Source organism: Nesoenas mayeri (genome assembly GCF_963082525.1).
Source record: "Nesoenas mayeri genome assembly, chromosome: 1".
NCBI classification, from domain to species: domain Eukaryota; kingdom Metazoa; phylum Chordata; class Aves; order Columbiformes; family Columbidae; genus Nesoenas; species Nesoenas mayeri.
Genome location: NC_137541.1, coordinates 82,398,241 through 82,470,329, shown reverse-complemented (window position 1 = coordinate 82,470,329; position 72,089 = coordinate 82,398,241). Strand labels below are relative to the sequence as shown.

Below are 72,089 nucleotides of genomic sequence, written 5' to 3'. Positions count from 1 at the left end.
GTCTCTCACAGTATTCTCCTGGACAAGATGTCCAGCATACACCTCAGTAAACACACAATGCAGTGGGTGAGCAAGTGGCTGATGGGCCAGGCTCAAAAGGTTCTAGTAAATTGGGTTATGTTGGGCTGGTGGCTGGGGTTCCACAGGGATCCATGTTATGGCCAGCATTCTTCAGTGTCTTCATAAATGACTTAGACTCATGAATTGAGGGAACACTAAGTAAGTTTGCTGATGACACAAAACTGGGGAGAGCTGTTGACACTCTCGAGGGCAGAGAGGACCTGCAGAGTGATCTGGACAAATTGGAAAATTGGGATCACCAACCACATGAAGTCCAACAAGGACAAGTGCTGGATTTTGCACCTGGGACACGGCAACCCTGGCTGTACAGAGTGGGGACTGAGAGGCTGGAAAGCAGCTCTGCAGAGAGGGATCTGGCGGTTCTGGTGGACAGCAAGTTAAACATGAGACAACAGTGTGCCCTGGCAGCCAAGATGGCCAGCTGTGTCCTGGGATGCATCAAGCACAGCATTGCCAGCTGAGTGAAGGAGGTGATGCACTGGTGAGACCGCATCTGGAATATTGTGTCCAGTTCTGGGCCCCTCAGTTCAAGAAGGACAGGGAACTGCTGGAGAGAGTCCAGCGCAGGGCAACAAAGTTGATTAAGGGAGTGGAGCATCTCCCTAATGAGGAAAGGCTGAGGGAGCTGGGGCTCTTTAGCTTGGAGAAGAGGAGACTGAGGGGTGACCTCATTAATGTTTATAAATATGTAAAGGGTGAGTGTCACGAGGATGGAGTCAGGCTCTTCTTGGTGACAACCCATGATAAGGCATGGGGCAACGGGTACAAACTGGAACACAGGAGGCTCCACTTAAATAGGAGAAGCAACTTCTTCTCAGTGAGGCTGACAGAGCACTGGAACGGGCTGCCCAGGGAGGCTGAGGGGTCTCCTTCTCTGGAGACATTCAAAATCCACCTGGACACATTCCTATGTAACCTCGTCTCAGTGTTCCTGCTCTGGCGGGTGGATTGGACTAGATGATCTTCTGAGGTCCCTTCCAATCCCTAACATTCTGTGATTCTGTAATTGTCCCGCTCTGCTCTGCACTGGTGTGGCCTCACCTGCAGCACTGTGTGCAGTTCTGGGTGTCACAGTATAGAAAGGATATAAAGCTACTGGAGTGTCCAGAAGACAGCTGTGAAGTTGATGAATGGTTTGGAGGGAAAACTGTATGAGGAGCGACTAAAGTCACTTGGTTTGTTCAGCCTGGAGGAGACTGAGGGGAAACCTCATCGCGGCTACAGCTTCCTCGCAAGGGGAGGAAGAGAGGCAGGCACTGATCTCTTCTCTTTAGTGACCAATGACAGAACACGAGGGAATGGCAGGAAGATGTGCCAGGGGAGGTGTAGTTTGGACATTAGGAGAAGGTTCTTCACCCAAAAGGTGGTGGAGCACTGGAACAGGGTCCCCAGGGAGGCAGTTATGGCCCCAAGCCTGACAGTGTTCAAGAAGAGACTGGACAACACCCTCAGACACATGGTATGAACTGTGGGTCTGTCATATGCAGGGACAGGAGTTGGACTTGTGGCCCCTTCCACCTCAGGACATTCTATGACTCTATGATTTTAAGGCTTATGGTATCCTGGGCTAGTTTAGGAGGAGTGCTGCCAGCAGGTCAAGGGAGGTGGTCCTTCCCCTCTGCTCAGCACTGGTGAGGTCACACCTGTAGTGCTGTATCCAGTGCTGGGATCCCTAGTACAAGGAAGATACAGACACACTGGAGAGTGTCCAACGAAGGGACTGAAGCACCTCTACTACGAGGAAAGGCTGAGAGAGCTGGGATGGTTTAGCTTGGAGAAGATACCATTTGGAGGGGAACATGTTAATGTATATAAATACCTGAAGGGAAGGTACAAAGAGGGTGGAACCAGGCTCTTTTCAGTGGTACCCAGTGGCAGGACCAGAGGTAATGGGTGCAATCTGAAACAGAGGAGGTTCCCTCTGAACATCAGGAAATGCTTTTTACTGTGACAATGACCAAACACTGGCACTGGTTGCCCAGAGAGGTTGTGAAGTTTGCCTCCATGGAGATATTCAAAAGCCATATGGACATAATCCTGGACAAATGGTTCTAGGTGGTCCTGCTTGAGCAAGAGGTTGGAACAGATGACCTCCAGAGGTCATGCAATCACAGAATGGTTGGGTTGGAAGGGACATTTAAATATTATCTAGACCAGCTCCCTTGGGCAGGGACATCTTTCACCAGGTCAGTTTGCTCAAAGCCCACCCAACCTGACCATGAACACTTCCAGGGAGGGGGCAACCACAACTTCTTTGGGCACTCTATTCCAGTATCTCACCACCCCCATCATAAAGAAAATTCTTTCTTATGTCTAATATAAATCTACCTTCTTTTAGTTTAAACCTTTCCTCTTGTCCTGCTACTACAGGCCTTTGTAAAAAAGTCTTTCTCCATCTTTCTTATAAGTTTTCTTTATATATTGAAAGGCCACAACAAGGTCTCCCCAGAGCCTTCTCTTCTCCAGGCTGAACAACCCCAACTCTCTCAGCCTTTCTTCATAGGAGAGGTATTCCAGCCATCTAATCTGAGATCCATTCCAACCTCAGCCATTCAGTGATTTTGTGTTTTTTCAACAGCTCACATTTTAGATGTGATATCTCATGTTCAAATGAGGTGCTCAATTTAATAGTGCTTGCCATTTTTTTGGTAGGAACACTGATTACAAAAATCCCCTTGTTATTGTTCCAAGTTTGAAAGTGACTCTGAGCTCTTTATTTAATGTTGAAAAATTGAGTTGAGTGGACATACTGAAAAAAGTATTTTGACATATTTCTGTGACATTTAATACATTATGTGCCTTAGAAATATGATGCATATTTGTGTATGCATTTTTCATAGGGATGCAACTGGATCCACCACATTCAACAATGAGTCTTCTTGGTCTATTAAGGTGTAATATTTGTGACGTAGTCTTACTTATAGGGCAGAAGAAATTGTTCCCTGTCCTTGAGCTGTAATATTATGCTTCAAAATGCAGATATTTTAAAATGCATAGGACTTTTGCCATCATAACACAGGCATACTTATGTTAATTATTTTTTTTACTTTCCCTTATAAAATACTGCTTTCCAGCTACAAAATTCTTACTAAAAATGTAGAGTACAATTTGTGCTATGACAAGCCTTCAACTTAATTTGAGATTATAAATAGCAGCAAATGTGACTTAAGCATGGTCATTTGATTGTCTATCTCCAGGAAATTTTTTTACCCTCAAAGGCCACCTGTGCATCTTGTGCATTTAAGTGTGTTCCAACTGAGTGATCCAATTCCACATGTCACTTCAGTCTGTTTGTTTATTTCAGGTGCCCACTGTAGGTAGCTATGTTGTTCTGGGGGAAAAAAAAAAAAAAAAAAAAAAAAAGGAAAGGAAAAAAAAAAAAACAAACCAATAATTATAAAGCATGAGAGAGGAATAAAACACAGGAAACACTGAACGGGAAGGAAATACTGCCTTTGCTGCTGATGGCTTAATCAGACTTCTGTGGTCTTTCTCTGCCAAAGAACATTTCACAACTCTGAATATTTTTGTTTCAAATCAGAACAAAAGGGCAACCCTTCTAAAGAAGGAGTGAGCATTGGTGAGGAGCAGGGAATGCTCCAGAATGGCGAGGAGCAGGGAGAGTAGGTAAGTTTTCTGTGATTGCAAACCGCTGACTCTGAATTTCTGAAACAGAAATAGAAATAGAAATATGCTCCTCTGGAAACATTTAGACAAGCTCTGCATTTTAGTTCTCAAATGTAAAACCACAAGTTTCTTTTTGCTAAATTCACAGGACGGGAAACATAATTTAGCAAAAGGAGAAATCTCCACATGACCTCTTACCAGAGAACTGGAGGATGAGTAACATTTCCTTTTACATTTCTTTTTTTAGCATTAAAACTAGTTCTTTCTTCCAAGAGGATTACGAATAAGATGGTGGTGGGGAAAAAAAAAAAACAAAAACAAAAACAAACAAAACAAAACACAAAGATTAGAGAGAAGGCAAAAGATTAGACTAAAAAGCTTGAATGCATAGGTTTAAATGCAGGTTCCCAAAATCCTGACTCTTTCTATAGAATTCCAAGTGCACAGGGAAAAAGAAAAAAAAAGCTCTTAACAATATCTCATGGTTTTGACTTTGATTTTAGGTCTAGGGCATGAACACTCATTATAAACAAAACCAAAAATCTCAGAAAAACATAAATATTTCACTCAAAGCACCCAATGTGCAGCTGCATTTACTGTGATAAATTCAGTAAATCATTGTGCTTCTCTACTTGCTTCCTTGTTCTCTCAACAGTCCTTAGCAGAGCTGGTTTAGCAGCATTTTCCATATATCCTGTGGCTGTGCAACCTGAAAAATGACAGTATATTTTGCAAGGCTGGCTATTTAAAGACAGCAGCTTCCATATCCACATAAAAACAGAGTTACATCTACTTTCTCTGCTAATTGTAAGTACTGGGATCTTGCAGCTAGAACATTTTTTCCCACCTGGATTTGTTAAAGTTTTTATGACACAGGTGGTTTACCGACTCTATGCCACCAAGGGTAAAGAGCATGACAATGAAGACTGGGGAGTCCCGGAGACAAAGATGAGTCCTCATGGAGGTATGATCAATGCTCATTTTATTACAATTCTGATTCTACTATATAGGGCTAGTCCAGGGTTCACACGGTATATGACACAACATAATTATTTACAAAGTAATGTTCACGTGTTACAGCAATAGCATGTCTTAGTTCTACAAAATAGCACATCTTTGTTCCACAAGACAGCATACCTTTGTTCTATAACCTCTTTTCTTGTTTTACTTCTTAGTAAGTTTCTTTCTATTGATTATCCAAGGACAAATTCTTGCTGTTCGACACGTACGCTGCGTTGTGCAAGTAGGACTGGAAAAGTAGTGAGTGCCCTGTTTCTTCAAGCATATTCTCTACATGACAATGCAGAGAATACTCATTAAATAGTAAAGCTCTGACACTCCATTCAAGGTTGTATCTCTGAGCTTTGCTGAGAAATGAGCTACTTGTGCAGTTATATGCCAATATGAAGCAAACAAAAACAATGTAAGAAAACTAAGTGAGCAGAACAATTTGTCTTTAAAACACATAGGCACTGTGAAGAAAAATGTTCATAAGTTTGGTACATCTATAGACATGAATTCTCGTGTCAGGAACAGTAGGGAAATTATTTACCAAGAAGCACTGGGAATGGCTTGTGAGCTGTAGGCTTGTTTTATAACAATGTGGCATGGGTACAATGCTTATACTCTGATTTTAATAGACATTGTATTGAGCTAATTATAGACTCAAGATTTTTATATCACTGTGAACAACATTACATAAAGAATACAGAACTGGCTGTGCTAATAAACCTTACAGCAACAACAGACAGCAACTAATTACTAAACTAATGGTGGCAATAAAAAAAAAATCCACCCTTTGTCTTTTTCAGTGTGCAGCAAACTCTAAAGATTTGCCTGTGAGCATTATAGGACTTGAAATGTCTCACTTAAAGATATGATTGCATTCTGCCTTCCAGACTTTGTCAGTTTTAAATGCTTTCTGCAGCCAAATGACACCAGAGATTACATCACTCTTAAAACAAATTAACATTGAAGTTGAGGTAATTTTGAAGGAGCAGACTTCACAGGTAGCTATGCGAAATGCAACGGTTTGCATGACTCGCAAAGCTAAGTGGAAAGTATATTTCTCTAACTCGTTGCTTACTGAAAATATTCCCTCGATTCTGCAGCACAGACTAGAATACTGTAAGCTAACGAGTTCAATGGACCCTGGACAATCTGAAAAAGATATCTGAAGAGGACATTTCAAATGGAGTTGAAAAGAATTGCATGAAGAATGCACAGAGGGATTTAGCCCTTAACACTAGATATGAGGAGAGCAGACTTCAGGCTGCTCAGAGAAGTACTTAGTATGATTCCATGGGAAGAAATTCTTGAAGGTGTTGGGATCCATCAGTGTTGGTCACTTTTTAAGTACCATCTACTAAGAGCACAGGACCAGGTCATTCCAAAATACTGAAAATCTAGCAGGTGAGGTAAAAAGCCAGCTTGGTTGAGCAGCGGTCTTCTTCTGAAATACAGAGAAAAAAGAAATCATATGGTCATCAGAAGCACAGTCAGGCAACATGGGAGGACTACGGAGATGCTGTTTGCCATGGTAGGGAGGAAATTTGGGCTGCCAAAGGTCAATTAGAACTGAAGCTGGCCAATACTGTGAAAGCTTTTCAAAATACATTAATGGCAAAAGGCAAAATAGAAATAACATTGGCCAATTAATTGATGAGCATGGTTACCTTATAAACAGGGATATAGACAAAGCTGAGACATTTAACATTTACTTTGTCTCAATCTTAAAACACCAAGGATGGACTTGGGGGCCCCCATAGCCCAGGGCTAGGGAACTATGGCTGCAAAAACAAGAAACTCACAATCAATCTGGCACTCATATGGGATCTGCTACTCCAGCTAGATCCCTACAAGTTGATGGGGCCTGATGGGATCCATCCATGGGTGCTCAAAGAGCTGCCTGATGTCATAGCGAGACCTCTCTCTGATTTTTCAATGCTTTCGGGAATATGGAGAGGTCCAGGAAGACTGGAAGCTGGCAAATGTCCCAATTTACGAGAAAGGCAACAAGGATGACTGTGGCAACTCCAGGCCTGTCAGCCCTCACTTCTGTACCTGGAGAAGATTGTTCTGGGTGTTATTGAAAACCATTTGAATGACAACACAACCATTGGTCCCAGCCAGCACAGGTTCATGAGGGGAAAGTCTTGCCTGACCAACTTAATTTCATTCTCTGACAAGGTTATCCAACTAGTTGACCAGGGGAAGCCTGTTGATGAGATCTATTTGGATATCAGGTAACAGTATAAATTGGAAAATGACCTGTTGGAGAGCAGTTACGGGGACCCGGGGTACTCGTGAACAGCAGGATGACAATGAGACAGCACTGTGCCCTTGTGGCCAAGAAGGGCAATTACACCCTGGGGTGTATTAGAAGAGGGGTGGTAGGCCGAGACAGGTTTTTCTCCCAGTCTACACAGCCCTGCGCGGTCGCTAAAGGCCGGAAAGGCGGTGGGCGGACAAGAAAAGGGCGGGGTGGAGATGTACGTGGGTGCCCTGTGGACCAGCGTCCCGAGACCTGGCCGCTCCTCTACCGCCCTCCCCACCGCCAGAGGACGCCACGGCGCCTCCTACAAACCTCCACCCGCCCGCTAAGGTCGGCTGTCCGCTAAGCTCGCCCCACTCCGCTCCACTCCACTCAGGGCGGCACCCACCGACTCGCTGCCCCCCACCACCACGCCACGCCGACACCGCCTGCCTCCCACCCCCAAATGCGCCTCCAACACACACACAACAGCCTCCACACCCCCTTCCCTCCTCCCCCCCTTCCTACCCCTCTGCCCACCACCTCCGGCCCAGCGAAAACCCCACCCGCCCCCTGTCCAAACACACACGCACACACACAAAGACACACGCACACGCACACACACAAAACCACAAACCCGCCCCCAACGAGGCCCCGATTCTTCCTCCCCCCTCCCCTGTCTGCTGCTCCCCCACTTTACCTCACTCCCTTGCTGCGCACGACTCTGCAGCTCCTTCAGTTTCAGTGACGTTCATGTTAAGTAACCCATTTGTAAATTCTACATAATACAGGATTAGTAATCCCCAAAAGTTTCATTCCATTTTCATCTCTCTATCTTCAGTCGTCAGTTGTCAGTACTTGCCACTCGTCATTGTCCTTTGGAGGTCTGATTGGCTCTTTAATCCATGTGTAATGAGTCCACCCTTTCTCAGCTGTTCGTACCACTGTCTCGGTGATCAGCAGAACTTGAAATGCGCCTTCCCAATCTGGCTGAAGCTTAGTTTCTTTCCAGGATTTGACCAGGACCTGGTGTCCAGGCTGAAACTTGTGAGCTGCAGACTCTAAAGGCAGAGTTTGTGTCAGAAGCCCTTGGTGCCTGAGAGAAGATAGAAAAGACAACCCGAGTACACAGTTTGTGAGAAACAAATCCTTAGCTTCAAACTGGGGGGGTCCATCCGTTATTTCGCTTTTGCTACCACTGCCCCCATGGCAGTGCTAAGAGGGAAGGCTTCTCCCCACCTGGTAAGATGATCAAACGCTAGTAAGTTTTTAATTCAGCCAACTGCAGGTAATTCTGTGAAATCAACTTGAATATTTTGGAAGGGTCATAAACTTGGCCTTCAACCTCCTGCAGGCTGCTTCCTAAGTGCCTTTTTATGTACTTTTTTACAAACCACACATCATTCACAAATTTGCTTGGCTATGGTATAAATTCCAGTACGCCCATATTTTTATAACACGACGTCACACATTACTTGTTTTCCTCATTAACTCTCTTGATGTAAAATTGCTAATACCTTCCTCATGGTTTGCTTATTTAACATTTCTCTGTCCTCTGGGAGTACGCATTTCCCATTCTGTTCCCTGGCTTCCAACTCTTGGAGGGCTTCTTTTTATCTTTCATTGAAAACTGGAATTTCTTGAGGGGCCAGGACCTCGGGCGTGAGACAAAACCTGAAGCAATAACTAAGTTAAGGCCGCTTCTCAGGCCGTTTCATCTGCTAACCAACTTCCCCTGACACAAAAAGAGTTGCCCCTCTGATGTCCATTAACACATACTACAGCCACTACTATTGGTGACATCAGATTACGTAACACTTGTCCAACTAGTTCTTCATGAACCAATTCTTTACCGTTGCTATTAATTAGACCCCATTCTTCCCAAATTTTCCCAAAGGTATGCACTTCTCCAAATGCGTATCTAGAACCATTACGGACGGTACCTTCTTTTCCTTCTAACCTTTGCAGTGCCTGATTGACGGCTTATAGCTGGCATGTTTGAGCTGACCAGTCATTAGGCAACCTTCCTACTTTCTCTTATTTCACCACTCACACCTTCAATGATGGCACACCCATTGTGTCTTTTCCCCTGAATTACCCTTGAAGAGCCATCTACCAAGAGGTGCAGCCCATTGCCACCTCTCCATAGGAAAGCAGCAGGGTTTAATTTCCTGCTTTCTCCCACCAGAAAAGCAGTTGTGGCTGCAGCTTGCACGCACTCTGGCCAACCTCGAGACACTGGGTCTAAGAGCTTAGATAAGTGTGCCACTGGTTGTCGCTTCCCCCCCAGCCCACTTGCTGCTGGAGCAGTGTGAGAGGCAGAACAGGCCTCCGCTCTGTGCAAGCATTGCTCAACAATAACCAAAACCATCTCTGTATTATCAACACTGTTTTAAGCATCAATCAAAAACATAGTCCCATACTAGGTACCGCAAAGAAAATTAAGCCCAGCCCAGCCTTAACCGACACAAACTTCCAGGTAATACAATATCTTTCAAATTTTCTCCCCCAGGCAGTAACTGTGTTTCCACACCTAGGGCCTGTAAAAGGTTTCTCTCTAATATATATAAGCTGGGGAATCTTCCACTAATATATTCCTTCCCCACACGCTTTTAATTCTTATTATCACCAATAGGAATTTATTCATAATTGTCTCTCCTTCCTCCCTGCTACCCCATTTATTACAACTCCGTCTTCAGTTCTGGATCTTTTTAGGGTAGAATTTAGAAGGGATAGGGGAGCTTCCGTTTCTGCTAAAAACTAGACCTCATTACCAATTACCACCATTACTTTACCAATTATATGCTCTTTTCCAATTTAAACACGGTTCCCCACAAAACACCACAACACCAAAAACAGTTTCAGCCCCTCTGATTTTCCAAAGTGTATTGAGTTTTCTTCCTTTAGTCATTTTACACGGTTGCCGCCCTAGGGGTAAGTATCCCAGATTTCCACAATAATGGCATTCCATTTTCTCTCATTCTCTCACTTTTTTCACTGAGTTTGATCTAAATCTTCTGCGGTTTGGTTTGGTTTTGTTCTTTTTCCTTCCAGTCTTTCACTTGCAACCAATCAGTCTGCTTCAACTTTTCCCTTCTGTTCCCGACCATCATACACAAACATGACCACACTCAGAATTTTTGCAAATTCTTCCTGCCAACCTGGCACATGCTCTCTGAAATACTTCCGTAGATCCACAAACACACCTGCTACCAGTCCACAAAGCTTTCCAAAAGTCTTCCCCAGTCGCTGCTCCCCCGGCTTCTGTCTACATTCCTGCACTTCAGTTCAGTTTACCCTTATCTCCTCCAAAGCTCAAAGGCTTTTATCAGATTTTTAAACACTGTTTGGCAATTATATCCATTCGTTTGATTATTATAATCTCAATTAGAATCACCTTGGGGCCAGGTAGTCTCCCCCTGTCTGTGGGGTTAGTTCCACATTCTTTTAAATGATGTTTCTGGACAGACCAACTCTCTCAATAACAGGTTAACATCGGCTCAGAATGGATTATAGCCCCCCCCCCCCCCCCCCCCCCAAAATTAGAAAATAATGATGCTCATCGATCCCCATCTTCCCTTAAGAGTTTGATCTCCTCACATAATAAAATCCCCAGAGTGCCAGGGGGTGCATCCGTGTAACACTGTAACACTGGAGGGCATTCACATGTACATCCCCCGCTTCGCACTTCTTCTCCTACACACACATACACACGCACATCTGCTGCTGGCTGCACTGCAGAAGAACTTTAGCAATCCCAGGGTAAAGCCCAGCAAAAGCAGTAAGGACAACAAAGACAGCTGGGGGGGGGGAATCAAGAGGTGACACAGAGAGCGGAGACCAGCTCTGCAAGCACCTTAGTTAAATTACTCCCAACTGCAGCTAAAATCCTTTCTCTAGGTTTTTATACTCGTTTTCGACCATCCTCTTTATGGTGGTCATATGCCAAATCATCCTACACGTACCGGTAATTCATTTGTCCAGGACACCTGTTTTCTAGGTGATTTTTAGTTACAATTTGCCAGTCTCCTCAATATAAGGTCATTGCACGCTTTTCTTGAAAAACTTGCTGTACCATAAATATTTTCCCAATTTTGCAATACCTCGGCCAAGGGCGTCCCCTTTTCTATGCCGAGTTTTATTTCCCATCACTAAAAAAATTCAGAGACACCCTTCCGTTGAGTCACGAGCTTCAGAAGGAGCCACTTGCTTTCTAGTCTCCTTCAGAGAGGAGTTTAGGTGCGGCTGGATCCAATCCTAGTCTCAGACTTGGTCAACGGTTTATGTCTAAAGGATATTTTCCCATTCTCAAGAGAGACTCGAACACTGCTTTTATGTGCACTTCACACTGATCAGGCCACACACTTTGCACTCAAAACCATACTGCAGCAAGGGAGGGACTCGCACCCACCCTGGTGTGGAGGAAGATTTAAATGCCCTACAGTTTTTTTTACATACCAGTTTAGATCTTTGCATAGCCAATTGTCATTGCATCCGTATTTTGGCCAGAACATCACTCTATGAAGGGCTATTTTGTCCAGACAAAACACAATACTTTATCGTTTTCTATTTATCCTTCCTTTTTGTACATCACACGTTTCCCCGATACCTTAACATCCTCCCTAAAGGACTGTATGGAGGAATGTTACCGTTTTTCCTTTCTATTTCCCATTCTGAGTCCCGCGGCTTCTCCTTGCGCCTCGTCCCTCCTCTCAGAATGCCCCCGACCACCAAGGTAGTACTGAACAGTCTGTTTTCTCACCTTGGTCCACGCACAAAGTTGCCCGCTCGCTCGTATCGTGCTTCCCGCTTTTTCCTTTATCCTTTCGCCTATGGTTTGCAGGGATCCGCCTTCGTCCCTACAGCCCTGCAGTTTCTGTCTGACCGTCCGTCCTGGAATCCCCACCGACCATCCAGAAGGCCATTGAAATCAACGGGGCACGCCTTCCCGTCCTTTGGCGATAGGGACCCCCGAGACGACGACGTCGAGTCTCAGACGAGCCCCCAGACTTGTAGGAAACCATCGTCTTGCCAACAGAATAGGCTCAGGCAGGATCTCTCAGCAAAGCATGTTTTATTAAGGCTTTTGCGAAACGGGCCCTTCTACCTAAAAGTGGGCACACGCAATAGGGCAAAAAGCTTATACGCCCCCCCAAATGCCAGCTACAAATTCCCTGCCCTGTTCCCCACGGGTTGGGTGCTGCAGGCTTTCTGGACTGCCCGCTGCCTGCCTCAGTTTCCAGGATTCACTCATCTCATGCTACGAAGGCCCTTCCCCTGCTGGATCTGTTGCAAAGGTGGGTTCCTGGCTCTTGGGTTAGCCTTCCCGAGTTTGCATTGCAGGCTGAGTTGGAAGAGAGTTGGTTTGTGGGAAGGATTCCTAGTGTGCTGTGTGTCAATCCTTCCCCCCTCGCCGGGGTGAGGTGGCAGCTGAGTCGCAAAAGCAACATTCCTCCTTGAAGGGCTCCTTCCTTGCAGGGCTCAGGCAGAGGCGAGAGAGCAAGGCAGGTGTGCGGGGGGGGCCGTGGGGGGGCTGTCGGTGGGAAAAGCGGGGATCGAACCAGGGACCCATTTGACCAATCCGCGGGTCCGGCACCCTGGCCGCTCCGCCAGCGCGATCCCACGGCCGTGGAACGCACGGCGCCCCCTATAGGCCGCAGAGCGGCCTGCGCGGCGGCTAAAGGCCGGGGGGGGTTGGGCGGGGTGGGGATGGAAGTGGGTGCCCTGCGGACCAGCGTCCCGCGACCTGGCCGCTCCTCTACCGCCATCCCCACCGCCGGGGGACGCCACAGCTCCCCCTACAAACCTCCGCCCGCCCGCTAAGCTCGGCCCATGCGGGGGGGCACCCACCGACTCGCTGCTTCCCACCACCACGCTACAACCCCACCTGACCCCCGCCCAAACACACACCCCCCGACCCGCCCCTCGCCTGACAGAGCCCAAGACCGCCCGCTGCTGACAGCTACCTGCTCGCGGCCTTAGCGGGCGCGCAGGCCGCTCTGCGGCCTATAGGGGGCGCCGTGCGTTCCACGGCCGTGGGATCGCGCTGGCGGAGCGGCCAGGGCGCCGGACCCGCGGATTGGTCACATGGGTCCCTGGTTCGATCCCCGCTTTTCCCACCGACAGACCTGCTCGCTCGCTCGCCTCTGCCTCAGCCCTGCAAGGAGCTATTGACGGAGGAATGTCGTTTTTACAACTGATTTGGCACCTGAGCTCAGCGGGGGAAAGGACTGAGAGGCATCAGACTATGACTCACAGAATCACAGAATGTTAGGGATTGGAAGGGACCTCGAAAGATCATCTAGTCCAATCCACCCGCCAGAGCAGGAACACCTACATGAGGTTACACAGGAATGTGTCCAGGTGGGTTTTGAATGTCTCCAGAGAAGGAGACTCCTCAGCCTCCCTGGGCAGCCCGTTCCAGTGCTCTGTCAGCCTCACTGAGAAGAAGTTGCTTCTCCTATTTAAGTGGAGCCTCCTGTGTTCCAGTTTGTACCCGTTGCCCCATGTCTTGTCATTGGTTGTCACCGAGAAGAGCCTGGCTCCATCCTCGTGACACTCACCCTTTACATCTCAGATGAGGGCGAGAGGGAAGTTTTATTCCCCCCGCGCCCCTCCCCCAAGCAATGTTACTGCTAGAGGGCTGTAATACTGCATGAAGGAGTCTGAGGGTGAAATTGAAAGGCATCACCAGTGGATCCATAGTTCTAATGAAACTGAAAAATTAAACAAAAAATTTGTTAATAGACTTATTCTGTCGTAATTAGTTGTAAGTGACTTCTTAGTAAATTCACCATGCTAGTTTTTGAGGTCATGAGAGAGAATGAAAGAAAGGCCGTTTTTTGAGACCAATGGAATGCCAAATTTGGAACAAAGTTTAAATACATGAATTCTTATCGTTGTTAGAAACTCCTATACCTCTCTTAGGTTAAGATTTGTTAAGTAAATTGTAAGCTCAAATAACGTTTTCTGAGAATTCTGTTCAGTTGCATAGCCTACAAGAAGCTGCTTGGATGGTGCATATCTGCTTGCTGCAAGCAAGAAATCTCCAAAGAAATTTCAAATGCTGTATTTCCACTAGTATTAACAGCCAATGTCTTGATAAAGCAAATACTACACTGATAGATCTGAAACAGGACTTCGATCTGGTAAGGGAAAACAATATCCAATAAATATGACAGCCAAAATGGAGTTGGAAACTTTGAGGAATAAATTTGTGACAACCTTACAGGCTGACTGCGTTCGATTGGACTTGCAGATTTGTCTATTTATAGCTACAACATAGGAACAACCTGTGGCTATTGTGGGACAGTATAATGAAATTGCTAGCAGACTGATATACTGCTTGTTACTCTGATCCAGAAAAGCAGGGAATTAATTTAAGTTTCAATAGGCCATGATCCTTTTGTCATATATGTACCATTTGTGAAATTTAATTCTGATTTTTTTATTTGTGATCTATGTCTGTGTAAACTGCACTAGCTGGTTTTCTTAACAGCACAGCTTTTGGCATGCCTAAATGTAAAATGTAAATTGCTGCATAACCTGCAAGTCTTTAACATCAGGCCATAGGCCATACTTGTATTTGGTCTGATCCTACATACTTGCAAAGTTTTTGTTGATGGTTCTGGGAAGTCTCATAAAGCTGTAGTGGTTTGGTGTGAAGATAACAATTGGCATCATTCTGTAAAAATTATTGAAGGTTCAACCCAATTAGCAGAACTTGGCACAGCTTTACATTACTTAGAGCTTTTTAAGGAGGAACTTCTAAATTTGATTTGTGATCCTGAGTATGTAGTCAACGTCCAATGCATGTATCTGCTTCTGAACTGTGTTTTTTGTTTTAGTTTTGTTCTTTTTTAAAACAAAAAGGGGGGAGAAGTAGGGAAAACACCACAAAACCAATTGTCAAAAGCATTGTATGTGATGAAATACTTTGCAAATGTGACCCAAAACCATGCTAAATCAGAAAGAACCTACATTAGTTATGGCCAAATCACTAGTTAATGGTCAATGGAAAAGGCCACATCAATTGATAACCTGGGGGAGAGGTTATGCTTGTGTCTTTACAGATCAAGGGCCGCAATGGTTGCTGGCACGAAACGTGAAACCTGTGTTATCTTCCTGACAATGATTGTTGCAGCTGCTGTGTTTTGGATGCCCGCACAGACAAAGACTAACATGTGGAGTACTTTAGCCAACATGACTGACCAGGACTCTATATGCCTAACTACGATGTCTCCGGAAAACCCATTCCACACATGCTTGGTTGGTGTCTTCCTTGATGACTACAGCAGCATCACACAACTGTTTCAAAGTAGTGGTCGGTGCAGAGGCATTGCAACAAACTGTAATAATACTAACATGGCACTTTGGATTAACTGTCTCCCGGAAATAGACATTGAACCACAGGAACTGGAATTGCTGGGATCTGTGCCCATGGACGCTTGTATCCAGCTGGTTTGTGAAAAGTGCGAGGACAATATGCTAAAGCATGAATGGATAAGACTGCAAAATGTTAATGCTACCCCTGATGAATACAGAAATGAAACTCGTTGGTGCAATGCCTCGCAGAAGAACCCAAGGGGTGTTGTTAACAATGTGGGACAGTGATCCCGGAAACTCCCGTATGGTGTATTCTTGATCTGTGGAGATAGAGCCTGGCCAGGAATTCCTTCTAATGCTGTTGGAGGACCATGTAGTTTGGGACGATTAACTCTCTTAATGCCCAATGTATCTATGATAATAGATCACAGAAGAGCAAGACGAGAAAAACATTTTTTGCGTGTATATGAGTCAAAATGTGATGATAATGTAGATTTTTGGGGATCAAGGTTAAGGGTTTTAGGATCTGGTGTTGGCACAGCTAAAAGCTTTAAATATTTTAGAAAATTAGGATGCTGGCTAGTTAAGCAAACTAACAGAACTTCAAAGGCTTTAAGTGGACTTTTTTTAGATGTAGATTCTGTAAGACATGCCACATGGCAGTGTAGGGCCGCGATAGATTTTTTTGTTATTAGCTCAAGGACATGGGTGTGAAGATTTTGATGGGATTTGTTAAATAAATTACTTAGTGGTTGAGGGTTTTTAGGATGGTTGTTATCAGTAGAGAAAACAGGACTGATCGTTTTGATGATTGTTGTGGTTGTGTTACTGATGTTGCCATGCATGATTTCTCTGCTGCAAAGGGCCCTGCAGTGGACAATGAGGGCAGCATTTTTAGCACAAATCAAAAAAGGGACAATTGTGGGAAACTGCAGCGGGTTTGTGGAATCGTTGACAGAAAATATGGGAGTAGAGATCAGCCTTGAGACATTAAGATTTACCCTTGAGAAGGATGGGAGTAAAGGAGTATCAGGAGAGAGGAGAGATGTACCCATGAGAGAGAAGGGGATAGAAGAATAACATGGATGATAGAAAAATGAACCAATGAGATGTTAGTGCTGTAACTTGTAACCAATAGTGAAAAGACACATGAACTGGTAGAATTGTATAAAAATGCACTTGTAGCAATAAATGGCACCTATTACTTTCATCTTGAAAGAATTTGGTCCATGTCGTTTGTCCGTCTCAACCATGACAAGCAACATTCCTCCTTGAAGGGCTCCTTCCTTGTAGGGCTCAGGCAGAGGCGAGAGAGCAAGGCAGGTGTGCGGGGGGAGCCGTAGGGGGTTTGTCGGTGGGAAAAGCGGGGATCGAACCAGGGACCCATTTGACCAATCCGCGGGTCCGGCACCCTGGCCGCTCCGCCAGCGCGATCCCACAGCTTTGGAACGCACGGCGCCCCCTATAGGCCGCAGAGCGGCCTGCGTGGGCGCTAAAGGCCGGGGGGGCAGTGGGTGGGCAGGCAGGAAAAGGGTAGGGTAGGGATGGAAGTGGGTGCCCTGCAAACCAGCGTCCCACGACCAGGCCGCTCCTCTACTGCCATCCCCACCGTCGGGGGACACCACAGCGCCCCCTACAAACGTCCACCCAGCCGCTAAGCCCAGCTGCCCGCTTAGCTCGGCCCACCCCGCTCCACTCAGCGAGGCACCCACACATTCGCTGTCTCCCACCACCATGCCACACCGACACCACCCGCCTCACACCCTGAAATGCACCTCCCACATACACACAACAGCCTCCACATCCCCTTTCCTCTTCCCCCCTTCCTGCCCCTCTGCACACTGCCTCCAGCCCTGCTACAACTCCACCTGCCCCCCGCCCAAACACACACACACACACCCCACCCACCCCTCGCCTGACAGAGCCCAAGACCTCCCGCTGCTGACAGCTACCTGCTCAGGGCCTGGGAGCAAGCGTCACCCAAATGACACAACCGGCCCGGGCCCACCCATGAGAGACTGGGGCGCAAACCAGATGCAAACTCTTCCTTCCTTCCACCCTTCCTGCCTTCCTGCCTAGGCCCTAAGTGTTACTTCCCTCACCCACTTGTTGGGTTTTATTCTGAAAAAAAAAAGAGTGCTTTAAAATCTGGGCTCGGGTGTGTTGAAGAGGGACAGCATTAGCGACTTTTCCCTGGGGACAGAGTGCAAGGTTAGTGGCATCGTGTTTGGTTCTCACTTCAAAGCTTTTCTTTCGATGCCTAGGTGAGAAGCAGAAGCCAAAGGTTCTGCCAAGGATGGGCACTGTCGAGCAAAAGACATCTGCAGAGGCAAGCCCGGAGGACGGCGCTCCTAAGCAGAGGAAGGGCCTTGTCGCAAGCTGCATTTGAACATGCCGGTTGGTGCTGCTGGACTGGATTCCTTCCAGGGCACAGTCCCCCAGGGATCCGTACAGAGACTTGGCCACACTGGTCACTTGGGGAGGGTGACAGACGGTAAGCGCACAAATCATCTGGAGTCACAGCCAGGGTCCTGCTAGTGGTGAGGACAAACAAACAGGGCTTGGTCTTTGAATTGTAAGGCAGGCTAGGATACAAACCACAGTAATGTATATCATGGTTGCAAAATAGACCTTTTAGCCAAGGAAGGCTAACTCCATGTATTAAAACAGCAGCCCTGTAGGGGTTACTCTTCCCACCATTCACATCCTACCTCCATCCGCTGTCAACCAGTCCGTGCTGGGATCCCATGTAGTACCTCTATGGCTGTTGAGACCCCATGGTTAGACTTAGGAAATGCAATGTTTCCAGACTGAGATAGCTGTGTGGCAGGACACTCTCTATTGTCCCTTCTCCTCTGACTTCTTCATACCCATAATTAAGATAATTGCCATACTGCTAAACCCTCATTTAAGTGAGAGATACAGCATACTTGTTGACTGTTGCTACTGCAAACTTATGATGCACAGCTTTATGTCTGAAATAGACATAATTAGATGGTTTCCTAAATAGAATCTTAGAATTGTTTTGGTTGGAAGAGACCTTCATGATCATCAAATCCAAACATAATCTAACTCCAGCTCTAAACCATGGCCCTAAGAACCTCATCTAAATGCCTTTTATACACCTCCATGGATGGTGACAACTTTTTCCATGAAGAATTTTTTCTTAATATCCAATCCAAACCTCTCCTGGTGCAGCTTGAGGCCATTTCCTCTTATCCTATTGCTTGCTATTGGGGAGTAGAGACTAACACCCTCCATGTTATGACCTCCTTTCAGGTAGTTGTAGACAGCAATAAGATCTTCCCTCAGCCTCCTTTTCTCCAGGCTAAACAGCCCCAGTTTCCTCAGCTTCTCCTCACCAGCACCAAGTAAGGGGGCACAGTAACTTCTCTGGTCCTGCTGGCCACACTATTCCTGATACAAGCCAGGATGCTGTTGGCCTTTTTGGCCACCTGGGCACACTGCTCGCTCATGTTGAGCTGGCTGTCAATCAACACCCCCAGATCCCTTTCTGCCAGGCAGCTTTCCAGCCACTCTTCCCCAAGCCTGTAGCATTGCCTGAGGTTGTTGTGACCCAAGTGCAGGACCTGGCACTTGACCTTGTTAAACCTCATACAGTTGGCTTTAGCCCAACAATCCAGCCAGTCTAGATCCCTCTGTATGGCCTTCCTACCGCCAGCAGATCAACACTCCCACCCAGTTTGGTGTTATCTGCAAACTTACAAAGGGTGCACTCAATCCCTCATCCAGATTGTTGATAAAGAGATTAAACAGAACTGGCCCCAATACCAAGCCCTGGGGAACACCGCTCGTGACCGGCCGCCAACTGGATTTGGCTCTGTTCACCACAACTCTTTGGGCCCGGCCATCCAGCCAGTTCTTTATCCATCGCAGAGTACACTCATCCAGGCCCTGAGCTGCCAGTTTCTCCAGGGGAATGCTGTGGGATATGGTGGCAAAGGCTTTACTGGAGTCTAAGTAGACAACATCCACAGCCTTTTCCCCATCTACTAGGTGGATCACCTTGTCATAGAAGGAGATCAGGTTGGTCAAACAGGACCTGCCTTTCATAAACCCATGTTGACTGGGCCCGATTCCATGGTTTTCTTGTATGCACCATGTGATGTTGCTCAGGATAATCTGCTCCATGACCTTCCCCAGCACCAAGGTCAGACTGACAGGCCTGTAGTTCCCCGGATCCTCCTTCAGGCCCTTCTTATAGATGGGAGTCACATTAGCCAACTTCCAGTCAACTGGGACCTCCCCAATTAGCCAAGATTGCTGATAGATAATGGAAAGTGGCTTAAATTAAATACCCACACCTTCCCCAACTTACAGTTCAATTTTCATTGAAAGGCTCAAATTAATGCAAAATATACACAGAAACAAAAGATAAACTTGACTGTTCCTGGGAGATTTCAAAGATCTCTATTGTTTGCTAGTGCCATAGAGAGAGATGCTCTCTCTGATGCAGTCTTCTATTTGAACAGCCTCTTAAACAGCAGTGAAGTGGCAGGAGGCTTTGCAACATTAAAGACTCTGTATTTGATGGTTGTTGAGCCTACTGCACAGTGACTTATGAAGAAGACACACTACACAGAAAAGGTCAGTAGCAGCAATAGTTATTTCATTTGTGAAATTCTGCAACAGAATGGAAAATGGATTTTAGAAATCGAAGAACTGGATCAGATGTGGCATGGATAATTATCAAAACAGATGCCTTAGGGGAATACACCTTCCCCCTAACACCCAATACAGCAGAACAATCCACTAGCAGCTGGACTGGCATTCCTGGGCATTAAATGTTGCTGACTTTCCTCATTAAAGATGTGTTCTGCATTTACCTTCTGTTCTTTGACCCATAAGGCATATAATCCTATTTGAAAGCTTTTCTCTCTAACTAGGAGAATTATATATACATTTATTTGTCTTTTAATGCAGGCTCCGATTCTGTTGCACTTTCTAGTTATCAGTTGCTGGGGAGTAAAATTAAATATTTGGAAATATGTTGTAAACTGGGGGCTCACATCTGTGAATACCCAATGGATGGATTTTGAAAACACGATCGGTTGCTCTAACAAAGATTTGTTGATTCCTGTTTCTGGGACATAGGTATGAATCTTTAAAGTAAAGTTCTGTAATCATATACTTAATTTTGTTTCATTTAGAAAGGAATTTATGAGGAGTGGATCGAAGTCATTACACAAGAATGCAAAGGTTAAAAGAAGAAAGAGGGAATGAAGTTGTTGAAGAAAAAGCCCAAGAGGAGTCTGGCTGTTGTGCATCACTAGAGGGCAAATTCAGCTTAGATTATCCCTGATGTTACATTAACCTGAGCTCAGACTAGTTCTCTCTGTCACAAACCCTGGACAAGCCCTGAGGCAGAACTTGCTCCCACAGTGGCATATCCCAGGACAGGGCTCCCTGCAGAGCCATGCACACTAGTGCCTCTCCAAGTAGCTGACTTGCTCAACCATGGCAGGATCCACCACTTTCTCACAAATGTAAAATTTGTACTCGCTGCACCGTGCAGTGTCTATGTTTGCACCTTGAAACCACACACAATCTAGGAAAGGACTTGAGCTGGCTCATTGGAGTTGAAACCTGTGAAAAGAGAGCAGATATATTAATGGAAAAAGTAACAGGCTGATACAGTAATTCCTGACTGCTGCTACCCATTTGACCCACAACAGAATACAAGATCTCTGATGGGGGCTTGCCTAGGCTGATAAGTGTGAGTGATGGGTAACCTGTCTGCTGGCAAGCAGGTGAGGGGACAGGTGATTACTGAGTGATGTTTAAAGTTTGCTATTTCTGGCCCATAATAAATATGCCTGGACATGGTCTGCTCCTATCTGTGCATCGACTTACAGATCACGGGAGAAACTTGATCCATCCTCCCAAAGCCAGGGCCCCTCCGATCCATTGCGAGACAGCCCAATCCAGAAGGAGTAAGAACTGTAAGACTGTGCTGATTCCGTTGTGAAGTCCTGTATGGAAATAAATGCAAAGCCTATGAATCACATCCCTGCTTCAGTCATAATGGCCTATTGGAAAAGGAGAGAAGGAAATGAAAGCGAGCTGCTCCCACCTGCATGTAACAGACTTGTTACATGCCATAGGTGAGGCTGGGCAGTGCCTCCTACTCCTGGCAGTCAGTGCTGCTTTGGAGATCAGGAAAATGAACCTGCTGAGAGCTTGCAAGTAGCTCTCAGCTAGAATGACAGTTGAGATAACTGAAGCTTTCACATTAGCTGGGTAATGGGTATAAGATAGTTACTTCCTTCCAACACCATGGCTGTATAAGTAGGCAGGAAAAGACCTTTGCATGATTTGTTGTCATTACAGAAAATTTATAATACAGACAGTAAAACCATGGAGTTCAAGACCGTTAAGGGTCTGGGTAGAAATTCCTTCACAGAGAAGAACTCTTCTGTCAATGCTTTATCTGCTGCTTCATCATGTGGAAGACTAGACCAGGGGGCAGGCCAGGCCAGCAAACTTTCTAGTTGTGGACAGCATGAAGCTGAAGGCCAGGATTCTGATGTTTGCTAGCCAGTTTTCTCCAGCAGGACAACAAAAGAGTTGCCACCCAGCACTAGCTCAGTTATATTTGCTCTGAGGTGAGATGAAGGCCCAAGCTGGTGTGTCTCAGTTCACTTCCCTGCAGTCAGAAGAGATGTACTAGGGAGGGTGCAGCCACAGTACAGGTAGAGAGGCTCCAAAGAGGCATGGACAGTTTTTGCCACTTGGTCCAGCACATGCATGCCCTAGCATACTGCCCAGTGTGAGGATGGAGTGGCTGTTCAGGCCACAGTAAAATGCAGAGTGTGAAACTAGTAAGAGGGAGAAAAAAAATCTTTACCAGCTCTTCCTTACTCTCTATCTTAAGAAGTCTGGACTCCAGAGCCGAGCATCTATCCTTGCTTTCTTGCCAAGTTTTCCATTCATTTGAAAAGTGGTAGCAGTTCTCCCCATACTGTAGCCAGTTCTTAGGACAAGGAATACATTTATGCCCTTGAAAACAAAAAAACACCTGATAAGGCTTGTTGGTGACAGCAGTCTCTAGTAGTCTAGTGGATCCCTGCAGGATCCCTAGAGTAATGCAAAGTCAATCACAGAGGAGCAACAATTTCTCCTTCATTCTGCAGTTAAACTAATGTCTTCATTGGAGACTTAATAAATCTAGTTGGCAGAAGACCAGAAAAAACACTTCTAAATGAAAATCAGAAAAAGAAACCATAAAGACTTTTTTGAATCTGACCAGTAAACCTGGAGGATGCTAGTAAAACACAAATAGACGAAATTCTGGAAGGTTGATCCATATTCAGAGACGTGGATCTAGGTGGACGGAAAAGGAAACCTGGACTTTCAGTCATATAGGTACATCTCTATTTACATGAACTTATTTTTAACTTCTTGTTGACATCAGAGTCAGCTCTTCCCTTCTATATGCTTTACAAGGCAATTTAATTTTCCTGGTAGCATTTTGTATTTGCTGTGGATTCAGTGCGCAGACAGTGATGGCCAGTCAAAGAGTGAGATAATGAGTCCATTGCTGTAAAAGAAAATACCTTTTTGACATCTGCACTTTGACTCTTTTCTACCACATTATTCTGTTAGCTGCCTTTTGGGACCCTGAGTAATACTGAAACCAGAAAGAACTCAAAATGTTGGGTTTTTCTTTCACTCTTGCACCATTTGAGGAACTCAATTTCTAGTTGGAAACTGAAATAATCACAGGCAGTAAAAAAGACCTGCCAAAGAAAATATTTCTGATGTTTCTGGGAACTAGGTTCTAACTATGGGATGAATCATATTAATTGCTCTATAGTTCTCATGACCATTTTATATTGTAACAAAACAGTGCCAGCTGGGAATGACAGGACTTAATGCTGGATGGTAATAGATAGCACAGCACAGTGAACTTGCTTCTTACAAGTAGCTTCTGGTTTATACCAAATTCAAATGTAGTATTTACAAAGATAATAACCTTGCCATTCTCTCACATGACATTAATTTATTATGATTCTTTTCCTTCTGCTAGATGATAATTTAGGATATTCACCTCACATATCATTAAACTTCCACATCACTGTTTTGCACAGGGAAAATAATACCCTCAGCCTATAGCCTGTAAACTATTAAAGCCAGAGATTATGATCTCTGGGTAGAGATCATATTTTTGGTAGAGAGTAGCAGTTTTTTCTGCTACTCTCCACTGCATCCACTACAGCATAACAGAACGAATCTGTCTGGAGGACTCAAAGCATTCCAGACAAAGCCAACAGGAATTTTCTATCACATTATTAATTATAATTCATTGAAACTGACTGTGAAAGATGGAATGGTATAATCTATGAATTTACCTCATAGAAATACTCCTTTTTTAAAACAAAAACAAAACCACAAAACCAACTATGTACCTTTAGAGGTGGCAAGTTGCTTTACAGTCTTTGTCAAGTTCAAATTCTGAGCCTGGAGGAGCTCCAGCTGCTGGCTGAGGCTTTCCATAATTGCCTTTTGCAGAGTGAAGTTTTCATCCCTTCCATGCACAAGGTGGCAAACAAGGATTACTTGAATCACAGTGAAACAAGAATAAAATAGTTCCATTAATATTAAAGCTAAACTACTCAATGCAACCTGAATAAACTCACATAAGACACATGTACCTCCCCATGACTGAATATACTTGGCCCACATACAGATTGTGCACAACTATGAATAAGACATACTACATCCCGATGTCAAAATCTGGGGGATCTTTTGAGTGGAGAAACTCTTCCAGCAAGGGACACTTTTTAATGTCATTAATCTCCTAGGTTAATCCTTCTCTTTAACTAATTTCTTAGACATCTAGTTGTTCCTACTGAAATCTGAGCACCTCTGCTGTGACCATACTTACACCTGGCAGTCAGGACTCCTGCAGTTACCACTGAACTTAGGCAGAAGACCCCAAGAGCCACTGTAGCCAGTCGCCAACAAGAAGACAGCCCAGGGGAATCTGGGATAGACAAAAAGAAGGAAAGCAGCAAGAACAGCCATGTCTCATTTTTATATCTGCAGCTCATGCATTGCACCAGTAGTCTGCCCAGTGAATTGATGAGTTTCAGACCTATATGTGGCATTACATTATGAAAATTGTCTCGTTGTTTGGCTATGGCCATTCCTCCTTAGCAGCTGGGGGAAATGAGCAAGCAATGGAGACTAGCTTACAGGAGCTTTTAAGAGAAAATGAATTGGACAACGTGGCTGAAATTTTCATATGCAGCTAGGTATTGGGGTATTTTTCCTTTTGAGGGCCTAACCCATCAAATCAGCATTTAATTCACCTTTTCAGAAAATAATCTCAGAATCAGTCACCAATGAAAGCCAGATTCCTGTAAAGTAATCTGAAATTAGGGCATACAGACGAGAGCAAGACCACATACCTGCAGGTACACAGAAACACAGTCTCACACTTGGAAATGTACGCACCCATTCTTGCAATGTGGGCAGATGCAAACACCCATGTAAATTCATACAGAGCCCCAAAACGCAGAGGAAATGATTGCTTCCAATGTAAGACTTTTCTTTTATTAGACTCCACTGTGAAATTCCCATGGGAATACTTATGTTAAAGTCATCCACATGAACAAATGGCATACCAGCCTGCAGTATTTATGCCTTTTATCCCTTGTGGTCCCTAACTCCTTAACCAAACAGTTGAGAGGAAACCTACATTACTGAGAGTTCAGCTTCAGGCTGCAAGTATAAAACTCAAGGACCTCTCAAAAAAGAGAATGAGTGAGAAAAGTGAGAATCACTAGCTAGCCAATAAGCACAAATCTTATTCATAAAGAGCTCTTTAATCCATTAGATTATTAACAAATTTACTAAATTCATTTCCAGATGTTTAGTCAGGCTGGAATATAACATGTCTTTGCTTTGCTACTACCTTTAATACAGAGCGATTCTAAAGCACTAATGCATAGCATGAAGAATATACATTTGGGATCAGCCACATTCCTCCCTTCCTCTGTGAAGCTATGTAGCATACTTTTTATTATATTTAAGTACAAAAAGGTATTTGTCTGTCTATTCCTTCCCTTGAGAGAAAATATATTTTTCCCTAGCATTTACTTCAGTTAGTCAGATTTAAATGAATAAAGCTGAAAGGTAAGATCCCTTAGGCAGATTACTTCACTGACTTCCAGAAGCTGACACTTAATGTCTAACTGGAACAGGATAATTTTTACATAACTGTATCCCACAACCTTAATTGTATCTCTCATCTCAAATCTAAACAGATTTTCCACATCCTCTACTCTTACATTCTTTTTAATCTCCTGCCTCCTTTTTTATCTCCTGCCTCTTAGTCCAAAGGGGTCCAAGAAGCCATGATGCTTCTTGGCAGATGACATCCTCCTCTGAGTGTCAGATAAAGAAGTGTTCTCCAAGGTGAGAGTTTGCCTTGGAGAGAAATGTCCCCCAACACCACCATTACCTTTTGCTCTGGCAGTCTGGAGCTCCTGGTCCTGGGATTTTCCCAGTGTCATGAACCTCAGGTCTGCATATGTCACTTCTGCAGTCATTTCTGGCAAGGTTACAGGAGAATTCAAAAGTTTGGTTGATCCCACAGGAGAAACAGGGATAAGGTTCTGGATGGAGTCAAATGATTCAGTGTCATTGGGAGAGAACAGGGTGATTCATGTAAAAGTCAGAAGGGTTTTTTGGCTCATACTGAAGGATTTCATGACACAGCGATACTGGGGGTTGTTTACACGCAGCGGAGTCCTAGAGTAGTATTTGAATCTCCTGCATGCAAAAATGCTGTGGGGCACAAATATCTCACAGTTCTCAGCTCCAGGAACAGATGCATAGAGTTACCCAATTTGGGGGTACATCCACTCTGCAGAAAGAAAAAGAAGGAAGAAGAGAGGTTAAGTGAAAATGACATTAATTTTTTATTAAGTCTAAACAATTCCTCGAAGACTTTCAGCAGCAGGGGTTGTTTCCTGGCTTTATTATACAGTGATTAATATTCAGTAAATTAAGCCTGAAGGGCTCCTCAGTCTCTCAAGTGTCACAGGAGGACTGGAGGTAAAATGAAGTGACAAACATACTGATCTTTGCTTATTGCTTTTAAGCACATCACACTTATCCTAACACGGTAGCACACAGACTTGTAACAGCCATTATCCATTCTTAGGACACAAAGAAACGAATCCAGGTTTCGCAGCTGCCATTTCAACTATGCACTAGAAAAGGGAATGAGCCAAAGAAATCTCCTCAACTAATGGGAAGTCTGGGTAGAAGGTTCACGTACCAGAGTATGATGCTTTGCTCCTGGACTAGCTCTGGCCTGAAAGCAATCCAGGCAAAGTCACATGCAACAATTTCTTCCTTTTAGCAAGAGTGATTAACAGGGCACAGCACCATGCCATTGAACTAAGGCTGCTGTTGCCTCCAACTTGTCACCCTGAGGACATGCACCACGCTCCCTCAGGCTTTGAGCACTAGGAACAAGATGGAGAAACTTATCTGGTATTTCTAGGTCTGCTGGCAGAATGACAGGAATGTGACCTGAACTTTCAGTTTTATTTCATATGGTTTTACTGCATGCAGCTCAAGGTCTCACCAGCTGTTAATTTGGGAAAAAGGGTGAACACCAGGTAGCACAGAATACTACCCCTAGTGCTGTGTCTTACTAGGGGCTTTGACAGCCTCTGCCAATCCCAGGCTGCTGGAGATCCAGGCTCCCCTGGTGCAAGGTAGAAGGCATTCCCGGAGTTTTATCTTAGGGTAGAAAAGTTGAGCACAGTGACTTACACTCCAGCAACTAGGCAAACACATATAGACCATCAAATGTTAATTTCCCTGTCTCTAGTCAGCTGCTGCTTTTGAACCCTCTGTCACATTTTCTGTCAAGAGGAGGTAACAATCCTTATATCATCAGTGGAAAGAACATGAAATGTGGAAGGGAAGTGTTCTGCTCCTTTATGCGCAGTGTATTCACAAATAATCTGGTTTTGTTTCACAAGCAATGGAAGCCTTTTAGATTATCATAATCCACTATAAAATACATGAAATCTTTGACAATGTCTCACTGCACCCACAAAAGTATTAGAGGTCCTTGTGACCCCCAAATGTGTCCCCATATTTTACATTTCCAAATGCCCATGGGGAAGTATTGGGTATGACTAAACAAACTGCCTCTAGTGGAATACTCCTTTGAAGAGTAACAGGGAACAAGCAGCAATTCTCATCATGTTACAACAGGAATTTTCAACTCATTAAGAAGTTTTACTCCCAGTTAGGATCATGCTACCCAGGAAATAAAAGTTAGAACAAGCTTGAGACACATCCCTCAACACAAAACCAGCACAGAGAAGAAGAGAGAATAGAAGTATTTCCTGTCCATACCACAGTCTGCTTTCTCTGTCATCCGAGAAAGGACATATTCAAATCACAAAGCTTACTATGGAATGGACCCTTAGATTGTAAACAATTGCAAAGAACAGAGAAAAGTCAACAATGGGATATTTTTGTTTGTTTTAGCAGTTCTGTAAGACTCTGATCACATTTTTAAATACTTTTGAAAGGTGACAAGGGGGAAATATGAAAAAGTCATTTCAATATAACGTAAAACAAAGGAGAATAAGATATTGAAATAATTGAGGCAAAATGCCGGATGAATGTGGAGAAATTTCAACCATTGTTGGATGATAGACTAGCAGGGCCATGTGTGGATTACTGAAAACACAGTTTTAACAGCAATGCCATAGAAATAGAAAAAGAATGACCAATAAGTTTCAGCAAGAATGAGTTATGATGTGCTTTTGGAGTGGTCACTGTTTCGTGTCACAGTGCTGCTTTTTCTTTTGAGTATTTTTTTATCCCTTTTTAAAATATTTCTCCCGATCCATAGAGTTGATGAAATTTGTGTAAGACTGAATTTCAGTTAAAAATCAAGTGCTAATCTATTGAATTGCCACACTGATAATAAAAAGCCCATGAAAAACATTGGGTAATTTGCACTCATTCACATTGAATCCCACCAGTTTTAAAAGCTGTACATACAAGAAAGACTATTTTACAGTTCTGCTATCATACACAAAAGAATTTAAGGAGAAAGAGACAAAAATAATATTGGCCAATTCCCATGTAAATACAAAGTTACTAGCTCACGTTTCTGTGTCTCTTGTATGTCCATCAGAACTCAGAAATATTTTTCCAGTAGTAGACTAGTATGGATAGATAGATAGATAGATAGATAGATAGATAGATAGATAGATAGATAGATGATAGATAGATTATAAAGAAACTCAAGCTAAGGCATGTTTATAGTGCATTTTTATAATTAGAGAGTGGTAAATGTGTTTTAGCCTGCCTTGGGAGAATACATAATGTTCATGAATCCATTGGTTCTGCTCTACAACTCTAACAGGCATCACGAAGGCTAATGATTCACCAGTTTAATGTGAATGCATTGTGACTGCAACATGGGGCAACAAGTTTCTCTAGTTGCTCTCCTGCCCTTAACATGTATTTATGCACCAGTCCCAGGTGGTTCACAAACACAAATAGTAACACATTACTGCAGAGCATTTTTTTTTATTATCTCAGCTATTCAAGGAGAAGGTGAACACAATTATATGCATGTAACATTCTGAATAGCCACGAGCAGTAACAGAAATCTAAAGCAGTTCTACGAGAGAGAAAATGAATGGGTCGTTGAATAGAACCTACTAATTTAACCACCTGTAGAACAAATAGCATCCAGAATAGGAGAATCAACATGTATGCCCTGTGATGCAAAGTACTCGGGGTACCTGTGAGTGAACAGACTGACAGTTGCAGGACTGACAGAGCAGGGTACTACCAGGTAAGCGGAATGATTGCAGAGCCTTAAAATCGGAGATATGAGAGGTGTTGCATATGCATATATAGGTATATATCTTGCATTCATACACATATAACTACACTTGTAACGTACACCCTGGATGTTGATCATATGGCTATAATCAATAGATAATGTGAGTGCAGGAGCAGAAAAAGCAGTGGAGGAGGGAGAGGAAGCTGAACTCCATTTAAACAGGTCAATAACATGACCTTCAACCCACCCCCCTCAGGGTAGAGGCGGGGAGAGGAATAATTGGAAATGAACAAACTCAGAGACCCTTTCTGCTCTCAGAAGGGAAGGGTCAGGTGTGCAGAGATCTCATTATGCCCTTCACTGAACTACTACAACATCTAAAGTAAGAACTTGTAGCCACCACTTTTCTCCTGATCTGACTGGAAAGCTTTAGAGATCCCTTCAAAAAAGGGAGAGAAGCAGGACAAGAAAATAACAGAAGGAGACAGGCAGAAACAAAGAGAAATTGCCAAAGAGGGAAAGAGAGAAAGCAAAAACCTGAAGGCCAGAGAAGAACAGGCCCAGAGGAGGTCACAAAGAGGAAGAAGAGTCTAGATTCAACGCACAACAAGGAATCTACTCCTTCTCCTGGTCAGTGGATTGGTGAGGATGAACTGAAACTAGAAAGAACACGAAGACATCAAGTAGCTTGAGACACCAAGAGGCCACAGAACCACGCAACTAGGATTCATAGCTGAGTCATGATCTGCTTTGTTTTAGGGTGTTTCTTACGGGTAAGTCTAAGAATTCCTTTTTATGGGGTCTCTGCTCAGTTATGGAGTTACCTTGGAACAACGGAGGGGTATTAGCAATTGACAATCACAATAATTTCCCTGATACTAGAAAGAACTAAACATATAAAAGGCAAACACACAGAAGAGAAGAATACTTGCTGCTATTTCAGGGAGGGTAACACAGAGGTTAAGGTACCAAGGAAAAGGGATGAGAAGGGTAGGAGCACTGGCAGGACAAAGCAAAATTCAAGTCAGTGTGGGTATAGTGTAAAGCACGACATTTAAAGGTTCTTAATAAATGAGCATGGAGAAGGATCTACATCTAGCATGACATGGCTTTTGCGGGGAAAGGCAAACTGGTGAGGTTGAAGGTAAGTCTGGGTCTGCGCTGGGAACAGTGCTAAGTAGGATAGTAGTGGGAAGTCAGGATATGAAACAATGCAGTTGGTATCACACTAACTTCAAATCTACAGCAGAATATATGGTGGAAAAAACAGAAGATACATAACAATAAGTCCTTACTGTAAGAGATTCAGACTGGTAATAATCTAGGTGACAGAGATGAAAGTTGCCTATGACAAAGAATTCATTCTACCTGTGTCTTGTCTGTTTTTCTCCTTCTAGTTCCCCCAGGTGAGGGGTGAGGAAGGCTGTCTCAACACTGAACTGTGAGTATTTGTTGATCTCGCACTCTCTTAAGAAGACAATGAAGGACAAAGGCAGTAGACATCAGTGTTACAACATGGTGGCTGACACAAAATCTTACTTTAATTGCAACTAGTGAAAACTCACATAAAATTTCCATTGCTTTGAATGTGAAATGTATTATTTACTATCTATTCAACATACTGATCATGTGGTGCTGTTCCTGCTACTGATTTGGATAACTGTAATGGTTAAGAGCTTTCTGGTGTAATTTTGATTGACTAAGATTATAAGTTTTTAATTGACCTTTCCTTGAAAAATGATTTTAAATATAGTGTTTTGGTGAATATTCCTCTTGGTGATGTCATTTGAAGAATAACAGAATGGTGATGTCATAGGAATAACAGAAATCAAGACAAAACAAATGTGAAAAATTGTCTAGAAGGATTCTTTTTTGACTAAAATGTCTTTAAAAATGCACAGGCAGGTTTACTAGCTAAACTAAAGAAACATACAACTCAGCATCCAAAATATATCCACAGGGCCTGAAAGAAACCAAAGAGAATGTCAGAAGGAAAAACAAAACAACAAACAAACAAAACCCAGTCAGGGTTGGGTGGACTAAGTTGTGAAAAATATATATAAAAGAAGGGAAATTCAGAAATTATAACATGATGCAGATCCCTAAGGTTTACAAACAGAATTGAGCAGGCACAAATATCAGGGAAACAATAAAGAGATCAAGCCAGAGAGGGCAAACTCACCTAACAGGGAGACTGATGAAGTTGGACAACTGTCTCCTCTAAGAAGCATGATGAGTTTCTCATCATTGTGCCATTTAGAAGCTGAAATGTAAATGAGGAGTGTGATTGGAGTTGGAAGAGCATGCAGTAGGGATCTTCCCATTTATTTGGCATTCTGTGGTTAACTGTGTGTTGTACCCTCTCCTCCTCAGCTGCTCAGGTACAGAGTGGGACCGCTTGTGGTATATCTGGTAAGATGACATATGTTTACTTTAAATAGCTGCATCACTGGACAATTCCAGTAGCAAAACAGTGGCATTAAATGTGACTCACTCCAGTGTGATGCCACCCCCACTTTCCCTTGGGACACTCTAATTATCTACATTAGCAAGGCAACCCCTTCACTATCATGTAATCTTTAACAAATGTTGACTTGCCAGCCTCCTTTTTTATTACAAATATTAATTTAGTCAGGTGAAAAGTATTAATAAAGCATTTGTGGCAGAACATGCCTTTTAAATGCTTGTTTTAAAGTAATTTCAGTCTGATTCCTTAGTAATTCTCAACAGGACAAAATGAAAAATGTTGATAGTAGTTGGACATCTATGAGACTGCATTAATAAGAGCATAGCCAGTAGATTGAGAGATATGATTTTTCATCTGTGCTTATCACTCATGAGGTCACATCTGGAATATGTAGTCTAGTCTTATTCCAGTCTTGGTCTCACAAATGGAGCAAGTTCACTAGAGAGCCATTATGGTCAGGGGTCCAGAAGATATGATGTATGTGGGTGGGCTGAATGGAGCAGGTTTGTTCAGCCTGGAGGAGGCTAAGAGGGCAACCTAATTGCAGTTTTCCACTCCCTAAATTGGATCTACAGAGAAGACAGACAGAGTCTTAGCAGAGGTGCCCTGCAGAAGTAGATGAGGTGACTGGCCAAGCTGCATCCAGGGAAATTCTGACTGGACAGAAGATAAAAATGCTTCCCCCAAGGGTGATGCAGCACTGGAACGGGTGCCCAGCGGGTACATGGGATCTCCATCTCTGAAGACTGTTCTGCTGGACAAGGCTCCAAATGACCATGCCTGTCTTTAAGATTAGACCTACTTCAAGCAGGGTGAGACCTTAAAGGTCTCCTGCAAACATAGTCTTACAGTCCTAATGTAATCCTCTCCATTTCCAGGGTGGTGGTGGTGATCGGTGGGCTGCTGCTCCTGTGTGGCTTGGTTTCCATCTGTGTGAGATGCTGTTTTCATTGTCGTCAGACAGGGGAGGAATCGGGACCTCAGCCCTACGAGGTCACCGTCATTGCTTTTGATCATGACAGCACCCTCCAGAGCACCATTACCTGTGAGTTGGCTTTGACAGGCTGGGGACTTCAGCACAGCCCGACGTGAGGGGCTGCACTGTAAAAAGCCCAGATGGTGGCACCCCAAGGCTGGCAGAGGGAAGTTCATGGCAGGATGCAGGGAAAAGAGTACAAGGTAAAGTGCTCACCAGGCTTCACATAGCAAATGCAGCCAGATGGTGAATCAGCTGTGAGACATGTTTGGGTGGAATTAGGGCAGCTATGGGCCTTGGTGGCATTTGAGGAAGGAGTAACTATGGGATGTTGCTGATGAGGTTTCAACACTCCCCCCTTGTAGCGAAGGATGGAGGGGCAGGAAAAGGAAAATATTCAGGGTGTGGGGAGAAAAAGCCCTGAGGGCTGCAGATATACTTGTCCTCCTCTTACCACCTGCTGCTTCCAGGATGAGGGGAACAGCTTTTCTCTCCTCCCTTCCAGCTCTCCATTCCGTATTTGGGCCTGCTGCCAGGAGGATATTAGCAGTGGCACACTCCCACAACGTTGTGCAGGGAACAGCGACGCTCTCAACATCAGACACTCCTCCGGTCTATGAAGAAGCTCTGCGCATGAGCCGATTCACAGTCGCCAAGGCAGGGCAGAAAGTGCCAGACCTGGACCCAGTGCCGGAGGAAAAACTGCAGGCATCTACTGAGGGCAAGGATGCCCAGCCAGACCTCCCAGGACACTAGTGCTGTTTTTTGCTGAATGACAAGTACAGAACAGTTACATGCAGAGACTAATTCTGAGCAGGGTTAGGAATACCAGATTAACCTGCTTAGTCTAATGAGAAAAGGAAAAAAAAAAAAAAAAAGAGACTAAGTTAGTTTCAGATCCAGCATATTTTGACACTTCCTTGAGATAATTAACAATTGGCCTTTCCCATGTCCATTTATTACACACACACACACATCACTAATATCACCCTTTGCACAAAAATGTAGGCAGCAGGATCAAAGTGCTGAGCCACTTTGCAGGCCAGTGACCTGCAGTGAGATTACACAATCTGCATGCAAACAAATGATAGCATACATTTGGTAGCATGGGCAGTATAGTGCCCTAAATTCACTACAAGATATATAGAATGAATACAGACTGGTTCTGAATGTAATATGTAGCAATTCTGAATTAGCAGTTACAAGGTAATATATTTTAATTTTAAAATATATGTGCAATAAGAGATCAAACAAGGGGAGAAGGAGGAATACTAGCCCTGAAGTAAAGTTCAATTGTATCTTAGTTACATTCATATTGTGTCATTTATTATTCTTAATGTCGCTGTCAAAAGCAGATTAAATTAAATAAGACCATTTAAAATTTTAAAGCCATTTCTCATATAGAAATAGTTTGTGAGTCTTTCCTGATTGGTACAAGTACTTTGAATCATCCAGAAATATTAATCAAACTGTTTGGATGAACACAGCTATGGACCGTCTGTAAAATATTTTCTTGGACTAAATACTCATGAGAAGGTGACTGTTGAATGACATCAGTATTGTCTCTACCCCAGGTTCAGCAACTGAAAACATTAAGGCAGAAAGACATCCAATATCAAAAATTTAAGCAGTCATGAATTGCATGTATGTGTTAACGTTGATGTGAATGCACAGGTCAGCGATATCACATGTTTCTGAAGTACCTGCATGGCCTTTCCTGCTGCAGTACCCAAATTCTCAGTGCCCTTAGTAGGCTGATCTTCACAATGCTCCTGTGGAAATACTGAAAATATGGTTGTTCTGTGGATAAGGGGAACAAGGACCAAGTCCCCAGATATGTTAAGGAACGTATCTGCTGTTGAGATTACAGCCATGGGAAATTTTAGAGAAGACTGATAAGACAGGTTTAGGGATAGCGTAAAGCAGAAGTTAATAAAAAAAAATACCTTTGATGGTGTCCCAGACCTTGTCCAGTCACAGGAATTTTGTATCCAAGGGAATTTAATGAGGGTCTTTATTTCCTAGTTCACAAGCTTCTTCCTGAATTGCCAGTGGTACCTAACTGTACCATTAATGAGTGAATAAACTGGAATGGAATAAATAAATAAGTGACATACGAGGTTATGTGTCTTCTGCTATACAGCACACTTGAAATAATAATAATAACAGCTGTTTGTAGAACATCTACTAGAGAGCTATTTCATCAGGTGATCTCTGAAGTTCAGTTCAAGCCTGACTTCTCCACCAAGCTGCAGAACATTTCCTAGAAGGCTCTTGTCTATACCACAGTAAAAGCCCAAAGCAAGCAGAGACATTTGGGTTTGCTGAACATGCACCAAACACTATCAAGCCCCTAAATTTCCTGGAAGACTTCACAGTCATTTCAGTGGGAACATACCATTCCCCTGCCACCTCCACCCTCTCCTCCTGCCATCGAGTCCCAAGCTGTGCATACTTGTCACACAAGAGGGCAGCCCTGCCCCACAGGAATGCATTATTGTTAATAATTTGCACTAATAATCACACCGTGTTCTTTTTTTTCCTAAGGCACAATAAAAAAGGAAGTTTTAAAATTCTTAGTTTCCCCTCCTCTGCATCAAGTCACCTCTGCTACTTCTTCTCTCAGTTTCAAGGGGAAAAGTTACAGGTCACTTGTACGCAGAGCTGGGTATTACGTGCCGATTTCAGTGTATTTCCCTTGACCAGAGCCAGTGTTGTTTACCACTCCTGTTCCTTCCTGTCTCCTCACATGCTTCTTTGCTTGTCTGTCTCTTAGTTGTTAGGTGCTAGAGTAGGTACCCTCAAGTATTTTTTTTTTTTTTTTACTGGCAAGACATCCAAAATATTTCAAGTGACAATAATTATAGGTATAACTTCACTTGCTCAGGTATTGTTTCATACTAAACTGACTTCAGATGAGCACTTGGAACCCACAGGACATGATAAAGCACCAGATTAAAATGATCAAATAAACAGAAACCTGTCTGTAAAGCTAGAGACACTCTATTTAACCCTAGAAGGCTGTGTAGAAAAGCAAAGACCAGGTGTCAGTACTGGAAACACTTCACTCTCGCCCTCAGATCTGTTATGATACAAAGACATTCGCTCTTCACAAACAATTCAAAAATAAGGACAAAGTCAGTAAAGATGACGTTACTTTGTGAAAAAGCAGGACTACACCCCATAAAAATATAGCAAATTTACTTACTTATGGAGATAAACTGCTACTTGGTACTGCAATTTACTGTTATTTAGCTAGGTTGTTTTTTTTTTTTTACTCCATAAGCAGTAGTTCCATCTTGCTGTTGAGTCAGGACATTGAATACACATTGTGTATTGTGTTACATCGGCCAATAAGCACTTTGAAATCTTTTATGCTTTCAGATTGAAAATTAAACATTAAGTATTATTAAACAGAAATAATGGATACTTTCATGCAATATTTAAACAAATGTCCAAGTAGCAACTGTTTTGCCCATGCTTAAGAGCAACAGGGACATGAATTGCTCACAAATACAGAGAATCATACATTAGAAAATAAAAGAGATGTTTCTGTTAATCATTAAATAATTTTAGGGTCAGTTCAGGTGCTGTGTACCATCACTGATGGCAAGTTAGCTGCAGTGGAGTATCTGTGTTCTGCAGAGCACTCCAATATCTTGCACAACAAGGGAAAGAATACCAGCAAAAGTTTTTCTCTTTAGTTATGAATAATTAAGTATCTGCATCCAAAGATCCCTAGGCACTTTACAGACTTCAACCATGTTGTCATGCTACCTATTCATCAGACAAGCCTTAGTATTCCATATGTAGGTGAGGAAAATAGTGCACAAAGTACTGAAGATAACTATATCATAACCAAGTCACTGACCCTTGGCTCAGCTTCTGCTCAACCCTTGACCAAACAATAGGAAATGGGTAGGATCCAAGCAAGCATAGGACAAGTGATATCAAAGGACGAAGAGCAGCCAGCCTCTACTGGGTACCTTTAGCGTACACATGGAGGAATTTGGGCTGGAAACATATGAGGAGAAACAAGAGTACATCAACACCAGGTACCACAAAGGAATTGTCCATGCCAGCCTTAGGTTCCCCTAGAACATGTGGTACTCGAGAAAGACTCGTCTTCAGAAACACCACACTGGTCCCACTGTTGTGTTGCTCCTTTGTTTTCACAGCACCGTAAGTAATGATACCAATCCCCCACAGGTCACTCTAAACCCTTGGCCAGAACAAAGGGACCTCAGACTTGTGTTATTCACATCTGGAGTTTTGTCCCATACTGCTGCTTTTCATCAAACAATCTCCTCCTTAATCTCCTCATAACATCGTTTGTATGCATTTAAGCAACTTCAGCTGAGGCTGTGCCAGGCAATCGGTCTGGGAGAAATTAGCAGCTTTTTTTGTAAAAACTAAGCTGTAGAAAATAGAGCAGTGAGACAGCAGTTCAACATAAACAATACAGATCCATTTCCTAGAGGAAAGGAAAACAGCTACACAATTAGCCACTATTTGCTGGGAGTGACTAACCTTGTGCCCTCATCCAGGGCCAATGTGCCTGTACTGGCTCTGACGCTGCGATAGATCCAGAGTCAAGTGAAACTGGTGACCAGTCACGAGTGGTGCAGGAGAGTTGCCAGGCAAGGACTGAAGAGTTATCCATGTGCCATGGATGGCATCAAACAGAGAAGAATCACAAGGGACTTCAGGTATGCCTTCTGTGGTTTAATTACCATTCAGACTACCAAGTAGGAGTTTTCTGACAAGAGAGGCTTTGATATGCTGGAACCACACTAGAGATATATTAAAAAGAAAAAAAGAAAAAAAGTCAGCCTATGGAGGTACAAATGGAATATGTACCCAAGGGCAGGTACTAATAAAAGAAATATCCAAGGGAATCCAGAGCTATAGGCAGCTGAAGAGTAGCTCTGGGGGGGTTCCCAGGAGTTATCCACCTGGATGTCATCTCCAAGAAACATAGGGCAAATAATGGATATTTTTATCCTTAATTCACAGAATTTTAGCCAGTTTTGTAGGTATACATAAGCTAGCTTCACTTCACAGTAGTACACTGCAGACCTTCTAGCAGACCCCCTGGAGCATGGGCTGCAAATCCTGCCCCCAGATTCTGTATGAATATTTTTATCTCCTGCTTCTATGGCTACGGCACTGGCAACACTTGGGGAATCTCTTTTAAAGTGAACCTCTGCCTACACGAACTGCACACACTTGATGCTTAGAGCTATTCTGACACTCTAAGTTGAGAAACAGTATATTGTTTTGACACTCTGAGACACTTTCTGCTTGCATTCTAGGGTAGGAAAACTAGCCAACCTCATTTCCAGTTTCTCCCTCTAGCACATGGACCAAGAATGTGGGGTTTGTCACATGCCCATGGGTTGACATTTTAATAGGAACTCTAAGTCAGATGATTAGCTGTTTGTCGCTGCTTCTGTGTGTATCATCTTCCTGCCCGCTGCTGTGCCAGTGACGTTATTGTTGTTATTGAGCTCGAGCAGAGGGCTGGGAATTCAGTGCCTGAAGTGGGAGGAGTGAGGCTTGTGGCTGCACAACCAGGGCTGCATGATCAGGGCAGGAAGAGTTCAGTAAGGAGATTTGTGATCCTCACATGGGATTTGTTGGGGAAGGAGATGTCCCCTAGAAATGCTCTCACAGGACATGTCTTTGATCAGACTGTGGAGAATCCTGAAACTACTGTCTGATTTGTCAACAGAAATTCAAACTAGATGATAGCTCATCTGCCTTGTGTAGAGTCCTGGAGATGGAAACACTGATTTACAGGACAACAGGAGTTTGAGATCAGTCTGTTAAAATCGCCATAATGGTTTGGTGGTGGGGTGAAACAACCTAGAAAATTTCCTTTCTTTTGTCCTTGAGGAAGAGGCATTTACAGACCTTCAACACACTTCAGTAACTGCTATCCTGCAGGCAGTTAGGAAGCAAGGAGGCCAAACACAAGTATTATAGAAAGGCGCAATGCCATGAAACCAGAATTTTCCCCAGGTCTGAACCCTGGGATTCCTTCAGTCTAGGTTAATTACTATGGCACTACACAAAAAATAATGCCTTCCTTCTGACTCACCCTTCTGAGATTCTCTGACACTACCTGCAACCATGGGGAAATGTCCACATGTCCTAGGACAGACAGAAACAAGTTGATGATGCTTCCTGCACAAACCTTATGCATATGAACTAGTGAAGGTTGGGACACACTGGTCTATGCTAGTCCCGCTGTGGGCTGCTCTGTCCTTACGAGATTCGGATGTGCAAACGTTGCAGCTGACCATTGGGCTGTGCAGGCCACACTACACCATACTGAGTAGTAAAAGCTTAGACACTAAAGCACCTGCCAGAGTTTTGAGGGACACACTAGGGCCATTCAAAAGTAGATGTCGTGGTTCAGGCTAGAAGAATCCTACCCTGACATGCCTGTTTATTGCCACTGACCACAAAGCAGTTTAAAGTGACAGGTTCAGCAGTACATGCCTACATTGTAAGTGTAGGTGTGGTTTCTATCCCATGCCCATTTACATTTCTGTGCCAGGCAAAAATATCTGGGAACTGCCACCACCTGAGCATGTCTCAAATGAGGTAAATGTATGTAATAAACAACTCTAAGAGTTAGAGATGTTTGTTCATTAAAGCTCCTTAAAAGGTTAGAGATGTTTGTTCATTAACACTTCTTAAAAGGAAACGCTCAGGGGTTATTGTGCAACATGGGAAGCCCCTGCCCTTTGTTATGCAATTGCCTTAAATGTTCGATCCTCTAAAGGTGGAAGGGGGGCAGGGGTAGGTGAGAAGATAGGAGATTAACCGCCTGACAACAGAGGACACATTCGCAGAAAGAACGAATGACGTGGCACTCTGAGCAACGAGCCCGGGACCCTATAAAAGGATGGAATAAGGTTTTTCCCGCGCGCGCCACTGGAGAAGTGAATCTCATGGCCGCCAGCGCTGTTTTTGCTTATTGCGTTGAAATCTACCGGGAATAAATTTCTGTTATTCAAGTTAATTTCGAGTCGAATATCTGGGAACTGCCACCACCTGAGCATGTCTCAAATGAGGTAAATGTATTTCCTCCATAACTCTCCTACATACATGCAAGATGAGAGACTACAGTGCACCAGGGTTTGGAGAGGGAGCATTACTACAAGGCCTCAGTTCAAGAAGCAGTGTGTTACTGGGTGGAAAGGTGGGTGGTGGCCAGTATATCAAACAGCTCTCTGCAATGCAGAGGGCACAAGCTAGCACCCTGCATCTGCTGTGGTGATTTGCAATATACCCTTCCTACACCTGGTGCTGGCATGAGTCCCACCCTGGAGGCAAATTAGGTGTGCATATTGTTATGTAGGGATAAAGCCAGCACTACTATGAGTTTCTTGGGGCAGCCTAAAGGATTTATATGAGTACTTGTAGAACAAGACCAAGGCTTTATGTTGCCCTGATCCTGTTTTTATCATTAAGGAGCTTGTACTTCAGTCTCTTCTGGATTTTTTCCATTCTAGCCATACTGTAGAAGCAGAGTGTCACCGAAACAGCAGCAATGTCTTTTCCTACACTTGTTCATTCTGGCTCAACACACTGGCACAGGGTTGAGTGAGATCTGGGAAACCTGGGTCCTTTCACCTCTGCCACTAGTGTGGCCTTGGAAAGTCACCTTATGCATCAGAGGCAGTTTGCTGTCCCACTCAGCCTCTACTACTGTGCTAGTGCCTCCTTGGAAAAGTTCTGTTCTCTGGATGAAGCATGCAATGAAATAATTATTTGATACACTCCCATTCATTATCCCCAGGGTAGCAGCAATTATTTTGTGCTGGTTTGAGCGTGCTGATCCATTCATTAATACCTTTTCTTTTGCTGGTCACTGAATAACTGTGAGCCAAACTACTCCTATCAAAAAAAAAACCAAAAACCAAAGACATTCCAAGTATGTGACAGCCGAGTAGCTGGGCTAAAACTGTCTGGCTATTTTGGCTTGTTTGCAGACAGTTCCCTTTAGCTGCCTGTTGTTTGTAACATGCATCTGGTCTGGCACACTATGTGACACACTTTCTGCCCCTTGTTGTTTAACCGAGGCGTTATAAAGAGAATAATCCAGATCCAACAGCGACAGGGATGGTCATGAAAAGCACTGGGTTTTTTTGGTTTTACATCTCACAGCCACTTAAGGAATAAGTTAGGCTCATCACACCCCGTTTTAGACATATGGAGGCGGATGCATTCAAGACTCACAGGTGGACACCAAGCCCCGGACCCCCGCCGGGGCCCGCTCCCACGCACGGAGCACCGCCCCACACCGCTGCTCCGCTGGGTAGAGAGGGAGGAGCAACGCGGCCATCCCCGCAGTCCCGGGTGGATTATGTGCCTGCTCACGCTGTATTTATAAACCCTGAGTCATGCTGGGGTTGGGGGTGGGGAGAAGGCGGTGCGGTGTCGCCCAATCGTATGTTTATTTGCTGCCCTATTAAAAAAACAAAACAAAACAAAACAAACACCTAATTATTTTTACATCTTTATTTATTTTGTTATTTATCGACGCGCAATAAATCAATGCACAAACAAAAATATGCGACCTTGCGCGGTGGAGGGGCGGAACGCGGCGCAGCGTGGCCGCCCTCACTCGTCGCCCCCGCTGCGCCACGCCTCCCCCTGTCACGCGTGGGCTTGGAAGGTGGGACACCCCTTCTGCCCCCCCCTCCCCGATGCGTGAAGGGCCCTTACCTTTCCCCCCCCCCTCCTCGTCCTTCTCGGGCGATGTAGACCCCAGTCCCTCCTGCAGACAGCTAGAGCCCCCACCCCAGCCTCACCGTGACGGCGGGGGGAGGTTTTTGTGTGGGGGAGTGTGTGTGTGCGCCTCCCCGTGACGTCACAGCGCCCAATTTTCCGTTTGCTCCCACCGCACGGCTCGGGATTGCACTGCGCTTGCGGGGGTGTCCGCCGAGTACCCGGCCGTAGGGGACACAGCCCGGCGACAGCCCTCGGTAGGCGAGGTGACAGCCCGGCAGCATGAAGTTCCAGTACAAGGAAGACCACCCGTTCGAGTACAGGAAAAAAGAAGGGGAGAAAATCAGGAAGAAATATCCCGACAGAGTCCCTGTGAGTGTGGGCTGCGAGGGCAGCGGCGGCGATCGCCGCCTTTGTTTTTCTTTGGCGGCTGTCGCCTGCTTCTTTCTTTATATTGTGTCAAGGCCAAAGAAATTGAATTAGTAACGATGTTTGTTATCTTGATGTTGTGATTCTGATTCCCGGCTGCTGTTCTCTTTAGTGCAAAGCAATGGCTGTTTGTTATGTACGAAGGTCTATATCGGCGAGTGGGTGCGGGGTGTAATACATCCTTTTTCTCTAGGATCTGCAGTAACTCGACAGCGAGAATGCTGCTAATTTTTTTCTGGCAGCCTGCGTGCGTGGGGTTGGGGGTGGGGAAGGAGCTTACCATTAGCTCTGTAAAAATGGAGGAGAACAATGAGTGAGTTAACCGGGTACTCCTCATAGAAAACAAGGTCTGTATCCATGTCACCTGATACTTTCCCATTATTTTTATTTTACCTTTTTTTTTGCCTGTCTTTTTGATGCAATCTTGCTCTGTTCTTTTCCTTTGCATGAGAGAAAAATGATACTTCTCAGGTTTTCTTCCCTCCTGTTTAATCATCCTGTGGAAAAAATGTGACTTGAAAAACAAGGTCATCTTCTCTCTCAACTTTGCTTCCTCATCCTTAGGTCTCTTCAGAGTGCCCGTGGAAAACTTCTAGCTTTATAATTACTACTAGTAATTAAAAAAAAAAAAAAAAAAAAAAAGTCAAATCAAGTTGATTGTGATTTTTTTTTATTGTTCCTTTTTTAATGAATGTTTTGCAAATGTTCTTTCTTTCCATCCCCACTGGAGAGGTCTGTCCTAGATTTACTGCCCAGGGGTACTGAGTGTAAAATAACTTTCACTACCCTGTAAATCTAAGGACAAGGGGGAACAGTTAGCACTACATGTTTTCCCTGCAGGTTAGCACCATTTTTGATCTTGGGAGTAGCCCTCAACTGGACTTGAAAAATGTTTTTGGGAGGCAGTATTCAGGTGCACTTGTCCTAACTGTTTTTGGGACCCCTGGCATAGCACAGCAGGTTGAGCATGCAGCGAGTCAGTGGTGAAGTGTGTGCGGTTCTGTGTTTTAAGATGAGGACCTCAGAGGGCTCTGTAGATCAGGAATGAGACAAGCTGTAAACTGAGTATTAGTATGACAGATTGTACAGCAGATCATGATAGATGTGTCTGGGAGAGCTGTGTGGGAGCCTGGGACCAGTCCCGGTCTGGCAAGAGAGAAGTCAAGATAGAGGAACATCAGCAGATCTTTATGGGGAAAGCCAGGACCAAAATAGCAAGATGTGCTGTAGTTAAAGATAAATGAAAATGGCACATGGCAAGGCCCAGATGTGAATTGTCGGGGGTAGCATCTTGTCAGAGCTGCATACGGAGCAAATGAATGCAGTATACGACTGTTCTTTGCATCACTTCTGTGGCTGCCCTTCCCGACAGCAAGATGCTTGAAGATGACATCCATTTGGCTGCCTACACTGCAGTGCCCTGGTATATCTCAGCATTTTGCTGAAATTATACTGTTGGCACGGTCCCACATTACCACAGTCACCACCCAGCAACCACAGACATACAGACAAACTGTTTCTGCCCTTTTGATTTTCTTTCTGGATTTGTTTCTGTGTGTGAAGGATTTAGTGCTTCAGAAGAGATACCTCTGTTATCAGGTAAACTGACTACAGTTGATAGTCAGATTAGCAGGGTACCTCCATTCCATCTCTGCTTCTTTGCAAGAAGGACATCTCTCTTAAACTCAATGATGATCTGGTATAAATTTTTCCTAGGGGCTTAGAAGCCCCAGCACTCTCACCTCTTCCACATAGGCATGACTTCTTTTTCTTTATTAGCTAATGACCACACTACAAACCACCCTTTTGAGTCAGGGTGGTCACATTAGTGCTGCTAGCTAGCAGTTCTGCTTGTCAGTAGTTTTTGAAATTGGAGGCAAGAACTAAAGGTTTCTCTCCACTTCAATGTATTGTGTTAGATATTGCCTTGTTGGATGCACAGGTAAAAAAAAAATGTGCAAAATGCTGTTGCTGTTAGCCTGCACCTGTTCAATGAGATTGTGGAACTGTCCTTCCTTCACAGCACTTACCAACTCCATCTTGTATGGAAATGCATGTCCTACCACAAACTGCCTGAAAGAGTCTTGTACTAATTGAGATGCTTGCAGTTGTTGAAGTAGCAGACATGATCATGTTTCTATTTTAAAAACAAATGTAGAATTTTCAGGGGGTTTGGCTGTGTTGGCAGCATCTGGATCATAGTGGAGAGATGTCCAAGCTAGCACCTCTGTGGTGTGACGTGCTTTGCAGATACTTACTTGGGTCTAGAAGGAGTTGTGTACTTTGCCCAGACTAAATACACATCTGTAAAGATCATCATCTTTACATTTTTTTCTCTGCAACAGTGTCTCAATGATGTGACAACACCATTTTGCTTCCAGAGAAGGCTTAATCCACAGCAGGTCAGCCTTTTCTGTTACACAACAGATACAGTTGCAGCTTTGGGTTGCCAAAGAGCTAAGGGATGCGTGGATCCCTTAGAAATTAGTCCAACCATGTCTCACATGGAGTATTTTAATTATAGAGTCTAATGGAATTAAAAACTTGAGGAGGTTCAGAAGATCCAGCTTCTTGTTTAGATGGTCAAAATGGCTTCTGCAGAACAGCAAGCCACACAGATTGAATCATGGAATATAGCTCTTAGCAGTTCAAAAATGCATATGACAAAACCAACCAAGCAAACAAAAAACTGCCTTCATTTTATTTTCCTGCATGAACCCAGTAGTTCCATGGAAACATACCTCCAGTATTTGGAAAGGTTTTCAAGGATTTTAATGGAAGTCGCTCAGGTCATTTTGGAATACTTCCTGCTTCTGAGGTAAACATTTTGCCTAACTCTGGTAAAAAGAAAATTCCTGTGGCAGAAGATCCCTTAGTCTGTTTGACCTTAAAGGTGCTGAGCTTCATATTTTTCTGTCATAGCAACATTAGATTATAATGAGAATTACTGTTTTCTGTCAAAGCTGTCTGTGGTTCCAGTTATCCAGATGGTAGCCTGTTTTAAAATTATTAGATATTTATATGAATAAGGAAATGTCCATAAGTGTATGAAGTAGGGAAAATAAACTCACAGGATATGAATTTCAAAGTAAAAGGTCGCTACTGAAGAATTGGGGTTAAAAACCAAACCAAACCAAATCAAAAAACCAGCAACAACAAGAAAACATTCCCCAATGAGCTGTAGTTCCTTTTAAATTATTTCCTTCATTCTAGAGCACTTGCTATTGGTGAATGCAGAAATTAGGATGTGGGACTACTGGGAGTAGGGCTGATTTTGTGCTAGGTAGTTTAGAACTGTAACCTGGAAACAGTTCCACTTCCTTGTGATACTTCTTGTGTTGATGTGTTAGACTCCTGTCAGCTCCTTTATACAAAATTAACTTGTGCGGGTACCATCAAGGTGACCTGATTTTTTTTTCCTTGGCTATTATGGTTTATTTTTATGTCTGTTCCAGTCTCCATGTTTCACTCACTGTGCTTACTGCTGCAGTCTTAGGCTCCTAGCACAGCTATTTCCAGTGATTTTAAGTCTTCTTCTCACCTACCTGTTCTTTAATGTCAGGTATTTGTTATAACATAAATAAATTTCTAATCTGAAGGGTAATATCTTTTTCCACTGATGCTTTTTGGTCCATTTCATTTTATGATACTCATGGGTCATTTCTTGCTTTTTCTTACACTCTTCAGGTAATTGTGGAAAAAGCACCAAAAGCCAGAGTACCTGATCTAGACAAAAGGAAGTATCTTGTGCCTTCTGACCTCACAGGTAACTAAATCTACCTCCTTTCTTCCTGATTTTCGGTGAGAAGGTCTCAGAAGTGCTTTTCACTCTCTGATCAGCAAGAGGAAAATATCCAGGCAGGCTCAACATCTTGTCATTGACCCAGTTTACCTGGCTGTCCTTCTTATATTTACATACTTTACAGCCTGGATTACTACATGCAGCGTTCTCTGAGATCTTCTGAGGCATGCCACTGGCTTAACTAACATGCATGTGTCACAGCTGACTTCTACCCATGATGAAAATGACTGAATTTTGTATCATAGGCAGTAGCATAATCATCAGTCAATGATAACCTTGCTGCAGAGTTGCCAGAGGCTGTAACCTTCTTGCAGGAAGAGACAGGTGCTTAAAATAGTCCCATTGTTTTCTACCCCTGTGTTTGGAGTCATGGCTACAAAGTCCCTTTTCTGAATGGTCATGGCCATTTTTGTCTGTGTTTACCTTTGTTTTCATTTGAGAACATGAATGAGTTAAAGGAACAGCATTTCTTTTTCTTGCAGTATGTAATGGCTTGCGGAATGCATTCTTGTGCAACATAGCTCAAGCAACTACTGAGGGATTTGTTTTCCAGAATGATATGACCATTTGCGCCAAGGCTAAATTCTCTAAGGTGTTTTGGATCTATAGGATGTAAAGGTTAAGCTAGTTAGAGGTCTTCCCACCAGTCCCTGCAGTAGAGCATTTCATACCATAGCAGGTGGAGTTTGGATCTAGAGTGCACAGGGCCTGAGGCATGTACCTGAGAAACTGCCAGCTCTGAAGGCAATAAGTGCTAATATGGTTACAATAGTGAAGTTACTGCTGTTTCCCACATTGTTCATTTTCCCCTACTTTTTACACACAGAATGTGACTTCCACCATCAAAACAAAACAACGGTAAAAACAAACAAACAAAAAACCCCAACAACACATTCTTTCTGCATCTAAGGCATTCTTCTCTGTTCCTCTTCAGTTGGCCAGTTCTACTTCTTAATCCGAAAGCGGATCCACCTGAGGCCAGAAGATGCCTTATTCTTCTTTGTCAATAATACCATCCCTCCCACCAGTGCTACCATGGGCCAGCTGTATGAGGTAAGCCTGCCCCATCTTTTTCTCCTTTTGTTGGAGTCCCCAGAAGGATGGATATCCTCACTGAAGGACAACTGAGCACTACTACACTGACAGCAGATGCAGCTTGGTCAAAGATATCTGAACATGGACCCTCTTGGCCTGGGCTATATCCCATCATCTGTTTAGGGAAGTTCCATCCTGCAGTTATAAAGAGGAGCCTGGGGAGCCTCATCATTTTAATTATTTGTTTGCTACATGAAAGGGTTGTTCTATCAGGTGGGGAATAGTTGCTGCAGCAGTGATAAGTTGGTTTAACAATCTTTAACAAAGTATTGAAATAAACTACTTATATTTCAGATATTGTGTCTGGGGTGAAGGGTGTAGCATGCACACTAGCCTTCCTGTGTATACAGAAGAAATTTCTTTTTAGCCAGTAAAAGAACACAGTGTCACTGGGCAGCCGCCCATGTATACATACCTCATCAAGGAACACTTATTCTTTGTTGAAAATTACTTTTTCATAGCTTGTATGGTATATGTGAGTCTCTTGTAGGACACTGTGAACATTGCTGCCCCCATTTTTGCTGAGCAGTGTTATTTGATTGACTTTAAAGGCATATTGTGCCCATCAGAGGAACGTTCCTCAATTACATAGCCATTATATCATGGCTGGTTTGCAGCCTGGATTGATTTATCCATGGTTTCTCCTTCTACTGTGTTTGTGTGTTTTAACAGGAGAGCTCCAGTATGGTTCTGTGAGCCCTATTTGACCTGTCCCTTTTTGACAATAACTGGACACTTTGTATGTGGACTGATTAAGATAACATAAGATTAACACACGCAGGGAGCTTTCCAAATCTGGACATGTTGCAGGAAGGTATGTCTGACTGTCCAGAGCTGAAATCAGAACTCTGTTCCTGGCACTCTGCAGACTTCTTGTGTCAGTGTCATCAGTGTCATATATAAAAACAGGACTAGAAATATAGCCACTTGTCAAAGTGTTCTAAAAAACAACAAATATAACCACATTTACCAATTACTGAAGTATCTAGAGGTGATTTTTGACCTGTTAAAGCTTTCGAAGTCTCTCCTCTCAATCTTAAGGCTTTACCAGCACTGAGATTCTGCTGCACATCCTGCAACAGTCAGAGCTGTTTCTGTTGCACATTTGCAGAACCCTCAGGCTGTGGATCTTAAAGTAAATTCATTCTGTCCAGAAATGTTGAACTTAGCGGTAGAGCTATGGCCAGAGAGAAGGGGTTGCTATATGCTCTCTTTGGTATGAGGAAGCCTTTGATGTACAGGGGGAGAAAGAGAGGTCATGCCCTCTTGTTGTTAAAATAATCTCTTGTTTGGGCTTTTTCACATGTAATGAGTTACAGGACTTTGGTTTGTTACTTTCTCCCTTTCTCTCCTTGCAGGATAACCATGAGGAGGACTATTTTCTCTATGTGGCCTACAGTGATGAGAGCGTCTATGGCAAGTGAGCACCAGCCCCTCAGGCATGCAGGCGAGATGGACTGATGGAATGGATTTGGGGGAGAGTGTTGAAGAGGAGGAAGGAGGATGCCTGAGAAGAGGGGAAGAAAACTGGAAGTGAACCACATGCACAATGCCATCATCTTCCATGCATTAATTATAATCATTATTTTTTAAATTGAGGGAAGGGAGGGTAGGGGGACAATGTGTGAAAGGGTGAACTGAAAACCTAACGAAGGGTTCTGTGCTGAGGGATGGAGAGACTCCACTGTCTGTAGTTCTCTTGACACAGCTGGAAGTAGTTAGCCAGTGCTGGAGTCTACTAGACAAGCCAGTGTGGTGGAGCTCCAGGAGAGTGACTGGGCAGGATGGCCATTTTTCTGTAACCCTTTCATTGGATGAAGAAGGCATGCCATATATTGTACACTGACCTTTGTCACGCCTTGCCCATTGGCATGGGCTGCACTCCTGTGAGCATTCAGTGAGCTGTGAAATACTTCACTCTGCCCACAGAAGGCTGTCAGTCCTCACTCCAGCTGCTAGCTGTGAAGCTTTCCAAGAGTATTGTGTTTCCCATCACTTCCATCAGTATTAGAAGGGCTACTTCTAAGGCCTGGGCACTCAGCAGCAGTGAGATGTGAAGGTTGGGGAAAAGAAGGAAGGACCTTATTTTTTTTTTTTCCTTTTTTGCTTTAATTGCAAGTGCTGGACAGAAAAAAATTGAGACAACCCTTTTATTCTTTTTGGTGAAGCCAACTGATAAACTCATAAGCACAGGGCTAGAAAGGACCTCAAGAAAATGACTAGCCCACTCCAGATCTGAGACAGGACTGAGTATACCAAACATGTCCACCATGACTGCTCATCTAACTTGTTCATAGTAAACTCCACAGAGGCAGATCCTGGAAGCTGCCAAGATTGTCTGTTCAGTTCCTAGCTAGTCTACAAGTGAGAGCTTTTCTTGCTAATTAACTTTAGTCTCCCTTGCTGTGCATTAAAGCAACTAACTACTAATGGTCTTGTTATTGCTGAACACAGAAAATTATCTGTCAGTGTTGTCCTTGTATCAGTCTTCTGCAGATTTGAAAATGGCAGAAGTCCTGTGGGTTTAGTCTTCCCTTCCATGTCTCATCCCTGCACAGCCCTTGCACTACATGCACAAGCAGAAGAAATCAGTCTCTCCATGTATGTCTTGCTGGCTTTTTGTGATTGGACAACAGTGCCACCCTTTGCCACAAGAGAAGTGCTTTTAGACTTGAAGGGAAAGGGGAATGGATCCTCTATAAATTTTGTTTTATTTTATTTTAAGCCAGTGTTTTTCTTAGAAAGGTGCCAGATACATGCTGTCCTGTGCAAGCTTTATGCTGTCATGTCAAAGCAGTTTCTTCCCAGTGGCACAAATAGCAGATTTTCCCATAACTGCCATAACTCTGATGAAGGGATGGAGTTTGGGGACTGAGCTGACTTTCAGGAAAATTCTGGGATTTTATCTAAAAATCAGAGAACTGGACCCGAGTTACTGTAAACATTCCTACATTTGAGAGAGGGACCAAGAAGGAGGAAAGGAGAAGAAGGTTAAAGAAGACAGGCAGATTCCAAAGTAAGCTGAAGGTGTTTGCTCTATTTATGTGAAGCTAGATATCAATTCTCTGTGTTCCTCAGGAGTGAGAAATCAAGATGAGTGCTCTTCTGCTTGTGGGAGAGAGGAAATCAGGTTTCAACCTTCTCAGCCATTTTGTTCCGTGGAGGTACACAGAGTAAAGGAGCAGGCTAGGAAGTGTGAAGTGGGAGTAACTGGCAGAACTGTGTGAAGGTCAGGGAAGGCAGCTTAGAGGGGCAGTGGGATCACTGCCCATGTGGTATGTGAAGTAGCAGAAGGAGAGAAGGGAAGGACTGCAAAGGATGTAGACAGGGTAGTTGCAATGGGCAGACAGAAAGTGAGGGAACAAAGGATGAAATGGTTAGGTTAGTATTCCCCAGTTTTTGATCTTGAACTTCAGGTTTGTTGTTCCATCATGCATTTATCTGGAATAAATGCATTTGGATGAGTTATACCTACTGCCAACTTAGGTAACTTCAGTATCTGTCTTCAGTGCTCCATCCTCTCTTTTTGGCCCACTCTCCTCCAATTACCAGGCTCTTCTGCCATTGTTGGGTGCAATTTTGCATCAGTGTTTTGTTTTAGGAAGCTCTGAATGTTCTGAAGCAGAGAACAGACACAGGAGGCTTTCTAGAGTAAAATACAAGGTGCGGGCAGGTGGTGTGCATCTCTGTGCTGCTCTCCCACTTGCTCACACACGCGCTGCCGAGCATGTGGTTGTGTGTGGTCTCGGATGAGCCCATGCTTAGGCACACTCTGGGGAGAAAGAGTTGGCATCTAGGGTGCTCGATTTTGTGCTCAGACCTCCCCTCCCTCTGCTGGGTTTATAAGTGACATGTGTGGGACTAATCTCAGCTGTTTGTTACATGTAGAGTTACAGTTTAATTTAGTTATTTTACCATTCTTTTAACTGGATTGTGGCATTTACTTCTGTTTTTGCGCTAGTCTGATATTGTATGAGGTAATGATGGTAATTCTTTTTTGTGTTGGTTAGCTGCAGGTTCTTGTAAAATAAAGTTCATACTACTTGAGCTAAAACAACCAATCAATAAAGATGCATTTAAAAATCACAGGCTTGGTCCAGAATGTGTGACTGCAGCATTTGTTTCCACATGTGTGCTTATAAATAGGGGAGCAGCTTTGTCAGAACTTTTTGCCACTGCTTTTTCCCAGAACCCCAAATTTCCTCTGTCCTGTCTGCCAGGACAAGCCACATCTCTTCTTTTTTTGATTATGTTGTCACATGCACACACTTGGCCATGTGTTTCTGTGCCACCAATGTGCACTTTAATTAGACCTAGATGACATGAGAAGGTCTTAAGAAGTGTAGTGGATGCACTGAGACATTCTCTGCCATTTTAAGGTCCTGAACAGTCCTAGCGAGTTGACAGGGCCCCAAGGGCACCACCAGCCCTGACTGTCCTTGCTAGGCCCTCAGGGTCACCTGTCACCCTGCCCATGGCCCACCTGTCACCCTGCCCATGGCCCACGACCATGTAATGCTGTCAGCCCCGATGATGCCACAGCAGAGTGGTGATGCCAGCTTACCACAGCCCTGCCCAGTCCTAGGCCCTGGACAAGCCAGGCCCACAGGGCCCAGCCTTGGCCCATCCCTCTCTCCACAGCCCTGCCATCGCCAGGCATGGGCCTGGGTCTGATCCTGACCCCAGCCTGCAGGTGGGATTCCTGTCTTGACCTGCCTCATCACCATGATGTGTTTGGATCTGGCCACCATCCCTGGGCCTTTCCAGCTCCCACATCGGGTCCTGTAGGATGGGTCCCGTGGTTCCCTGTGGGCCATTGTCCCTCAGGGAGCCACCAGCCCTCACTGTCTCAGGATAGCTCAGGCTGAGGTGGGATTCCCATGGGCAGAGGGCATGGGAGGGATCCTGGGGTGCCCTTTAAAGATAGCAAAAGCAAAGATAAGGGAATCTGTGGCTCATTGAAAAGTAAGTCTGCAGTGGTGACAGATCTAGGCTGCTTGTCCTTGTGGATATTTGTGCGCTGAGAGGGAAGGAGTCCTGCTGGGAGCTGGCGAGACGAGCAGCCACCATTTGCTCAGTGCCGTAACTCTGCATCAGGTACTGTCAGCACACAGGGAGGAAAGGGACACGTGCTGTCATCTGAGGAAGCAGCAAGAGATATGTCACTTCTTCTGCCTTCTCGTCACCTGCGATTTTGTGCAGGTGCCACTGGCCAGAGCAGCAGAAAAGGGCCATGCCAGTGCTGCGGAGGGGCGACTGTCAACTGTCCCCCTGCTACACACTGAGTGAGAGAGTTGCACAGAGCACTGAAGTCAAGAATTGTGGCACTAAAATTCACAGGAATAAAACTTGCTAGGCCAAATAGATCTTCTTTTCCCCACTGCATACAGGTTGGAGCCAAAGTATGAGCTTTTGTTGCTGTTGCTGAGGGAGACAGTAATTCATCCTGCACTGTGTAAACTCAGAGCCTGCCCATAGCAGCAGTTTCTGTGCTCATGTCCACCAATGTGAATGAAACAAGTTCCCGCTGTATGGCAGAAGGGTGCTGTGCTTCCTGACAGATGGTCAGAGATCATCTGAAAGCTTACACTATCAGCTGAAATAATTTGAATATCAGCCTCAAACATAGTGCATGCTTTGCTGTCTAGGTTGTGGTATTGTCTGCTGAGTCACATAGAAAACCACCATGGAGTTATATCTGAATAAGCAGGCCTCTTCCACTGCCCCTATCACCCCTTTTCTGAGAAAATGGTGTACCAGTGATGTTTGTATGCCTTGTACCTGCGATGCTGCTTTTTTGTTTGTGTCAGTGCTGTCACTGAGAGAAACAGCAGTCAGGCACATTTACTGAATGTGATTTGCCTGATCCGTGTGTAAAATATTAGCCTGTGCTCAAAGACCGTCACCTTTATTCTGTGGGTTATGGAAATGGGCTTGGAGCAAGGCCTGGGGGAAACTAGAGGCTCAGCTGTTTAAGAGAGGTTAAGTAATTAATACTGTGTCTTGGTCACTATCACTGCACCTGGGATCCTCTCTGCAGTCATCCTGATGTTTGCTTTGGAAGAAAGCATCCTCCTGGAGCAGAGAGTACCTGAGGAAAAAGATGGCCTGAGTCATTAGGGTCACACAACCTCACTGTGAAGAGTATCTATTATCTTAACAACAGGTCCCAAATTATGCTAAAACCTGGTGTTTTCACTTCCCATAAAACAGTCATGTCTGAGATGAAAGAAACACTGATTAAAACAGAATAAGACTACCAGAGGGAGAAACTCCAGCTAATTCCTGTCACTCAACCTTGAATGAACAGTCCCCCATGATGAGCCACAGAGTGTGACTAGAGGCAGAGACTGACTGCTGGCAGGGCACTTGCAGGCCTGACACAGACAGAGCATGGCTGGCCACAAGCAGCAGCTGTCCCAGCTTGTGCTGCCAGTCTGTAGGAGGATGTTGGAAGTCCCATGGCATTTGTGTTCCTGGATGCTCGTCTGTCCACCATCCTAATATGTATTCAGTGCAACTGGAGCAAACAGCCATGTGCCAAAAATGGACACTGAGAAATGGAAATCAATAGGGAAATGCAGGATGGAAAAAATGCACAGGCTAATACACAGTCATGGCTTTAGTGCAAGATTAAAAGCAGGAGTGAAAAAGGAACCTGGAGCACTAAGAAAAGGTACTGCAGTATACAGCCACTAAGCTGCTTCTTATCTATGGAATGCAAAAGAAGACAAGAAAGCATCAGTTCACAGAAAACCTTGGAGGAAAGGAGCCCACTACCTACAGCCATATTTGAGAGGTGAAGAAACAGCAGCCTCTGTTCCTCTATCCTTTGCTTCAAATTGCATCATATACCATAAGAAAAATTGAGACACTTTTAGGCTGAATTTAACACACTGCAGGCAGCATAGAACAGAAAGCCAACAAGGTTTCCACCAAGTCAGTCATTAGGAGGGACTGTCAGATGGCATAATGCTTGAATGGGTATTGTCAAAAGTATCTGAGTTTAGATGTCAGTCTTGCAAAATTACAAATGACGAGCAAGTACGTGATGTCTGTGGCAGCCTGATTCTTGTAACAATAGCTCACATGTGACTGCTTTAGAAAACATGAACTAATTTTGTATAAATTCTCTTTTGTGGCCCACCCTCTCCTGGGCTAGGAACACACCTTTCTCACACTGCTGCCTTCTTAAAATGCATTTAGATCTCTATGCTCCTTGAAGCACTGGGGACTAAGGGTCAAAATACTTTTTCTCGGTGCAGACATGCTCCTTCCCTGTCCCCATCTCTCTGACAACCAGTGGAGTAGCTCAGCAATGCACGGCGCCTTAAGAGAAGGCTGTGCTAAAATATTTATTTTTGTGTCAGAATGTGTAAACACTGGTTTTCATTTCAGAGCCCAAATACTATCCCACCCTTCCAGTGCTGTCAATATAATTTATGGATCTAAAAGCTAATTATGGAAAAGTCACAAGTGTTACAATCTGCAAAGGTAAAGCAAACCCATTCCTTTCATTCCTCAGGCTCTACAGGGAGAATGAGGCACAAATTTCGTGTGGCAAGAAAAGACTGGTGTATTCATGACGTACTATCATTCATATTAAACAGGAGAGTGCTCCTCAGAGTCTGAAAAAACAGACGAGAAGACTTTACGTGCCAAGAATCCTGCCTGATTTTCTTTACATTCTGCTAGGAAGAAATATGGAAAACAATAATATTTATCAAAAGGTATTTGAAGCACCTCTGCTGTTCTTTTCATATGCTATGTTAGTTTTTGTAACTCAAAGTAAATAGCTGTTAAAGGAAACTAATGAACATAAAGGACTAACATTTCCAAAGTATGTATTAATGCTTCTGAACTAATTACACTTTTAAAATAAACTCCTTTCATACCCATACAATAAGCACGGCCACAGACAAGTTCTCTGATTGGACTGTGACTTGCAGCATGTGGTGTAGGGCTGAAGCTGCTGTTTATTCTTGACTGTAAGGCACAAAAAATCTCAGAGAATTGCTGTGATGGCTGCTAAAAAAATTTAAATCCTTCTAAGGCAATCAAGATTAGTATTTTGCAAAGCAGAGGGTCTAGCACTACTGTAAAATTTTTTTATCTGGTATGTCACAACCTTCAGTATTATTCTTAGTAGTGTGATTTTCTCTACCTTATTGATGAGGGGTTTGCTTTAGAAAGCCCTTTGTTCACAAATATGATCTAGCCCGTATATGTAGCCAAATGAATAGAGGTCGTCTGTTCTGAAAGTAGCCTAGCGTCCTATGCCATCCTGTTGCACTTGAAATCTGAAATTGGAAGATATCTTTTATTGTTAACTTTTCTAACCTTACTACAAATGGCACATAAATAAGTGGTCCCTCATTTTCTTTGGGTACTCTTGGAGTCTGTAGGGATTCAGCATGGAAAGGGCAAATACGTGAGCCATACCAGGCTCTGCTCCGTCATAGAAGTTTATATACAACAGACAAAAAGGAAGGCTGATGCACTCCTAAGAGAAAGCCCAAGAACTGTAGTTGCTGCTGTAGTTTGCACTGTCAGACATGAATACATCTCAGTACTGCTTCATGGCCCTGGAAATGGTGATTAACAGGCAAAGAGGGTGAGACTTAGCTTAAGAACTCATGGCCACTGTACTGGGAGCTTGGGTAGGCAGCGGGGAGACAAGGAGAAGAACAAGGGCCATATCAGTAACACAGTCCTGACTACTGAAAATACTGTTATAAAATCCTTTGCCCAAGCCTTGAGACAGAACATTCCTCCTTCCTTTTGGAAGGGACCATGCCCAAAGGCACCCACCTCCCAAAGCAGGCTTTGTAAAAGCACAAAATAACAAACAAAGATAACCTTGAAAACAAAAGAAACTCAGATTTCACCTGGTGGGTAGCCTAAAATCTCCTCTGAGTGCTCTACCCTGGCAAGCTGATCCTTCCCTGGTCCAGTTCTGCATTTTTTTCACTGATTCCCTGCAATAAGCTCCCTCAGCCCCCAGAAGGCATGAGGCTGTGCTAGGAATCTGCATCCAGAGCATATCACCTTCCTCTGCTCTGGTGTCCTGGGCCTCCTTTGCTGTGTGACCCACTGCCTGCCTCATCTCACCTTCTGGAAGCTGAGCACGTCCAGCCAGCTCTGGGGAAGGTGCCACCTCCCCTCTGCTCAGTGCGGCTCCGTTGATGGAGCAGGCTGCAGCAGGGATGAGGTAGCAAGGCAGTCTTTCTTGTCCTCGCATCTCTGTCATCTGTCTACCGTCTACTCTTGTAATCCATGGTCGTTCAGCATACCACTAGCAAGGCCACACATTGTACAGCATTGGTCTATGTAGGTTTGGGACAGAGAAAGACGTTGGAAAGATTTTTAGACTTACTGTCACTCCATGGTAATATAGACCCTGTCTAAGAAGAACTCCAGGCATCCTGAAACAATAATTTGTTTTTTCAAACAAATATCCCTTCGAAATACAGAAATCTAGTAATGTTTTATTTAACCTTCTAGCCTTATGATCTTTGAAACAGGCTAGAAATGTCTGAATCCTGAAGAAAATTAGTTGAATATGTACATAAATGGATTTTGTCAGAATTTCTTGGAAAATTATTTGCTTTCCTATTAAACTATGGATGGCAGCTGAATGCAGAAGGTATCTTAGAATAAATTACGCAGTCATAGAATCATGTAATCATAGAATCATATAATAGTTTGGGTTGGAAGGGACCTTTAAAGTTCATCTAGTCCAAGGCCCCTGCAATGAACATCTTCAACCAGATCAGGTTGCTCACAGCTCTGTCCAACCTGGCATTGAATGTTTCCAGGGATGGGGCTTCTACCACCTTTCTGGGCAACCTGGGTGAGTGTTTCACCACTCTCATTGTAAAAAAATTTCTTCCTCATATTTAGCCTGAATCTCCCCTCTTTTAATTTGAAACTATTACCTCTTGTCCTGTTGTAAGAGATCCTGCTAAAATACCTGTCTTCCTCTTTCTTACAGGCCCATTTTAACTACTGGAAGGCTGCAATAAGATCTCCCTGGAGCGTTCTCTTCTCCAGACTGAACAACTCCAACTCTCTCAGTCTGTTCTCATAGAAGAGTTGTTCCAGCCCTTTGATCATCTTTGTGACCCTCCTCTGGCCCCTCTCCAACAAGTCCATGTCTTTCCTTTACTGAGGACTCCAGAGCTGGTTGCAGGGCTCCAGATGGGGTCTCATCAGAGCAGAGTAGGGGGGCAGAATCACCTCCCTCGACCTGCTGGCCAGACAAATAGTCCTATGTTAACCTTGTATTAAGATTATTGCAAGATGCAGTAATGTTAAAATAAAATAGAATGAAGTTTAGGAGAGAGAACCTGGGGTTTGGGTTCCAGGGAAGCACCTCAGCTGCAATGGTAGCTTGGATCCAGCAGGATGCAACTGAGTCTGGGCTCTTGGCTGGGACCTGTCCAGTGCCCTCAGGTTGGGGCAGCCTTTCCTTAACGTTGGGTTAGACAGTGGAGAGCTGGGAGAACACCACCACCCCAGAGTGTCCAGAGAGAAGACAGCTATCCAGTGCCATCTGTTCCTCTGCACAGCCTCTGAGGGACTTATCTGGAAGATGCAAAACAACCCCACCTGTTTTGTGGCAAACCTCTCGCAGAATTTGTCAAACTGACCAAAACCTCTCACAGCTTGGGCTGCTGGGTGGTGTCTATCTGCATTAGTCTCACTGGAGTGAAAAAAAATCTTTCAAACTGGCACCAAGGCAAAATGAGTAACCTAAAACAAAACTGCAGTTTTACAAAATGGTCTTTTTTAACTCATTGATTTCTGAGTACAGTTAACAAAATTATTATTTCAATACCACTGTAATGTAAATATAGGGATTGTGTTCTCCTTATGTGGGGATACCTGATGTTGCTGTATCGATTTTGAATAGCAGAAGAAGCCCTTCAGACCTGCAAAAGACTTATATGTACAAATTATATATGGTAAATTTTCACAGAATCTTTCTTGGCTTGCTGCCATCCTGGAGCTATACTTGTTTTGTGCTTATGGAACAAGCTTCCCCAAAGCGGCACTCACCATTCCACTACAAAGCCAGTGTACATAGCAGGAGAAGGTAAATTACACAAATGCCTGCAAGCAAAACACTAAATGCTTTGATATCATTCATTAATACTTTCATAGGTATGAAGCTTTCTCTAAAAGAACAATAGTTGAGAGCCTGCTCTGATTTCTAATCCTAGGTTTGTTCCTAATATAAACAATGTACAGCAGAATGAGTAACTAGTGGTTGTTTATTAATCATTAAAAATTATTTGATCAGAACATCTATTTCTGCTAATCCAGTAGATGATTCTAAGGAAAAGGTTGGTTCGGGGTGGGTTTTTTTCACTGCTTCATCAAGGGGCAGTGAGACTGGATGACCTCAAGAGTCTTGCCCAACATAAATGATTCTGTGATCTATAAATTAAAACAAAATTTCTTAGGAAGATATATCATGTGATTTGCTGAGGTTCAGATATATCATTTATCTTCTTGATGCACTGAGGAATCTGCAGAAATTAGTTCCTGGTTTCCAATAATTTTCCATTTATTAGCTTGTAACATGTGACCTGAAACTTCACATCATCGTAAGTGGTAGGACGATCAGGTTATGAGTGGCAGAAAAATGTGAAAATAGCAGAAATTTGCAAATTTTCTTGAATTATATTTACGTTACTGCTTTTTTCTTGGTGACTAATCAAGGATATTCCATTTTTCTAACTAAAGCAGAATTTAGTTTGGAAATTTTATTAAGAAATATCGACCCAAAGATGATTTTCTAGATATAGTATATTGTTTTGATAGGCTAATTTTTATTGAATTATGCTCCACTAGCACTTATTTTGTTTGTTTGTTTTGTTTTTGTTTTTACAGCTCTGTTTAAAGGTACACTGTTGATTTCCAGATGGTTTTGTATACATTCAGTGCCTTTAGTTTTTTGAATTATTTTCCCTGAAAGACATAACAACACACTGCTATGATTCCCATCTCAATTATTTTTGCAAGGTCATGTTCTGTAGGATTCTTTGCATCTTTTCCTGGTCTGTAGCAATATCTGTTTTTCCTATTTAACATTAATATTTATTCCTATCATAGTAATTATTAACATACATGTATACTTCTCAGAAGTCAGCTGAAGAGACAGAATGATTACTAGAACCAACTCCCTGTCCTTCCTCACATAAGTATGCCACACCTGTTAGTATTTCTTTTACTTAACAGCTATATATTTGTTCCAGAGCTATGGCGAGATAAAGTCAATTGTAGGTAAATACTTTTCTGCAAAATTTGAGAATCTTCATGCTTTGCTTCTCTGTGCATGTATTCACTCCTCGAGTGATGCTGAACCTCCAGATGCTGTCCTCAACAGTAAAAATGACCACTGATTCCTTCAAAAGGAAATGCTATCACAACATATGCTTTTTGAAGTATAAATCAGATACATTGGATGGACTGACATAATATCAAAACTCTAAATGTCTCATCACAGCTACTTATACTGAGTAATAAACACAGAAATCAACACTGTGCTTTAATAAAGTTCTTTCATTGAATTCTTGAATTTGAAAGCTGTCAGGGGACCTTCTTCTCATAAAGGCCTACCTAAATAATGAAAACAGTGAGAGGAATACTTTCAGCAACAGAGAATTTAGCCACAGCCATATTCTGTGTAGTCTAGGAAGAGGCTGGACTATTGGAGTAAACCTTTCTGCACCCTCTGTGATTTTGTCATGTATATCACCCTACAGGGAAATGTCTTGGTGAAACATGAACTGTACAAGCAAAAAGGAAGATTGTTTTGCCTGATGATGTTTTCAGTGAAAATCACTACTACTAATACTAGAAGATCTACTGAGACCCAGACTGCTCAGCATGTCAGAGGTATAATCTCAGAATAAACCTGTGCCAATTAGGATAGAGTCCCAGATTAAACCTGTGCATGTGTTAACTTTGTCTGTTGATTACAAATGCTTGACTGCTGAAGGGAGCTGTCAGCTCTTTCTGTGAAACACGAAAGAGCAGTCCAAACAGGTGGTAACTCTGTGTGAAAAATGAGGCAGGATTTCTTAGGCTACATCCATGTTAATCAATCAAGCAGCTCTGGGACAAACTGAATTTTTATTCTTATCTTATATCTATGTTGGGTGCCACAGTGCTGCTATCTCTACACCCCACACTAATTTGGCTTTCTGAATAGGGAGCAAAAGAAGGCCTACCTTTGCAGCTGACAAGGTACCTCCTAATCCAACCAGGCCTGGTGGGAAAAACTGGAGCTTCTCCTGTAAGTCAGGGACTTGTCCTACACTTAACTGAGAATGGATATAACCCTAATTTCAGCAGTTAATCCTCCACAGTGCCCATGAATATATTTCTCTCTATTTGTCAACATAGCACAACCCCATTTTCAGAGAATGGAGAGCAACAAGGGAGTTTCCAGAGCAAATCAGCAAAAGGCTTCAAGAACAGCAAGACTCACATTGGCAAGTGGCAGTCCATAACCTTGCAAGCTGATGCACAAGCACGGCATTCAAAACCAAGAAAGAAAATCATGCAGGGCAGAGAGAAGTAAATTAAAGTTCTGATGGCAAAGATGTGTGGAAAAGAGGATTGCCTTTGATATGGATAGTATTTGAACATGCCCCTGGGAAAAAAACAGTAGGGTTTGTGGGGTATAGAGATGTTAGGAGTGGACTGCTGTGGTGAGCCAGCTGATCAGGACTGAAGGGTTTGTGCATGAATAGGAATAAGAGAAAAAAATCAGCATAAATGCAAGTTAAGATATTATGAGAATTTAACATACTTTAAAATACTTTTAAAGGACACAGGAAAAGAATTGTCTGCTACTATTGCACAAATTTAAGTGATCTTTAAGTCTTTTGAACATCAAAGGGGTGCTAAAGATGAGATTTTTGGAAATGATCTTCAGGTAAACATGGCAATAGTGACTTCTGTCATCTCAAACATCCTTGTGATATGCTAGAACTTCAATTTTATCAGTAAAGAACTGTCACACTGTATTAAAAACTTCTCTCAGATAATTCTAATAACGTATTTTGTGACTGCTTAGGGGCATGAAGCTAACAACATAAGTATTTTAAGAAATATTGTAATGAACCAGAGTGTCACTATAAAGTCATCACAGTTGTCCAGTCATGTAGCCAAGCTGGTGTTGCACAGTCTAGGGCTTAGGGTGACTGTAGCTTACTTGTCACAAAAATTTGAAATGTATCTGTCCACTACATCACATGGACAGAAGTGCTGGGTGAGGGGTATGGAGGGACTACTTTGGGAGGAGAGCTGCTCTGAAGGAAACTCAGAGCATGGGGCAAACAGATCACTCAGTCAAGGGATTGTGTGGTGCACCTGAACCATGGCTGAGGGCACCTTCGCAAGTGGACTTTAGGACAAAGGAGCTGGAAGATGAGGAACTGCTCTTATTTGGCTACTGATAAAAGTAAGTTTGTCAGCCTATGATCTCTCAGGCACAGCTGAGGTAGGAGTCTGTTTAATAGCTGTAGCTGTATCTTGTCATATGCAACAGGACATTCTCTTCCACGGTGTTACTGCAAAGAAAATATTTCAGCCCTGCCCTCCTGGCTCTGTTCCTGCTACCACCTTCCTTTCTGCCCATTTATCAAACACCCAGTGCACTAAACAATGATGCTGGGAAGGAAAACAAGAACAGTCACCACTCCTGAAGAAACCATTAGAAGCAACGCATGTTTATTTTGATCTCAGCAGGGTAACAAGATTTCCCCAGGATGTCCAATGCCAGGACAGCAAGCATTCCAGTGACAGGACTCAGGTATGTCTGAAAATTACCGAGAAAGGCACACATGAATCTCTCTTTCCCCGTCTCCACCACTTTGAAGACTGCCTGTCACTATCCAATGGCTATAAATATGAACATCACCAGTGTGATCCTGAATGGAGCCAGGAACACTACAGGAACTTCCTGTTGGAGCTGCTCATGCCAGGGGTTTGCTGCATTCATTCCTTGCACTACGGTGGGTGTCACAGCAGCAGGGAGCACAGCCAGGCACCCTCTCAGAGAAGCTTCTTGAGTCACCTTCACAGGGATCAAGCCTTAGCACAGCTTTCCAAAGAACACTTCCTAACACAAGGTCCACAGAGGTCACTGAAGAGATTTCTCGCAGATCTGTGGGGCAAAGACTTCACAGCTGGAAGCATGGATGGCACCTTCCAGCAGAACAGCACATTTCTGCACAGGGCTGTTGAACAGGACCCTGAGGGAGACAAGGGTAGAGCACACAAGCAGGGTGACATAGGAGACAAATCCCAACACTGGCAGGGGGAAAAACACCACACAACTTCTGAGGTAGGAAACTTTCTGCAGCTCGTCTTTACGACTTCATGTCAGGGTAAACCCATCCTGGGACATGGGAGGTCTTGCAGTGAAGCTTGCTATGCCGGAAGCTCACCATGAGACTTTCAGTTAGTCTCATGCCGGGCTCACCATTTCCCACCACTAAAGACAAAAATGTCCTGTCCCACAAGGGACTTGTTGCTTAATGCACTTAAGGTATTTGGAGACCTTGGAACAGAAAGTATCAAGTATTCCAGTTTAAACCTGTTGTATGGGTTTGTGGAAGGTGAAAATCTCTGTTTCGTTAAGGTTATCCAATCAAGAACCCTTTCAGTGCAAAAGGGGATAACAAGGACAAAATGATTAAACACAAATCCACACAGACACAAACCTGGTGCACAAGAAAAAAACAAGGCAATGGCAAAGACCAAAATTCTTCAGCCACCAATTGATGGGCCATCAAGAAACTACAGGCACAGCTTCGAAGAGGGCCAACCTGAGCTTCATAACTGATAAGAAGGGGGCAACAACAGGAGCAGGAGGATTTGGAATATTTGAGGGCAGCCTGTCAGACTGTGCAAAACTTGTTGAGGAACATTTAGGGGAAGAGGGTTGAACAGAGAGGAGGGAATGGCCCGTGTGTGAGCAGTTTCTGATGGCATGTACATCTTTCTCCCTACCCTGTAGGTGTCAGTGCTGTAAGGATGAGGTGCCCAAAGCTGGGGGCACCCTGTGAGTGGATGTGGTGCTGGCTCTGGAGCCAGAGTGCCGCAGTGGTGCCATGCACTGCGATGGGTGAGGAGCTCAGCCCAGATCCTGGGTCAAGACCAATGTGCATGTCCTGGGTGCCGCTGACTGTGGGCTGGAGGGGCTCAGCACTGTGGCTGGAGCAGGACCAGGGGTCACAGCCCAGGTGCTGGGTGCCAGCTGCTGAAGGGAGGGTGCTTGTGTTTTCCACCAGCCTGGGGTATGTGGGTCTGCATGTGCAATTCCCTAGCAAACTCCAAGCTGCACTAGCTGGTGAGGAGGGCGTCCTGTGTTTTTGCAGTGGCATCAGGTGGACAGAGGGTCTGTTCTGGTGTTTGGAGGGATTCTTGCAAGTGTGGGGTGCCTGTGAGAGTATGTCTGCTTGCTAGCGAGCACTGAGTAGGACCTGCTGGTGAGTAGGGGACATGTGGGGTGGGTAAGAGGGCTGGAATCTGCACAGGTGTGTTAAATGGAGGTGTTGTACTGGTACTCAGAGGCTCTGTGAATGTGTGCATGCTTGTGAACCTAGAGAGCATCATGTGTGTGCCTTCACTAGTGAACCTCAGTCCTGAGCAGCCAGAGAGGAGGAAGGGGACTTATCTGCCTATAGTTGTGCTTTATTTGAGTTCTGGTCGCATTATGTGTAGGTGCTGCTGAAAGCAGTGCCAGATTCCTTTGCTTGCACGTGTGTCTGTGCTTGTGTTTGTGTCTCTGGGGTACAGGTCCTGCTTCACTATTGGCTGAACCTGCAAACATGAAAGCAGCAGCTGTGTGCGTCAGCCTGGGACAGGGATTCACAGGTCTCTGGGTGCACCAGACTGGACTCCAGCAACCAAGCAGGAGAAAACCCTTGGTCCTGGAGCTGCTAGAGCCTGCAGCCACTTTGAACACCCCTTAGTAACTGTATTCATTGTTAGTCAACTTCCATTGACTACAGATGAGACATTTCATGTAAAAGAGTTAAGTACATGGGAAGGATCTCAAGCCCTTTATCTAAAAATACAGAGGAAACTCCATACTCACTTTTGTCCACTGAGTTTTGAGCCATCTTCCCAGATCCAGCCACCACCAGTCCTATTCTGCAAACCAATCCAGTGAGATTTGGTGTGCATCCTCTGGAAGAAGTCCTAGGATGGACAGAGAGACATAGAGAGATCAGTAGACTTGGAGAAACCCAGTCAAGTCCTCAGTTCTGAGGGGGGAAAAAAGGGGTGCTGTGTGAGGAAGGGAATTTGAAGAAAATTTCTGAATGTCCTTTGAACATCCATGTGTTTTTTCTCCCACAGGGACATGCTCTGTGAAACTTGGCATTCTGGAGTGACAGGCAGCCCTCTGACTGTGAGTTGTGAGGGCTGAGCCCCTGGCAAGCTCAGCAGAGGCAGGCAGAGAGAAGTGAGTCCCTCTTGCAAAGGGGCCAAGGGAAAGCCTTGCCTCTGTCAAACGCAGGAAGGGAGTGAGTGAGTCCCAGTGCCTTGCAAAGGCCATTTACACTCTCCCTTCCTCACAGAGAGGAAGAGCTGGGCAGTGCAGTGCCTTGGACCTGCTCCCCTGTAATCTTACTATCCTTCATGGAAAAGGTCCTTTGCCTTTGCCACTACAAAGGCACCCACCATTTCACTGGTATTGCTGATCACGAGGAGATGGGCTCCCTGTGCCCTGCAGGATTCCTGGCTGGAATTCCAGTCCTTCTTCTCCTGGGAGAAGAAGTAGCAGCTCTCTCTGTAGGTCACCCACTGCTCAGGGCAGTGTGGACATGAACAGCTTGCAAAACAATCATACATCTCTCTTCCTATTCATAATCACAGCCTAGTTCATCACAAACAGATTTCACAAATACACCTTCTTTGGAAAATGTTTCTCCATAGTTACTGTAATGCCATCTTTGGAGCTCCTCTGAGACTTGCAAAGACAATATAATTGCCTCAATCAGAGTCCCTGAAGGGGTCTGTAAAGGGCATCTATTTTCCACATTGGGAGTAGGTGGGAGAGCATGTAGGGATCTCCTGTGAGTTTCCTTTTCCTTCCAGTGTTTTTACCTTTTTGGCTTTGGTCCATGTTTCCTTCTGTCCAATGGGACAGACAAAGCCCTGGCACCTGACAGACTTGTGGCAGATCACCCATTTCCACATAGTCTCCACCACTACTGCTGGCTGCTGCTGGGGTACATCCTGTAGCACACACCTGAAATACAGTTGCTTTGTACAAACAGCATTTCTGATTCTTATACTTGCCTGAACCTCTTTTTCACAGCATTTCACAGCAAGCTTGTCAAAAGGCTTAAACTTCCTAGGAAAATGAATCATTTTATAGCAGCTGCTAGCCATGGAGGTCTTGCGGTTTGAGGTACCCTCCTTTTCCCTCCTAAGAGGAGAGCAGCTGGTGCTACTGGACCATGGATGGACACTGAACATACCAGTGCTCATTCTCTTGCTGAGCAACACCGATCTCCAAATGCACAGAAGATAAATGACGCTTCAGGTTATGTCCTCCAGCCTAGAGCTGTACTTATCAGGATGTAAATGGTCCTGAGTGGCTGAGTATCCAAAGCAGTGTGCTTTTACATACTGAAGTCTACCCACTCACCCCTTTCAAAGCCATCTCTGACACCCTCTGCCCCTTACACTCTTGTTCCTGTTGAGGGAAGTTCTAACTAGACCAAGTTTAACATTTAAAAATCTCAGAAAAAAAGAAACAAGTCTGTTTTAAGAGACAAAAGTTACTTCCATGCTCTTCTTGGACCCCTCAGCAGACCTCAGGAGCTCTGTTTTGCTCCCTGCCACAGTTCTAAATTCAAAACAAATCTATTAATTGCAGGAAATTTATTTACCCTTGATAATATAACCCACTGTTGTTCCCAGCAATGCCAAGAAGAGCATCCCTAGAATGACTACAATAATCCAGCAAGTACTACGTGAAACAGGAGAATCTAAGAAGAAAAAGAACATAAATGTGAGAAATGTGAGGCTTTCTCAATGGGACCAGTTATAACAATACAACTTATCTCAAACTGCGATGTCTGTTTACCTCAGCCTGCACTCATTTCAGAGTCCAATACTGTCTGACCAGGTTATTTTCAATATTCCACACATGGATATTTTAATGTTTAATACCAAATTTACTTATCTGAAAATACGTGCTATTACATAGGATTCCGATTTAGCAGAATGATACAGCTATGTGTTGAAAGCACAACACAAATGCAAATTACACTTAGTAGAATAGATTAAGTTCTATATACAGCTGAATCACACTACAAATATGATTCTCATTGCCAGGCTCTGTGATATGCTCACCACTGCAACATTAGGTGGTACCAGAAAGGAAAATGTGGGTTTAAGCAGCTCAAGCCTGTTGATCTCTTCGAAGATCTTTTTGTCAGTTATTCAGTGGTTGTACTCTGTGTTAGGCTGAGCCACATATAGACTCACTCCATGCTGGTCTGGCTAACTCAGGAAGACCCTTGCATTCTTTTGAGTGCTGATACAACTGTTAATCTAAAAAAAAAAAGTATCTGTCTGGCCTCCTTAATGTTAAGTTCAACTTTCTTTCTGACAGCCACTTTTCAGTCACTGCATACTTCATGAGTACATTGCACTTGCCCATCTCCTTTGAGCCTTCTCCCATTGTAGAGACTTATTGATCAGTGACAACTCAGACTTACATCTGAAGAGCAGTCCAAATACAATGACTGTTTCGATATGGCATCAACAGAAATTATGAGGTCACACATCACTTTGTTGGCTTTGCAAGTCTCCATCTTTAACCTGCCTTGAACTACCCATCCTTCACAACTTCAAACAGCAGGATAAAAAGAAAAACTTGTAGCATACAAATGCTAAGACGTGAAATATGTTAGACTATTTATTCAAAAATGCATACAACCTTCCCACTATTAACAGACTTTACCTTTGCTCTTGATGTTCTCCTCTGTTCTTTGTCTTCTCATCATGTGTTTCTTGGAAGAACTGATCTGTTGCACGTTCAGATAGATGTGCTCCTTTTTATTGCTGTCACACTCTTTTAAGTGTTGGGGTTTTTTACTTTGCTTTACTTGAAATTTAGAAACCCAAATATCAACAAAGTCCAAATCTAGATCTGAATTTCCCTGGAGATCAATAGAGCTTTCCTCCCAGCAGTTTGGAATCATTTCTAGCAACAGAGCAAATTATTAGCAAAAGAGTAATACATAGAAGCAATGGTGTCCTAAATCAGCTTTCTCAAATACAGTATCACTTAAGCAATGAAAATAGCTCATGAAGAGCTCTGTCTTTTGTGATTAAACTGCTGCTACAACAGATACTAGGTAGGTCAATGCTAGACAGGGGATCTTGCTTTCACAGGGAACTGTCATTATCTCGCATTCTCCATATCAATGAATATAAGAAAGCAAATTAGGCTTGACTGAGATGACAAAGGTGAGGAATAAAATTTCCTTACACATTCAGTCTATATCAATGGCATATTGATTTAAAAACAAAGTCCTTTGAGCATCTGGACAAGAAAATGTGGGGTTTTTTACCTTAATTCCACAGGAGGAAGCTGAAATGTAAGAGCAAAACAGGTGGTGCATCTTTCCCAATCTTCATATGTGACTGTGCAAGAAGACAAAGTGATCATTACCGTCAGACTGAAACAGGATAACTGAGACATGAGAAAAAAGTATTGTGGTGACCCACACAGGAAATGCACATTCCTTTACCCCAGCACTAAGCTTTACCCTTTCAGAGTGACAGTGACAAACCCTGTGTCTGCCATGATCACTCCAAACTCTGAGCTAACTGTTATGCCACATTCACTGAGAAACAGAATACATTGAACAAGCTCAATCTGTAGAATCCGTTACTAAAATTATAGGCTTATACTGCCAGTCCTTTTCCTGCAAGAATGATTTCTCCAATCAATCCAACAATGTCAGACTTTCCACTCAACTTTTTGATCTGTGTAGAAAGAAGTAGATCTGTGTAGAAAGCTCATGCCTGCTTTACAGATAGGTTGGCACTTAGCTTCAGGTGGAAAAGAGATATAGTACCTTCAGAACAGAAAAGGACATCACAAATAATTCATTTTGTTAAATCTGAGAATTAATCAAAATCTTGAAACATAATGTTATGAATATTTGCATAAATATTTTCAATTTATAGGTTACCAGGAACAAATATGTTTAATTTAGAAACATAAAAATAATTTCCATCCCTTTTCTTCATTTCCTTTCCTTTCTCTTCTTTTTTTTTTTTTTTTTTTTTCTTACTCCATGTACAAGAACTGGTCAAGGATGTAAAGGTTGGGGTTAGATTTGACAGCAGTAACAATGAGACAAAAAAAAATGAGACTGAAAAAAAAGGGAGAAAATGAAAAACAGACTCACAACCTTAGACTTGAGAAGAGTGGACTTTGTAGTGCTCAGGAATCTGCTTTCAAGAATCCCATGTCATACAGTCCTGGAGAGAAGAGGGGTTCAGAATAGCTGGCTGGTTTTCAGCTCCTCTGAACTCAAGAACGGTCCATCCCCAGGAGCAGGATACAAAGCAAAGGTGGCAGTGGACCTGCATGTATGAGCAAGAAACTCCTGACTAAACTCGAGCATAAAAAGGAAGTGTACAAGAGGTTGAAGCAGGGTTGGATGACCCATGATCCAGGAAGAATCCCCTAACTTGCAGGGGTGGACTTAGGAAAGCAAAAAAATGCCTGGATTTGAATATGATGGAGGATGTGAAGGGCAACAAGAAAGGTTTCTACAGGTATATCCACAAGACAAAAACTAGGGGAAAATGGGAGCCACTGCTGAATATGGAGTGGAGCTGGTCACAAAAACATAGAAAAGAGCAATATACTACATGACTCAGTGCCTTCTTCATTTCAGTCTTTGCTGGTATGACTTGCCTTCAGCAATGTCGGGTGCATGAAAACTATGAGAAAATGCAGTGCAACATAAATTTATCCTTGATGGAGGAGGATCATGTTAGGAAGCATTTAAACAAAATGTACATACACAAGTCCATGGGCCCTGATGGGAGACACCTCAAGTGCTGTGGAAGCTCACTGATGTCATTGCAAGGCCACTCAAAATAACCTTTGAAAGGTCATGGTGATTGGGAGAGTTCCCTGAAGACTGCAAGACAGCAAACATGACTCCTGTCTTCAAGAAGGAGGATCCAGGCAACTACAGGCCAGTCAACCTCACAACAGCCTCTGGGGAGCTGATGGAGCAGCTAAACCTTGAAATAGTTTCCAGACACATTAAGGACAAGGAGGTAGTCACCTTCTTGTCAGCATGTATTTACAAAGGGAAAAACATGCCTGACTGACCTGATAGCCTTCTACAATGAGTTGACTTTGCTCCATGGATGAAAGGAGAGCTGTGGATGTTTATTTATCTTGACTTTTAGTAAGGCTTTTCACACTGTCACCTGAAACATCCTCACAGGCAAACTGATGAAGTATGGAGTTGGATAAGTAGACAGTGATGTGGATTGAAAACCAGTGGCATGATGTCCAGCTGCAGGTCAGTCACGAGGAGCATGCCCCAGGGTTCAATACTAGATGCAGTAGTGTGTAACATCTTTAATGATCTTGACAATGGGGCAGAGTGCACCCTCAGTAAGTTTTCAGGTGATACAAAACTAGACGTAGTGACTGATACACCACATGGTTGTCCCAACATTGAGAGAGGACCGGCAGAAGAAATGGTCAGAGAGGAACATCATGAAGTTCAGTAAAGGTAAATGCAAAGTCCTGTGCATGGTGAGAAACCAGTACATACTGAGGGCCAACAGTTTGGAAAGCAGCTTTGCATAAAAGGACCTGGGGATTTCTGGCAGACACCAAGCTGAACATGAGCCAGCAATGTGCCTCATGGCTGTGCTGGTTCAGCTGATATAGGGTTAATTCTCATGGGAAGCTGGCAATGTCCTGAGTTTGGCTGGATCAGACTTAATTTTCACAGGAAGTCAGGAGGGGACACAGCCAGGACAGCTGACCCAAACTAGCCAAAGAGGTATTTTATACCATCAAGGTAATGCTCAGTATAAAGTCAGGGAGCAGACTAGGTGAAGGGGATGGGAAGGGGAACCCTTCCAGCATGGGGATTGTGTGGTCCAGAGCCCTCTTTTTTTCTGCAGGAATTGCTGGGTGGTGCAGTTGTGTTCGGGCACAAGGGGCAGGTGGAGCTGAGATTGCACACTGGCACTGCCTGCCTTGCCCTGCACATAGTCACATCGCAGTTCCTACTCCTAAGAGTTCAGTTTGGAAAGGAGGCATTATTTATTTTCTATATGCGTTCTCCCAGAGAGGTTTTTCTTTTTTCTTTTTTTCTGCTCCTGGTAGTATTTCACAATGACTTCTACTAAGGCTCTCTTTTCACCTCTTGTTGCTTCCTTTACTTGCCTGCTTAACACCTACACTTTTTAAGGTGTCAGACTTAAGCTTCTGACATTATTTTAAATATGGCAGAATCTGTAACCACATTGTGTGGTCCACTTCTTTTAAAGACATATGGCATTATTTGGCTGGTTTCTTGTGATGTCCCCTCCCCCTTCAGGACTGCATCTGCACTACTCCTGAGGCTGTGCACATGTGTGTGAGTGTGCACTGGGGCACATGGAGGAGACATGAGGGAGAGTGAGAAATGGCATTGTGAGTATTGTTATCAATGATAAGTAAAAAATAAATCAAGACACCTCTGTCTAGTTGTGAAGTTTTCATCTACACTGCTCTAGACAGGAACAGAGACTTTTATGAATGTGGAATGCTGTGGGTATTTTTGTTTTTTTGGTTTTTTTGTTTTTCTGAAAAAGTCATACAAGAAGAGATAAGCAAGAAGAAATGAAGACATCAGGACAGACAATTCCTACTTTCTTCCCTCCATTCCTTATATTGCAACCACTGCATTTGGATCTGAGAGTCACCAGTACCATGCCTGCATCCAGGAGACAACAATGCACGTCCCATGTTGGATGGTACTGTATGGATATATTAAAATACAGGTGTCAAACACATGACCTGCGGGCCAAATCTGACCCTCCACTTTGTTTTATCTGGCCTGGCACTTGGTTTCTACCTGGTGGCAGTGTCAAGCTCTTTGCCCCCAGGCTCCTGCTGCTCATGTGTGCAGCATGTGTGACCATGTTACACTGCAGGAGCTGCAGCTCTAGCTACAGGAAAGCTGTGAGCCTGGGTAAGAAGAGTAATGGGTGAGACTGATGTTTGACACTAGAAAATGCCTTGGGGCATTGAAAGGCAAGACAGACAAGAATTAGCGGGGTGGGGGGGCAGTGCTTGAAGGGGTACTCTCAACTGGGCAAACATTTAATTTAATTTTTTAATAAATTAGCCAGATACGTGAACTTCAGCAATTACATGTTATTTTAAAAAATGCCCATAAAAAGATATTTTGTAACCAGCATCCAGTGTCCCACTCATGAATTAAAAGATGTCCAGTAAGAGAAAGATTGATGCAGAAGGCAGGCAATTTAATGATAGATGGGAAAGGAAATACATGTTTGTGTTGCAAGGAGAAAAAACAGTATGTCTTTTGTGTTATGAGACAGTGTTGGTGATAAAGGACTACAATGCACATAACCAAGTGGCAAACATAAGGCCCACAGGCTGAATCCTAACATTATATTCAACCCTTTGAAGGCAACCTTAAGGCTGATATGGCCCACAGTGAAAATGAGTTTGATACTCCTGTATTAAAAGATTAAACATATTAAGAGATCAGCCAGCTAAGACTCTTCCTTGTGTCGTATCCTCTCCACCCACGTGGCCCCCCGCAAACACTACCCTCCCTTTTTTTATTGAAAACCCTGCCCTCAAAGACAGTTAAGGAGCATAATAACATTGAACTATGTATGCTAATGTACAAGTTGCCGGCATTCCCTGTACCAAGTAAGGTATGATTATTTTGGCAGCATCAAGCTATTTTTTCTTCTCCTTACTTGATAAAATAACACTTATTAAAATAAAGGCTGTAAACCAATATTTTTATCATTTAAAAAATGGGAATACTCTTTTTTTTTTCTTTTTTTTTTTTTTTTTTTTTTTTTTTCTGACAGCACTGATGTATTTTCATGCAAAAAGAATTTAGTAAGGGGGAGCCAAAGCAAAATCAAGGTCCAAAAGTGTCACAACCTAAAAGGTTACCCAGCCTCTGAGTATGAAGAGGTTACAAACATGAGTTTGCAGGATTCTGCAGGATTTTCAGCATGATCATGTTTGAGCATGAACTGGGGTCCAGGTCTCTGCTCCTCTGAAATCGACTGTACTGGACAAGTGTTCACAGTTGCTACTCAGGGGCTGCCTGGGCCCTGGTCTTCCAGGCTGGTGAGCAA

At 43.7% G+C, this 72,089-nt stretch overlaps 3 protein-coding genes across 3 annotated transcripts; 2 read left to right on the top strand and 1 right to left on the bottom strand.

The window, feature by feature from the left end:
• Positions 1–20,730: 20,730 nt before the first annotated feature.
• LOC308041422 (oxidized low-density lipoprotein receptor 1-like) lies at positions 20,731–25,863 on the bottom strand (the record flags this gene model as incomplete). Its single annotated transcript, XM_080346073.1, is given in 7 exon segments — positions 20,731–20,877; positions 20,881–20,893; positions 21,161–21,279; positions 22,155–22,306; positions 23,716–23,865; positions 24,195–24,293; positions 25,776–25,863. Coding segments are annotated over 7 exon segments (768 nt in total).
• A 4,024-nt stretch (positions 25,864–29,887) lies between these two features.
• On the top strand, positions 29,888–33,573 carry TMEM52B (transmembrane protein 52B; the record flags this gene model as incomplete). The annotated part of the gene is made up of 5 exons (XM_080353710.1): positions 29,888–29,920; positions 30,545–30,588; positions 31,521–31,559; positions 32,493–32,659; positions 33,096–33,573. 5 exons carry the CDS (start codon positions 29,888–29,890, stop codon positions 33,344–33,346), a joined length of 534 nt encoding a protein of 177 aa, XP_080209836.1. The 3' UTR covers positions 33,347–33,573.
• A 7,948-nt stretch (positions 33,574–41,521) lies between these two features.
• Positions 41,522–50,741, top strand: GABARAPL1 (GABA type A receptor associated protein like 1). Its single transcript, XM_080363634.1, has 4 exons — positions 41,522–41,707; positions 45,452–45,530; positions 46,501–46,619; positions 48,020–50,741. Exons 1-4 carry the CDS (start codon positions 41,618–41,620, stop codon positions 48,083–48,085), a joined length of 354 nt encoding a protein of 117 aa, XP_080219760.1. The 5' UTR covers positions 41,522–41,617; the 3' UTR covers positions 48,086–50,741.
• The last annotated feature ends 21,348 nt before the right edge of the window (positions 50,742–72,089 follow it).

Excerpts from the sequence above, each read along its gene's own strand:
- GABARAPL1 (XM_080363634.1), top strand. The coding sequence starts at position 41,618 with ATGAAGTTCCAGTACAAGGAAGACCACCCGTTCGAGTACAGGAAAAAA. Across the intron at positions 41,708-45,451 it reads AATATCCCGACAGAGTCCCT|GTAATTGTGGAAAAAGCACC; the intron begins GTGAGTGTGGGC and ends TACACTCTTCAG. Across the intron at positions 45,531-46,500 it reads TGTGCCTTCTGACCTCACAG|TTGGCCAGTTCTACTTCTTA; the intron begins GTAACTAAATCT and ends GTTCCTCTTCAG.